The sequence below is a fragment of the Felis catus genome, chromosome B4 (assembly GCF_018350175.1).
Source record: "Felis catus isolate Fca126 chromosome B4, F.catus_Fca126_mat1.0, whole genome shotgun sequence".
In the NCBI taxonomy this organism is placed as follows: domain Eukaryota; kingdom Metazoa; phylum Chordata; class Mammalia; order Carnivora; family Felidae; genus Felis; species Felis catus.
In genome coordinates, this window is record NC_058374.1 from 109408181 (window position 1) to 109480269 (window position 72089).

General features: G+C 34.4%; 1 long non-coding RNA gene across 1 annotated transcript; it reads left to right on the forward strand.

The window, feature by feature from the left end:
• Positions 1-17221: 17221 nt before the first annotated feature.
• Positions 17222-44841, forward strand: LOC109501979. Its single transcript, XR_002160300.3, has 5 exons — positions 17222-17358; positions 34916-35067; positions 40337-40457; positions 42514-42576; positions 43383-44841. It is a non-coding gene; the product is annotated as an uncharacterized LOC109501979 (long non-coding RNA).
• Positions 44842-72089: the final 27248 nt, after the last annotated feature.

Consider the following 72089-nt stretch of genomic DNA (forward strand, 5'->3'; position numbering starts at 1 on the left):
CTGAATTTCCAGACTTGAGCCAGTTCACACATGCAGATTCCCCTGAATAATGTAAGGAATGAATCCTCTTAGGAAGGCTATTGCAGCACTGCAACACGTGTGTGCTTTAACTATTTCTCCTCAACTTTCCTAAAGGAATTTGTAGCATTTAATGTGGTGATTATACTGGGAGAAAATCCAAGACAAAACAGGGATGTCTGGTCATGGGTTATACATTTACAATAATCCCTAAGTACCCCAAACACCATGGTGGTTACTGTCAGAGAGAAAAATTATGAAGGTCAAATGACTGATGGTGCTGAGAGCTGAATCCATTTAACCACGGGTACAGATGATCTGTGAACACATCCTTCAATTTTCCTTCAGTTCCTGAATGCACAGTTGAACATAGCCTTATAAAGCAATTGGCTGAGTGGATAGCTGGCTCTTAGACACAGAATACAGACGTGTAAGAAGATCCAAGTGGAAAACCACTGGATCTGCCTGCCAGTGCATAGCAACATTGTGAACAAGCAAATATTGCATTCCTAGGTACTTGTTGAGAATATTTACCACTATGGTCTAATTACAAAATGTTAATCATGCAAATGGATTGAAAACAATGACAAAAAAAAGACTTTACATTAAAAGAAAGACCTATACAAATTACCTATACAGATTACATACAAAGCAAGATCTGTATAGACTTTTCATTAGCCACAAGCCAAAAGACAGTAATAATAACTTAAAAGCACCAAGTGGAAATAAATATCTATCTAGCATTAGATATGCAGCTAAACATTCAAAAATGGAAGTATGAGTGGTTAAAGAAAAAAAATGAGTTTATTACCAAAACACCTTAACAAAAGACACTTCTAAAGAATGCTATTCAGGCATAAAGAAACAGACCAGAAGAAAGAAGATACAGAAGAGAATTTTAAGAATACTTGAGGGAGAGCAATTTCACATACTCCCCGAGGCTGGAAACTAGACAATTTCTCTTACAATGCTAAATCCCTTATCTTATCATGTGAACAATTGCTACATAATGCATAAATAACTGTAAATAAGAGCCATCACCTCTTACCTAATACAATATCCAACATACTGGAATCCATTGGTTTCATTCCTTATAGTTTCTTCTATACATTTCTGCAGTTACCACTGAATTCAGCAGCTTTCATACCTGTGCGCTGTTATTTGACTATTCACGTTTTCAGTAGTTGTCTTTCCTCAGAAGACTACACAGAGATATTTCTGGACAGATTTTTCCTGAATGATCAAGGTCTTATTTTCCTTCCCTTCCTTCTGATTATGTTGGGTATAAAAGGCACTTGATAATTTTACTTTTACTACCTATTTGTTATATAACATTAACCTAATTATACAAAAATGAAAGTTGTAGCAAGGGAATATAAGGAAAACACTCAGTTATTGAATGTATTATAAGCTAACAGGTATTTTTTTTTCCAAAAGCAAAAGAGAACATACAATTCTGTAAGATGCTTTACCCATTTAACAGCTTTCTTTACAACATATATTTTAATTTGACCTTATTTCTGCTCAGCTAAGTCAAATTCTCTTTGCAATTTCTTTATTTTTCATCAATTTTTCAAATTTATTTGTCAAAATTCTTTATTGAAAAAAATCACAACTCACTATTACTTAGGTCAGAACTCGTATTTAGAAGAGGGAAAATATGCACATATGTCCTGGGCAGGAAGGAATATAGCATCACAGGAAAGAACACCATCTGATTGAAAGAGCTATCTTGGGACACGCCTGCGTGGCTCAGTCGGTTGAGCATCCAACTTCAGCTCAGGTCATGATGTCATGACTGGTGAGTTCGAGAACCATGTGCTGACAGCTGTGCTGAAACCTCAGAGCCTGGAGCCTGCTTTGGATTCTGTGTCTCCCTCTCTCTCTGCCCCTCTCCTGCTCACATTATGTCTATCTCTCAAAAATAAACATTAAAAAAATTTAAAGAAAGAGTTATCTTGGGTTGAGAAGTAGAGTAGTAGAGGTGAATAAAGGAAATCTGACCTGAGAATTTTATTTGAGAACATGTCTAGTTCTGTTATCTCGATAATTGCAAATAAGCAATGAAAATTGGTCACTACTCCAATATATTAAAAAAAAAATGTACTGTTAGAAGGTCAATGTCATTGTCCTTTTAACAGAGGAATAGAAAATTTATAAAATGAAGGAGACCTTATTACATAATGTTTCGGTTGGATACACAGAGTTTTCAGTAATTTGATATTATAGTTGCATAATTATAATAATGTCTTAAGTTGATTGCTTTGGAAGATGGATTATGATGTATCTAATTGAGTTGAATCCTTCAGATAAATTTCATTAATTTCACTTGCTGAACACTAATGGTTGTGTAACTCAAGATTAAAAAGGCATTATTATACCAGTTATTACAGTTTATTCCAAGATATACCACTTCATTTACTGGAGAGTCAAATACTAACCAGGACAAAGGGTCAAAGATACAATAGAAGTAATTACTTTTCCTTGCACAAGATCTAGTGAGAGTATGAACCTAACTGCCACAGTTCCTTTCCTAGCCACACTGTGTTACAGGGCCACAGTTGTATATCTGAAATGAAATATTGCCAGATATTTCACACAGTAAGGTCTTATACTACCTGATAAGTTATTAAGGAAACCTCATAAACTTCTTACATGAAAGATATATTGAGCAGTCCATCTTTCATATAGAGTATTTGGGATTGAAATAGCAGTGTGCATCCTGATCCCTGATCTCAGGACAGGCTATTAATTATACAGAGAATATTTATCCTACATGCTCCACAGTGCACATTTTTTTCCTTTGATCAAAAAATGTATTATTGAATCACAATATTTGAATGGCATATAAAATTATATCAATCTTTGTAAAATCATAGCCTAGGAAAAGCAGCTCTTTCTTCAATGCCAATTTCATAAAGAGACAAAAACAGATTTAATCTTGAAAGTTTTAATCAAATCTGTGGGATGTCCTTAACCAGCCTTCCCTACTTGTCAAATTACAGTTCTTCTTTACTATTCTTGGAGAGCAATGCACTTGATTCCTGTGGTTCTTAATTGTCTCTTTCCAAACTTCAAAGGAAAATTAAAGACTCTTCATATCACTTGAGAAATAAAAAATGTAGGCTAGATTAACTAATAAATATTAATGCCATTAAAAAGAAACAAACAGAGCAACATGAGTAAAACACTCATTTAGACTGTACATCACTTTTAATATGTGTGACTTAATACATTGCAAAAAGCCATGTATGATCACCTATGAAATGCATCAAATTATCTTCATATGAGAATCATAGGCATTTTTCCAAATGCTCTAACATAAGACTTTGTGAGGACTTGGCTTCCCTAATTCATGTATTAACTATTGCGTTAGCATAGTTATACAAGTTTATATTCTAAATGTGTGCCACTTTGAATATCATACATTCTAGTGTTCTCTATGGTCAATTAGAAATATTAATAAAAATAACATAAGAGTGACATTAATCTACACTTAGCTTTTGACAGTTTCATCCATATTACTTTCATTATTATATATAATTAAATCACTGTTGCTCTTTCAATCAAGACAAATGCTTGGGGTTTTGTCATGCTAGGCATATTTTGTTTTGTGCACCTTTATCGTTTTTGTTCATATATGTAAATCCATTCATTCACACAAACCATATGTACTTTATAGGCAATGAACAAAATAGATAATGTTCCTTATTTTATAGAGCTTATGTTTGGGTGAAAATGAGAAATAAATAAGTAAACAAACAAACAAGGTACATAAAAATACAGATTATGAGAGATTCTTTGAAAAGAAATAAAAAAGTATAAGTGGATAAAAAAATTCAAGAGTGCAATAGATATCTTTTAGAAGGTAGACATGGAAAGTATCTCTGTTAAGCTAATACTGGAACACAAAAATTTCAAAGGAAGTGAGTTTATTCCAGGCAAAGGAAATGATAGGTACAATTGCTGCAGAGTAGGAAAACAGTTGGGGTGATCAAAAAAGAGCAAAAAAGTCAGTAGTTCTGGAAAGTGAATGAAAGGAGAGAAGGAAATTGGATATGGGAATAACAAAAGGCCAGATTTTCTAGGACACTAAAGGCTATGTTAAGGAACTTGAACATAATTCCGAATGAGAACCACTGGAGATTTTGGAGCAAAAGAAAGGCATTGTCTGACACATATTGTAATGCAAATCTGCTGCCCAACGTGGAGGTGGAAGTCAAGAGAGGCACCAGGGAGAAAAGCTCATCCAAATCTGGCAGAATCTAAATTATAAACTAGTGTCTCAAACTTTACATCCTCGGGTATGTCCACATGGTTTCAGGTCTCATCCCTACTTGAAATATAAACACATACCTCTGGAGTAGCAACTCTCCATGGAGTTCTCATGGAATAGATATTAAGTCAGTCATAGTATAATTTCCAAGACTTCTCTCTCAGCTCAGGTCCCACATTTTAGTAAATTTTACTCAGAGGAAAAAAAGTAAAAACCTATCTGGCAGAAACATATTTCTTATACAGTCTCACTATATATTGATTCATTATGGATATCCTCATAAATTTACAAAGGAATAACCCTAGGTATTTTCAGTAAGATTCAACTCTTGTAATAAATGGATATTATAAATTATTGGCCATGGTAAAATTTGTAATTTTTTTCTTTTTTTAATTTGTATTTTCTAAATTTTCTTTATTGATTACGTACTGATTTTTAAATAGCTAAAACATATATATTATTTTCTGCATTTGGCATATTTTTGCCCTTTTTTTTCTGTAAACAAAGAAAAAATAGTTGTAAACTTAATAGCTAAATTATAGTTTATAAAATTTCTATGGGTTTCAATAATTTACACATTTTCTATATACTAATTATGGAACTTTTCGCATTTTCCTCAATGGCTATTGGCATTGTTACATGTAGTTTAATATTTTTATGCGCATCTCTCCATTCCAAATGTGCTCGAGTTGGGTGGTAAATAACCCTGCATTCAGGCTCAAAGTAGCAGAGTGACTACTGACCAACCACATCAAAATTCTCCACTATTAAAAATTGACATTGTATGCTATAGTCCATACAGTTTTCAGGTGACTAGGAAAGGGGAAATACTTCAGTAATTCAAAAACCCTTTATTGCCTCTGTGACTAAAACTAAATACTCTCACTTTGGAGACTTTTCAAAAATTAATTTATAGTTGGGTTCTTCCCATATTTCCTCTTGTAGTTTATTTGCACATAAAGAGATATTTCTACCTAAAGAGATATTTCCAAATAAGACTATTCAAAGTTTACATATATGCATGCTTGCCAAAAATCTTGTATAATATAAAAATTGGAGGTTATCAATATTAGTCTGAAAACATCTTTTTATAGTATTATCTGATCCAGCCAGGTACCAAGTAGTAGATGACAATATTTATAGCCTAAGTAATTATTCATCGTATGTGGCCCATTCTAGGGGTAATGGGGCACAGTTATTGTCTATGGCTTTAGTGTACAAAACTCCCTTTATAACTTCACACTTCATTGAAAATATTATGTGAAAGGTAAATCCAGCCCCTGTTCTGCAAAGCCAATCTATCAGTTGCCCTTGCTTGGAAGCAGCTTTCACAATTTCTCTCTATGATTTTTACAAAATTGATAATGCCTTGTAAATATTTTAGTTTTCACTGTAAACTGTGGCACTTTATCCAGACTATTTAGGCAGATGACTCCAAATATAATCCCAAGGCTGGACACAGACCCTAAAATGAGCAAAGGCACAGCTTTAAATTTAAGTAGAGATTATGCATGCTTGTCTATCATTCTCTACAGATTAATAGCAAAGTAATTTTAATTTCTTGTTCCTTGACCCTTTCTAATATACTTTTGAAATCATTCAGAAAGCCCTCTTTAGTAAGGAACTTGGGAAGCTATACTGTAGCTGTCAGATGACCAATTGAATGGAAAATTGAAATAGATGGGGAAAAGTGTTTCCACTGAATGATTTTCCACCAGAGTGTGGTAATCACCTTGGTAATGTTTGGCTAATGCCCTTCTTTTCTCCATTACCTTCCATCAACTTCCATCATGCTTCACTTCCTTTCCAGGACTCAGGGTGGCTCTCACTCCTCCCTATACCAATTTCATTTGGTACCAGTCCATTTCACACCATTCCAACACTTTGTTCTCATCAGTTTATGCTCACTATCTTTTCGAATATCTTACTATTTCATTTCCTCATTCATATATTTAAAGCAGCCTCAAAATTCATGAACAAGGAAAGAGTACATAAAAAAAGAGATCTTAAAATGAATAGAAAAACTAGAAATAAAATATCAAATCAAAAGAAAAAAATTCACCAATATTATTTAAACTTAACACTTCAAAATAAAGTTATATTAGAGAGTAGATGACAGCCTATTGATCATTTAGACCTGTGTTCAGAATACTCAGTTTATCCTCTATAGTCCATAGAAGATCCAATAAAGTATTCCAATCCTTTGCCCAAATCCTGCAATACAAAAAATCCTCCCCTAACAGAGAGGCTGGAAGAATCTGTTAAATTTATGTTACCAACAAACAAGTCTTAGTCACTACATTGATTCATTGACCAAGTATTGAATGAATACCTAAATGTTTCAGAGAAATATGTTTGACTTGAGAATACAAAAATGAAACAAAACATAATTATCATCCCTTTAAGTCTGTCTAGTGTGAGATTAAAATTATATCGGAATATTCTACATCTGCATTTGCTTGCCTTATCTGATTGTTCACTCTAATAATTTGTTGTTTCCTCAATTATTTTAAATTATGTGTATGTTACTGGCACAGTGATATGCTTCCATCTCTTCCAACTGCCAGGATAATACAGTAAGGGCAGAGGGGTCTGCAGGAGACTTTATGGAAAAACACAGTGCCAAACAAAATGGTAGTGGTAGGTAATATAGATTAGGTAGGCAATGGTTTCAAAAACTATACAGAAATTAAGGTACTTTCCAAATTTACCTAGTCTAGACATTTCTTTGTGTGGGAATGATTTCCTCATACCTTCACAATTAAGGATCTATATTCAAGAAAATAATCCATGTCTCATAATCAGCAATTTTAAGCTATTTTCAGAGAATTTAAAAGGCAAAAATCTTGATTGCTTTTGTACATTATCTAGTGATTTTTGTCTCTTTGTATATTCTTTGTATTTTTTAATCTATAGAACAAACTGATTAGCAATGTAAAACTTTCCATATAATAATGGATGTTTTGGTATATTGAATACAGGATATCTCAAAAACCTGATAACGTCCTCTTCGATATCCTATATATATACACCTCATATATATGTATTATTAGAAAAAACTGAAAATGACATCAGTTATACACAGGTGAACAATGATAGGTGAGGACCTACAAATATATATCCTAATTTCAAAGGAAAGTGCAACTTTCTAAAACAAAATGAAGTGAAATATCAATGGGAAGTGCATAACCTTTTGGAAAAGCACTATTCAATTAACAGAGAAACAGAAATATCAAGGAAAACACAGAGGGAATAATAATGCATGAGAAACAAAAATGGCGGATCTAAGATTAAGTAGTTTATCACAATTTTCCTTTAGTAACTCTACATTTTAAGCTTCTTGTACTGGATTAACGGTCACCAACTCAACATCACCCCTTTTATGTTCTTATTAAATTATAGAAGAGAGTGAGAAACTAAATTTACAAGAATCTACTTTCTAATATGGACCTAGATTTATTCTCCAAGGAAAGGAAATGCCCAGACATTTGGAAGGCATTAAAAAAGAAGGGTCCAAATGTTATTCAATGGTAGTAGTAAGCTTACCTTTGGTCAGGGATAAGATTCACAAGAGCTTCCCGGTAAGGATTTGAGAACCACATGCAGTTTAAGAGTTGTCAAGAGCTTCTTAGAAAGTCTTTAGACATGAAGTGGACTTTCACAAGATATGGTAGAACATGAATTCTGCCACCATAAGCTTAATTATGGTGGTTGATAGCTTCCTTTGCTCTACCAAGGATTGTGAAAGCACCACTTTCCTTGCATGAAAATATTTAACATATAGAATATATTGAGTCTCTCTTGGTTTTCTGAATAAAATGTGAAGCAACCATGATGAGCAACTGTGCTGCATTCATTTAATGGGTTATTACTGAGGGACAAAAGATGAGCTTTGTAGCAAGGCACAAAAAGGCATGGAAGGAACTTAAATGAATATTTCCAAATGAAAGAAGCAAAACTCTAAATGCTACACACTGTATGACTCCAACTAGAATATAACATTCTGGAAAAAGTAAAATTATATAGATGATGAAAAGATTAGTGGTTGCCAAGGGCTTGGGGTAAGAAAGGAAGGCTTGAATGGGTGCAATGGGTGCATTTCAGGGGATATTTTTAACACAGTGATACTACCCTTTATGACACTGTAACAATGGTTATATAATCATATACAGTGTCTTTCCCATAGACCTTTACAACATAAAGAGTGAACTTTAATATATGCAAATTCTAAAAAATCATTTTGAAAGTTGGAGGATTCCAGGATAGAATGAAGAATGTGACAAATCAACTTTACTCTGTTATAAATGTATGGAATACCTTCACTGCAGTGTTTAGGGGACATTTGTGGTGCTCTAGGCATTTAAAAGTGAATAGAATCTGAAAGACAAAATGCAAAAAAACCCAAAAAACAAAACAAAAAAAAACACAAAGCCACCACCAACAAAAACCTCACATAATCACCACAGTTATAATTGTTCCCCACGTTGTATGGGGTTAGCAATTCTCACACTGCTATACATGTATTCTGGAATTGAACAATTAAGTAAACGGAGGGTAGCTGGTAGAAGTAAGGTGTATCACAGAGTGGTAGTTTCTGATAAGCAAGGGAAGGAGGCTAGAATAATCCATGTAGTAGTGGATTGTAGTTGGAGGCACCGGTATTATGTTGGCTTAATACAGACAGATGGTAACCTATGGAAATATTTACAGATATGTGTATATCCCTGGTCAGCATACACACAGATTTCCTTGCTCTGTCAGCTGAGAGGGCCTAGAAGCAAAGAAGGCTCAGTGGCAATAATAGCAGCCACCAGAATGATCTAGCTTTCTAATTCTATTCTCAAATAAAGGAACAAGGCTCAGAGAAATGGCCAATTCTATACTTGGGGTAGGATATTTAGAGATAAGCCTGGAGTATCTTGTCACGTCAAAATGTAAGAAAGTGCTAAAGACACAAATATGAAATTGACAAATATGTAATCCAAAACAAGGACTACTATATCTTTGAATATAGAAGTGGAAGAGTTCTGAAAAAAAAAGACACAACATGAGTGTTGATCAATGTTTTAAACCTTTTAAGCAGCTCCATTGTGAATGAAAATAACATGTTATTTATAAAATTATCTGTGTTAAATCAATTTTATACTTTGTTTCCATTTTAATGTTCTAAAAATTATTTATTACATTTGTGAAAGGTGTCTATGAGTTTTGAAATAAATGACACATGAACAAGACTTCATGTCCTATAATTATTCCTATTACAATGGAGTCTCAATATTAAAATAGTCAAGTTTATTCATACTAAGTTAGCCTAAGACTATAAAAAAATTAAACTGAGCATCAAATTGATGTACTTTTCATAAGACAATACATTTTATAATTCCTCAAAGAAACTATTGATCTATTACTAGAATAGCAGAAAGAAAAAAAAATAATAACCATCAAACTTTGGAACCAAGGTACTAATGTAGATTTATGTGGAATGAAAATCAAATTTCCTTCAGACTAGACTTAATCACTTTATGAAGAAAAAATGTATAGAAAGGATGTTCATAAAGTCTTTTCTCCATTACTTTTTTTCCCTGTGAGATTATGTGAAATGTTTAATGTTTTTATATGCTGCTTTGAAGTTTCAATAAAACATTTTCCAAAAGTTTTCCTAATTTTACATTGTATGAGATAAAATACATTTCTACTTAATAAGTGGTTTCCTGAGATTGGCCATTACTAGCATTTGAGTATGTGCTATATTTAAACCAAATAGCCCTACAATCCTGAGAGTTCAAGGTACCATTTTAGCAAATGACGAAAAACATGAATAGTTTTTCAAACGGAGAAAAACAAATTCTTATTGAACACATTACATCTCTTTAGGATAGTTAAAAATATTAATTCCAAAGAAATATAGTGTTAACCGTTATGAGACAAACCATTCTGTCACACACTAATTGTGTGACCTTAGACAATTTATTAAAGTGTTATGATCAATCTGTTCCCTTGTTATTATTCTGGGACAAGGAATTGGAAATGTAGTAAGGGTGGCAACTGACAAGATTTATAAAATTCTTAGTGACATCATTCATTCTATGCTGCCCACTGGAGTCATGTAATAATCAATGTGAAATCTCAAACTCAGTCCAAGGAAGTAAATTTTGATATACATTTTTATATAAAAAATACTAAAGTGATCATGTATTTCTTATACATATATAAATCCTTCATGAGGAGAGAAGTAAATAAACTGGTTAAGTTTGAAAATCTTGTAGTTGCTTTGGCTATCTCATACGAAAGCCACAGCAAACTTTAAACATAATTTTAAAACCTTTTGACCTGTGTAAATCTTTTATTGGTAAAAATTATGACGTTTGACAATTCCAGGTGTCATTCTAGAGACAGTGGCTTATCTTATATATTACCTTGGTGCAAGTGTAAATTAAAATATTTTCTTTAAGCAATAATTTCACATCCTCTTATAAAGCTGAACATTCAAATAGCCTATAAACCAGCAATTCGTTTTTAAGAATAGAACAAGAGAAATTCTTGCACATCTGCAAATGAGATAGGTACTGTTAGAATAGAAACAGCACTGTTTCTAAAAGTTTAAAAGGGGGAAGGAGGGTATTCCAAAAGGTAACTGCTAAGATTTCACAATTTTTTGAACTAAAAACCAAATGCCAAAGGACTGGGGCGCCTGGGTGGCTCTGTCGGTTAAGCATCCAACTTCGGCTCAGGTCATGATCTTGCACTCCGTGAGTTTGAGCCCCACGTCTGGCTCTGTGCTGACAGCTCAGAGCCTGGAGCCAGCTTGGGATTCTATGTCTCCCTCTCTCTCTGCCCCTCCCCCACTTGTGCTCTGCCTCTGTCTCTCACAAATGAATAAATGTAAAAAAAGAAATTAAAAATAAAACTGAAAATGTGAAAATGTTTCCCCACGAACCCCAAAACACAAGAAATGGAGAAAAATCGCCTATAGCTTCAAATCAAACATTGCATCAGCAGGGGGAAGAGAAGTGTGTCTGCCAGAGCTGAGAACAAAAGAATACAGTCAAAGGTCCTTACTAAAGAGGGCAAAAGCCAATTAATGGAGAATTGTAGCTGAAATTGGAAGAGTTTTGCATCTCCACAAGTAATTAAAAGTGTTCTAAAGCAAGGTCTGAAGGCACTGTATTAAATATCTACTCCTTCATAACAAATGACCGTGACCTTGGTAGCTTAAAATAACACACGTTTATTATCTCACAGTTTCTGTGTGTCAGGAATCTGGGGACATGACTTACACAGGTCCTCTATTTAATGGTCTCTGAAGACTGCTATCAAAATGTTGATGGGTCTGCATTCCCATCTGACACCTCTACTGGGGAAGAATCACTGCTAAGCTTATTCAAGTTGTTGGCAAAATCAATTTCCTTGCAAATTTAAAACTGATTACCCTGGTTTCTTGCTGGCTATCTCCTGGAGGATACCCCAATTTTCCTGCAATGTAAACCTCTAGGAACAATCTCTTACTTCCTTAAAGCCAGGTAAGAGAGAAAGTCTCTAAAGCAAGTCTACAAATAGTAAAGTGTGGTTTTAAATAACGTAACATGATAGAAGGAATAGCATATCATCCTTTTTGCTATCGTCTATTGGTTAGAAAATAAAAAAGGATTACACAACAGTACAGATACCATGACATAGGGATTATGGCAGGCCACATGCCCTCTCTGTCCACCTCAGGGCTGAAGCACAACAAGCCACTGAAGCTATTTTCCAGAACAAAGCCCCATACTGAAAAAAAAAAATCTAGAAGTTATTGATTTCAAATTTGAGACAAATAAATAAAAATGAGAGAAGAAAAAATTCTAGGTGTAGGGAAAGGAAAAAAGAATCAGGAGACCTCAGAGAATATAAAGTCATGCCTTTTTAATCATTATAAGACAGAAAAGCAGTTTGTAACCATTTCTCTCATAACAATTCAGACAAATTAATTTCACATAAAAATAAGCAAGAACAGTATCACAGGCAAACTTCCCAAGAATTTCTTACAAGACAAAAGACTGTAATAAGTTGAATAATGTCTATAGAAAAAAATTTAAATTATTGAAAATCTACCCATAAAACTGATGAAAAATATAAACTAATATTTCAAAACTTCCGCAAAGTAATTAGAAAGTGACAAAATACATGAAAAAGACCCCCACTGTGTTATTTAATGAGATAAACTAACAAATACTATGATAAAACTCAAGAAAGAAGATATAAAATAATAAAAAAAAATTAGAGAGGAGACAAAACTATTAAGAAAATTAGTAAAGACAATAGTTGCTGCCTTAAAAAGCAAATTGTGAAAAAAGTAACATTTTAAAAAATGAATAGAATTGAAGAGATTCTAGACTTTGAGAAAGTAATGAGTACAGAAATGTTATGTATCATAATACAAAGGGAAAAATCCAAAAGAAATACCTCACAAACCTTTCATGTATACACCAGCAATATAACTTCAAAATACATAAAGTAATAATTGACAAAACTAAAAGAAGAAATCTAAAAATTGACAATTAGATTGGCAGACTTTAATATATTTATATTATTCAGAGTACAATTTATGACAAAATTGAATTAAACTAGAATACAATAACAAGATAACTAAAGAATCCCCATTTAATTAAATCAAACCAAGGGCTTAAATGTATCAAAGAACTGAAACTAAAAATCAGAAAATTTTAAATGAATTTTAAGTCAAAGAAAATAAAAATACAGTGTATTAGAACTTGGGAGAAGCAGGGGTGCATGGGTGGCTCAGTCAGTTAAGTGTCCTACTTTGGCTTAGGACATGATCTTGTGATTCATGAGTGCAAGCCATGTATCAGGCTCTCTGCTGTCAGCACAGAGCCAACTTCAGATCCTCTGTCCCCCTTTCTCTCTGCCCCAGCCCCACTTGTGTTTGTGCATTCTCGCTCTCTCAAAAAAAAAAAAAAAATTAAAAAGGTAGGAATTTGTGAGAAGCAGCAAGAGATATGCTACAGAGAAATTTAGAGTCTAGTTATGTATACTAGAAACTTAGGAAGGCTAAATCAGTGATTTAAAGCTTATATTTCAGAATACATATTTAAGCCTAATAAATGTACACATAAAATTACTGATAAAAGAGTAAAATTAAATAGGAAACAGAATTTTTAATTGAGTATATTAAAAATCAAATACCCCTAGGAAGATTTAGCAAAACAAAATAGGAAAATACTCAAACTGTCAAGAGCAGCAATGTAAAGGAGATCCCACTACAAATTCTACATCCTGGGCACCTGGGTGGTTCAGTCGGTTGAGCTTCCAACTCTTAATTTCAGCTCAGGTCATGATTCCAGGGTCATGGGATTGAGCCCCATGTTGGGCTCTGTGCTGAGCATGGAACCTGCCTAAACTTCTCTCTCCCTTCTCCTCTCTCTCCCTCTGCCCCTCTCCCTGTTCACATTCTCTCTTTCTCCAGAATGAATGAATGAATGAATGAGTAATGAATAAATGCATAAATATACTACACCCTTACAGTTTTTAGAAATAGAGGAAATTTTTTCTATGAAGAAAGTATAACCTTGATTATAAAACCAGCAAAGGATCTTACAAGGACATAAAATTAGAGAACAATAGCCCCCATGGATATAAATGCAAAAATTCTTAAGGAAATATAAATAAATTAAATACAGCAATATATAAAAACACAATATATGACATTACATAAATCTGAATGTGATTAGTATTCATAATACGTTATATATCACGCATATATAAAAGAATCTTCTATAAACAAACAAATAAATAGAAAACTCAATAGAATATCTGCAAAAAATTACAACAGGTGTACACCCACCAGTATGGTTAAAATGAAAGAAAAAGATACCAAGTGTTAGTGAGGATGAACAGCATTGGAACTGTCATATATTATGAGTGTAATATTGGCAAAACCACTCGGAGAATTTTCTGTGTGGACCACAGCTAAATATAAATATACCCTGTGCCCCAGCAATTCTATTTCTTAGTGTATATAAAACAGAAAGGCATACATGTGTTCACCCGAAGACATGAATTTTCAAAACAACACTATAATTGATGCCAAATGCAAACTATTTAAATAGCAAATGTCAATCCAACTATAGAATGGATAAATTGTGTAAAGTCTATTCACACACCAGAATGGCATAAAACAGGCAAGAACAAGCTACAGTTTAGAACATAAATATATGGCTGAGTCTCACAAATATAATAACAAACGTAGGAAGACAGACAGAAAAGAATTATGCTGTGTTCATCCATTTATGTAGCAAGTAATCTGAAGTATTATAAATCAAGGTAAACTTCTCTTTGAGGGGTTCATACCTGGCAAGGGAAACGAAAGGAACTTCTATGTTACCATGTTCCCTGATCTAGATATGAGACACACTGTATATTTTATGAATTTGCAATGAGTTGTACACCTATGTTAACTTCTCTGTTCCATGCTACGCATCAACAAACAGCTAAAGAAATGGCCTATGTCTTCAGAGGGGATTCAGCTGATTGGCCACCTGGCCTAGGCAAATAAATAGAAGGAAAATGCAAGTCACAGTAGTTTTAAAACAACTGCTGATTTCAGAATTTTCTCAGTAAACTGAAAACACATTATACTTCACACCAATACTGATTGCATATCCTCTAAGTCTCCAATATAAAACTCACTTTTTCATTATTAAGTTGAATAATAAGTTTTGTGGTGATTACATAAGAAATCACATATAAATCCCTTAATCTAATGCCTGAAACACATGAAATATAGGGTCTGCCCCTTACAATTTATTTTATTTTATTCCCAATTTAAAAAGCTTTGCAATCATTTGCGTAACCTGTAAATTCATGATACTTTGTTTTAACATACAAACAATTAATTAAACATCCTTGGATGCCATCAGAGAGCTTTGATGTCAGCTCCCTGGATGCTCCCCAAATATTCCAGCTTGTTCAATTCATTCTGCCCTTTAAAATTTAATGAGACTTGGCTTGAATATCATCTTCTCTATAGCCAGGATTTCTGAATTCTTACTTTTACTGCATTCCCTGTGGCCACTCTGTTTATATTTTAACTTTCCTTGTATATTTTAACATACTAGATATTTCACTTCTCTCATTGTTCCTACCTTCTGCTTTGAAAACTTCATTATTTTTAGGTATGAGCAATTCAAAATGAAGAGTTTATAAGATTATCTAATGCAGTTCTGTGGTTTAAGTAGAGTTTTAAAGGATAACAAGGGTCTGATTTGATTTGGAAAAGACCAAACTCTGACAAGTAGCCATATCAACTTCCTATGAAATGACCCGGAATATCGGTTCATAAAAAAAGAAGCCCTGCATAGAAACAGCAAAATGAATGAAAGCATAGAATTACATGAATTTTACTTCAGGCTTAAGCAAGACAGAAAGAATGGAGACAGCTAAAGATTAACTTGGCAGGAAGTGAAAAGCCCTGCAGAACATCAGTAGATAAACTGTGGCTTCAAAAAATTGTAGAGAGAAACTTGTCTTCAGGATCACAAACTGCCCCACGTCTGGACCATTTCTCTTTGGTGACACAGAGATCTCTGTCTTTTGTCAATGTCAATACTCTCACGCTCTCAGCAACGCCATCCATATAGTAAGATTTTACCTCACATTTCTTCCCAGGAGCATTTGCATTTTTCAATGTATTAATTCTTTAATTAGGAGGATAATACTATGAAGGTGAAAATATTTACTTTAGTTAGTGATGGACGAAATCTTCAACACTCTAAAAATTATATAATGTAATCAAATACTAACCCAAATGCAAAGGTTAGGATGGTCCTCAATAGAAAGTTTATGTCAGAATTTATGCATTAGAAATCATTTACAAAACTTGAAGAAAACAAAGCAATATTTGTTATGGGTTGAACTCTGTTACCCCCAAATTCCTATGTTGAAAACAACTACCAGTACCTCAGAATGTGAACTTCTTTGGAAATAGAGTTGTTTCAGTTGTAATTCATTATATTAAAATGAGGTCATTAGGATGGGTCCTGATCTGACTGGCATCCTTATAAAAAAGTAGTAATTTGGACAGATAGACATTATGTACAGAAGAGAAAACTCTGTGTGAAGATTGAAATTATGTTGGCATAAGCCAAGAAATGACCCAAGGCTAGAAGAAAGACCTGGAACAGATCCTTCTCTAGCATCTTCAGAGGGAGCATGACCTTGCCACACCTTGATCTTGAATTTTAAGTGCCTGGAAATGCGAAACAATTCATTTCTATTGTTTAAGCATCTGTTTTCAGTTCTTTGTTACAGCAGGCTTAGTAAACTGATACAGTATTCTATTTCAAATTAACTTTTACATAAACTATAAATTCAAACTATAATATTCATAAATTATAATATTCAAATGTAAACTATAATATTCAAAACTGTAATATTAAAAAGTCATCAGAGTAGGTATTTCTATATTATCGTTAGGGGGGTGAATGGAAACATATTAAATAATAATTAGTAATTGTAATAGTAAGTATTTATCATGGAAATAATCAGTATATGTGGGTACATATCAATTATAATGCAATGGGGTTCATGGCATAAGAAGTATAGTAGCAGATTTTATCTTCAAATTATATTTTTAAATTTAATTTAATCTTTATATTTTAATATTTGATTATATGCCATACTACTATTAAATACTGTAACTTGATTGTATAAATGGGCAGAAGCCAGGTACACACTATAAGAAGATACTTTAAGAGAATTTTCAGGGGAGATGTTTGTGAGGGATAAAAGAGAAAAAAAGACTGGAAAGAAAATAAGGGTGAGTTCAAGGGAGAATTAAGAGATTGTGATCTCCATTTTTAAAGAAAGGTTCTAAATTGAGTGGCGCCATGTGAACTTAGAATTTAGAATACTTATATTAGGTCATTACACAACTGAGGTGATCACCTACTGTAGCACTAACTATCACAGAGGAAGAACCATGAACACCAAAGAATGATACAAGGGATCGCAAATGGAAAGGTTTCTCACATATTCAGTCCACATAAGATGGATCTGACATGCATAAGGTAAAGTTTTCTTTTTCTGCCCCCCACCCCCATTCCTCAAAGACTTTTTTGTGGTGAGGTATGGATAAATGGAATTTTGCCAGCTTCATATGCCATGTTACATACAGGTATATTATAAAATATATAATATTTACATGGAGGTAAGAACTTGAGTTCTTATCTTGCATTTTAGTCATATTCAGAAATACCTAGAAATGGGATTTTAAATGCTAAAATGACAAGATGCTACAAAAATAGAAAGTTCGAACAATTTGGAATAAGAATTTTAAATCTGGGGTGCCTGGGTGGCTCAGTCGGTTAAGCGTCTGACTTCAACTCAGGTCATGATCTCCTGGTTTGTGGGTTTGAGCTCCATGTCGGGCTCTGTGCTGACAGCTTGGAGCCTGTAGCCTGCTTCAGATTCTGTGCCTCCTTCTCTCTGCCCCTCCCATGTTTGCGCTCTCTCTCTCTCTCTCTTAAAAATAAATTTAAAAAACATTAAAAATATTTCTTAAAGAATTTTTAAAACAAAATTTTGTAACTGTCATTTCTAAATAAACATTTAAATTTAATTAAAAATATTCTGTAATCTCTATCTCTGCATGCTATGTCTATTGAAAGTTAATGTCCTCAAATGTTGAAGAAATAACCTAAGTTAATTATGTTCTTTTAACAGTAGTATGCACTCTCCTGGACTTAAGGGGTAGTGTGTTGGGAGCTGAAAAGTTTCCAAGTTATCATCATCCTGTCTAGTTCTTTGTGGCATTTTTCTGTTTGGTCCCCACAAAATCCATTCTCCCCTTCTCCAATATAAGAAGCATGAGGTGAACAACTTCCCTATTACGCTGTATAAAAAACTATCTTGCTTTCCATTTCACATGTTTCTATTCCAGTCTGCTAAAATGTTAATGTGATGATGGAGGTTAACACCCCACTTGCTGTGAGATAAGATAAAAAAAAAGATCAAAGAAACTAGATCTTCATAAATTGCTGATAAAAATATAATATTGGTAAAACCACTTTGGAAAATTCTGCAGACATCATGGTACAGAGCCCATTTACAACACCCCCATCCTGTCTCATGAAAGGCCACACCAAATCTACTTCTTCAACTTACTTGCTCCAATCATCCCAAGGATTCTTTCACAGCAGATTAGTTTGTACCTTAAGTCACACAACAATTTCATTTATATATTGGTTAAAAGTGAAAATAAATTAGAATAATATTTAATAAGAGAAAAACTGGGTTAATTACACAGTAGAAACCAAACACCACATGACATATCTAAGCTGAACTCTACTATTTGGGTCAAACCTCACCTCTTCTATTCTTCTCTATTAGTGTTCACTAAAGATGTTGGTAAACAACAACAAACATTACATATAAATATAAATATAAATTATAAATATACACAATACGAATATAAAATATAAGTATAAATATAAATATAATATGAATATAAAATACAAGTATAAATATAAATATAATATGAATATAAAATATAAGTATAAATATTAAAAATATGTATTATGAATCTATTTCCTGAAACTATATGGAACCTCCAAGGTGCTGAACCTAAGAACTCAAAATAATAATGTGATAATAAAAACCTTAAGTGCTTTAATGTCCTAGGCATTAGAACTGGTCTGGCAGTAGGGGAGCCAAGATGACAGAACAGCATGGAAGTTTTTTGTGTGTCTCGTATCCATGAAATATAGCCAGACCAACACTAAACCATTCTGCACACTGAGAAAACTGATCTGAGGATTAACACAACAATCTGCACAACCTGAACCACAGAATTCAGTAGGTAGACAGCGCAGAGAGGTGAACTGGGGGAGAGAGAAGCATGGAAGGCAGGAAGCCACTTTTGCGTATGGAGAGAGGACAGAAATGGGGGGGGGAGGAGTACAGGAAAAGCACCCTCCCTAAAAAGCAGCTGGAGAGAAAGTGGACACAGCCACAGGGACTGAACTAAAAAGGGAGAAAGGAGAAAGGAGAGGGTTTAAATTCCATTAAGACTGTAAACAACAGGAACGCAAAGGCTGCAACTCCGCAGCTCAATACCTGGCAGTGCTCTGGTGGGAAGGGTGAATCCCCAGGAGCAGAGTGGAGTTGGGGCTCTTCAGGCCACACAGGGAGAGGTGGTTCCCCTGCTGGGAGGACACGTGGTAGAGGCTGTGTGGGTCCCCCAAAGGCAAGGACCCAGGGGACCTCGGAGAACAACCACATTCACTGGTACTGGAACAAGGTCGTTAAGGGTGAAGCCTGGTGCCAGATGTGTATTGTGATTTTCCATAATCCCTGAAATGCTGCTGCTACACTACCTTATGAACTTTTCATGGGGCAGGCTGGCACCCAGCGGCAGTCTCTGGGTATTGGTAGGAGCACAGTCCCGCAAACATTCCTTGGTACAGTCAGACGTGGACACTGCTCAGTGAGACCCTCCTGCAGAGGGGCAGAATGGGCCAAAGCCACAGTCCCTCAGAAGTAAGGGGTCAGGAAAAACAGCCATATATGAGGCAAAACTCAGGATGGAGGTGCTGCCTGGGGCTTGGTCACGCACTGTGTAAAAGTGGGGAGTGGACAGAAGCCAAAGACAAAGGACAAGCACGTGATTGCTGATCAGTGAGAACACAGTTCTGATACTAGAGACTGGATAGCTGGGTAAGTCCATTTTCACCGCTCCCACGCATGTGCATATATGCACCTACAAGCATCACAACAATCCACCCCAGTAAGCTAAGCAGTACCATCTAGTGGACAATGGAGCCATTACACTAAGCCCTGCACAACTGGGCCAGCCTCTCTCTTCAGGAACACAAGTCTCTGTGCCTGGTTAGTTTATGGAATAAAGTGTTTCATACTTCGACTTCTAGGGGAAAATGAAGTAATTTCAGTCATATTTCATTCTCTTTACCAGTCCATATATTCAACTTTCTTTGTGTTTTTTTTTTGTTTTCTTTCTTTTTCGTTTTTTTTCGTGAAAGCAGAGACAAAAAAATTCATTTTTATTTTCAATTATTATTACAAAAATTTGTCTTTAATTTTTTCCACTGTATTTTTTACTTTTGTGTAAACAAGTAAAAAATTCTATTTTACTTCCATCATTTTATTTGAGTCTACTTCAGTGTATTCATTTCTTAAAAATTTTGAAAAGACTTCCTCTTTTTTCTTTGCCCTTTTTTTCTCTAATCTATTAAGCCCCTTTCAACACCTAGACCAAAACACACCTATGACATAGCATCATTTATTCAATCTTTGTGTGTGTGTGTTTGTTTTCAATTTTTTAATTTTAATATATGTTTTAAATTAATTATTTTAATTTTTTTACCTCATCAATTCCTTTTCTCCCTTCAAAACGACAAAATGAAGGAAATCAACCCAAAAGAAAGAGAAGGAAGAAATAACAGCCAAGGACTTAACCAACACAGATACAAGCAAGATGTCTGAACCAGAATTCAGAATCACGATAATAAGACTACTAGCTGGAGCCAAAAATAGATTATAATCCCTTTTGTGGAGATAAAAGAAGTAAAAGCCAGTCAGGATGAAATAAAAAATGCTATAACTGGTCTTCAAACTTGAATGGTGCCACGGCGGCAAGGATAGATGAGGCAGAACAGAGAATCAGCAGTATAGAAGACAAACTTATGGAGAATAAGGAAGCAGAAAAAAAGAGGGAGATTAAGGCAAAAGAACACAATTTAAGAATTACAGAAATTAGTGACTCATTAAAAAGGAACAACGTCAGAATCATAGGGTTCCCAGAAGAGGAAGAGAGAGAAATAGGGGTAGAAGGGTTATGTGAGCGATATATACTGAAAAACTTTCCTAACATGGGGAAAGACAGACATCAAAAGCCAGGAAGCACATAGGACTCCCATTAGATTAAACGAAAGTTGACCATCAACAAGGCATATCATAGTCAAATTCAGAAAATACTCAGGCAAGGAGAGAATCATGAAAGCAGCAAGGGAAAAAAAAAGTCCCTAACCTACAAGGGAAGACAGATCAGGTTTGCAGCAGACCTATCCACAGAAACTAGGCAGTATAGAAAGCAGTGGCAGGATATATTCAATGTGCTGAATCAGGAAAATATGCAGTCAAGAATTCTTTATCCAGCAAGATTGTCATTCAAAATAGAAGGAGAGATTAAAACTTTCACAGACAAAAATTAAAGGAGTTTGTGACCAGTCCTACAAGAAATTTTAAGGGGACTCTCTGAGGGAGAAAAGATGAAAATAATAAACAAACAAATACCAAAGCAACAAAGACTAGAAAGGATGAGAAAACACCACCAGAAACTCCAACTCTACAACCAACAGAACAGCAATAAATTCATATCTTTCAGTACACACTCTAAACGTCAATGGACTCAATGTTCCAATCAAAAGACATAGGGTAACAGAATGGATAAGAAAACAAGATCCATATCTATGCTGTTTACAAGAGACCCACTTTAGACCTAAGGACACCTTCAGATTGAAAGTAAGGGGATGAGGAACCATCTGTCATGATAACGGTCAACAAAAGAAAGCTGTAGTAGCCGAACTTATATCAGACAATTTAGACTTTAAAATAAAGGCTGTATCAAGAGATGCAGAAGAAAATTATATCATAATTAAGGCTTCTATCCACCAAGAAGATCTAACAATTGTAAATATTTATGTGCTAAATGTAGAAGCACCCACATATATATCAACCAATTAATCACAAACAGAAAGAAACCCATTGATAGTAATACCATAATAGCAGGGGACTTCAACACCCCACTCACAGCAATGGACACATCTAATCAAAAAATCAACAAGGAAACAATGGCATTGAAAAACACACTAGACCAGAAGGACTTAACAGATATATTCAGAACATTTCATCCTAAAGCAGCAGAATATACATTCTTCACCAGTGCACATGTAATGTTCACCAGAATAGACAACATACTGGTACACAAATCAGTCCTCAACAAGCACAAATGGATCAAAATCATACCGTGCATATTTTCAGACCACAACGCTATGAAACTCGAAATCAACCACAAGAAAAAAATTAGAAAGGTAACAAATCCATGGAGACTAAAGAACATCCTACTAAAGAATAAATGGGCTAACCAAGCAGTTAAATGGGAAATTAAAAAGTTCATGGAAACCAATGAAATTGATAACACCACAACCCAAAACCTCTGGGACGCAGCAAAGGCGGTCATAAGAGACTGTGACTGTTTTTATTGCAGAAATAAAAACAATAATAAGAGAATATTATAAGCAATTATATGCCAATAAAATGGGCAATCTGGAAGAAATGGACAAGTCCTAGATACATATACACTACCAAAACTGAAACAGGAAGAGATAGAAAATTTGAACAGACCCATAACCAGTAAAGAAATCAAATTAGTAATCAAAAATCTCCCAAAAAACAAGAGACCATGGTCAGATGGCTTTGCAGGGGAATTCTACCAAACATTTAAGGAAGAGTTAACACCTATTCTCTTGAAGGTGTTCCAATAAACAGAAATGGAAGGAAAACTTCCAAACTCTTTCTATGAAGCTAGCATGAAGCCAGCATTACCCTGATTTCAAAACCAGACAGAGACACCACTAAAAAGGATTTCCCTGATAAACATGGATGCAAAAATCATTAACAAGATGTTAGCCAACAATACATTAAAAAGTTGTTCACCACAACCAAGTGGGATTTTTACCTGGGAGGCAGGGATGTTTCAATATCTGGAAAACAATTAATGTGATTCATCATATCAATAAAAGAAAGGACAAGAACCATATAATCCTCTTAATACATGCAGAGAAAGCATTTAATAAAATACAGCATCCTTTCTTGATAAAAACCCTCAAGAAAGTAGGGATAGAAGGATCTTACCTCAAGATCATAAAAGCCATATATGAACGACCCAATGCTAATATCATCCTCAATGGAGAAAAACAGAGCTTTTCCCCTAAGGTCAGGAACAAGACAGGGATATCCACTCTCGCCACTGTTATTCAACATATTATTGGAAGTCTTAGCTTCTGTGATCAGACAACACAAAGAAATAAAATGCATCCAAATTGGCCAGGACGAGGTCAAACTTTCACTCTGTGCAGATGACATATTACTCTATATGGAAAACCCTATAGATTCCACCAAAAAACTGTTAGAACAGATTCATGAATTCAGCAAAGTTGCAGGTTATAAAATCAATGCACAGAAATTGGTTGCATTCCTATACACCAACAATGAAGTGACAGAAAGAGAAATCAAGGAATCGATCCCATTTACAATTGCACCAAAAACCACAAAATACCTAGGAGTATTTGGTAAAATAACTAAAGAGGTGAAATATCTATACACTGAAAACTATAGAAAGCTTATGAAAGAAATTGTAGAAGACACAAACAAATGGAAAAAGATACCATTCTCCTGGATAGGAAGAACAAGTATTGTTAAAATGTCGATACTACCCAAAGCAATCTACATATTCAGTGCAATCTCTATCAAAATAACACCAGCATTCTTCACAGAGCTAGAACAAATTATCCTAAAATTTTTATGGAACCAGAAAAGACCCCAAATAGCCAAAGCAATCTGGAAAAAGAAAACCAAAGCAGGAGGCATCACAATCCTGGACTTCTAGCTAAAATACAAAGCTGTAATCAAGACAGTATGGTACTGGCACAAAAACAGACACTCAGATCAATGGAACAGAATAGAGAACCCAGAAATGGACCCACAAATGTATGGCCAACTAATCTTTGACAAAGCAGGAAAGAATATCCAATGGAATAAAGACAGTCTCTTTAGCAAGTGGTGCTGGGAAAACTGAACAGCGACATGCAGAATATGAACCTGGACCACTTTCTTACACCATACACAAAAATAAACTCGAAATGGATTAAAGACCTAAATGTAAGACAGAAATCCATCAAAATTGTTTGGCTGCAGCAACTTCTTATTCAACACGTCTCTGGACACAAGGGAAACAAAAGCAAAAATGAACTATTGGGACCTCATCAAAATAAAAAGCTTCTGCACAGCTAAAGAAACAATCAGCAAAACTAAAAGGCAAGTGACAGAATGGAAGACAGTATTTGCAAACAACATATCAGATAAAGGGTTAGTATCCAAAATCCATAAAGAATTTATCAAACTCAACACCCAAAAAACAAATAATCCAATGAAGAAATGGGCCAAAGACATGAATAGACACTTCTCCAAAGAACATCCAGATGGCCAACCGACACATGAAAAAATGCTCAACATCACTCATCAACAGGGAAATACAAATCAAAACCACAATGAGATACCACCTCACACCAGTCAAAATAGCTACATTAACAACTCAGGCAACAACAGATGTTGGCGAGGATGTGGAGAAAGAGGATCTCTTTTGCATTGCTGGTGGGAATGCAAACTCGTGCAGCCACTCTGGTAATAGTATGGAGCTTCCTCAAAAAATCAAAAATAAAACTACCCTACAACCCAGCAATTGCACTACTAGGTAGTCATCGAAAGGATACAGGTATGCTGTTTCAAAAGGTTGCATGCACCCCAATGTTTATAGACACACTATCCACAATAGCCAAAGTGGAAAGAACCCAAATATCCATCAATGGATGAATGGATAAAGAAGATGTGGTATATTGGGGCGCCTGGGTGGCGCAGTCGGTTAAGCGTCCGACTTCAGCCAGGTCACGATCTCGCGGTCCGCGAGTTCGAGCCCCGCATCGGGCTCTGGGCTGATGGCTCGGAGCCTGGAGCCTGTTTCCGATTCTGTGTCTCCCTCTCTCTCTGCCCCTCCCCCGTTCATGCTCTGTCTCTCTCTGTCCCAAAAATAAATAAACGTTGAAAAAAAAATTTAAAAAAAAAAAAAAAAAAAAAAAAAAAAAAGAAGATGTGGTATATATATACAACGGAGTATTACTCAGCAATCAAAAGAATGAAATCTTGCCATTCACAACTACATGGATGGAACTTGAGGGTATTATGTTAAGCAAAATTAGTCAGTCAAAGACAAATATCATATGACTTTACTCATATGACGACTTTAAGACACAGAACAGATGAACATAAGGGAAGGGAAGCAAAAATAATATAAAAACAGGGAGGGGACAAAACAGAAGTGACTCAAATATGGAGAACAGAGGAGTACTGGAGGGGTTGTGGAAGGGGGTATAGGCTAAGTGGGTAGGGGCATTAAGGAATCTACTCCTGAAATCATGGTTGCAATATATGCTAATTACTTTGGATGTAAACTTAAAAAAATAGAATTTTAAAAAATAATTAAAAAAAAAAAAGAACTGTTCTATCGGTCTACATTTAAATGTCTCAATCAATGTAACTGGATCTAAAACTTGTTAGGCAGTGTCTCTCTGATCCTCTTCATTATTAGTCTAAAGTTGCTCATATTTCCTAGTTTGTGCCAGATAATCATAGAAAACAGTTTAAAGATATTTGACAATTTTAATGTATAACTTCTGCAGTAATTCAGCTACTTCTAGACATATAGTGTCTCTCATTTATGTTTAGAAATAGACAAATTGTACACTAAGTATATTTCAGTATGATTCATTCAACATGAAACATTAATTAGGCACCTAATAAATTCACATTAATAGAAGGAGAAAAACTGTAATTATAATAACAAGCTTTCTCTAGGCAGTTCAAGTCATATTTCCAATATTTTCAGATGTATCAAATATAAAATTTACTACTATTTCAGGACTAGAACTGAGGCTGATTTATCTCCTTGTTTATACACTATCATCATACCTGGAAATATATCAAAATAAATTGTTTTTACTGCACAGAAAGACTAAATAAAAATGAATGTATTACCCATTTCAAATGCTGTGATCCCGCTCCAATTTGTGCCTTTACTCTAAGCTGAGCTCCTATGGATGCCTTTGCGTGGATAGGGCAATTTCAAATGATATCTTTATATAATGTTTCTTCCTTGGCAGTCCCCACATTCAAATGCATTTGTGGAATTCAGCCATGTATATAAACAATAATTTTCAAATCCTTCATTCCAAAAAAAAAAAAAAAAGCCCTTTTCTGGCTATTCCACAGCAGGGTGTCCAACTAAAGTGTTATTATAATTATCTAATTAAGTGATAATGAAAGCAAAGAAAAAATACTGTCCACTAACAAGAAACAAACACAAAAACAAACACAAATAAGTGGAAGAGAGCAGCAGTGGAACACATGTAAACACATTTATCTTTTTTTACTAATATAATTGTAAAGTACAGAGAATTTGAATTTTGAAAAAGTAGCTCACTCCGTTCTTTAAATACTTCTATGCTCTTGGCCACAGGGACAGCAAAGTCCCCCAATTTTTTCTCTATTTCATTGCGGCTCCGTCTCCATCTCCATCCCTATCTCCTCTTCCAACTTCTAAATGTTGGAGTGTCTCAGAACCCATTTCTCAGATCTCCATTCTTTTGTTTTGTTTTTTTCTTTACTTGGTTGCTAGTGTGGAGAATTTCTGTCGTGACATGTCACCTATTGGTGTCTTTGAAATAAACATCTCTACCGATGACATCTTCCCTAAATGGTAGAAATCTACATCCAACTAACTAGTTGGTATGGAGGTTACTTGGTCTCTTAATAAATAGCTCAGATTTAACATAATCCAAGCAAAATGAGTAATTCGTATCTCTCTCAAGCTTTACTACCCTATCTTTCCTAGATCACTAAATGTCATTTCTATTAACTCATTTGCTCAAGTCTAAAACTTGTAAGTCATTGTTTTCTCCATACGTTCATCCATTACTACATTCAATCAGCAAGATCTATGGCTGCTACCTTTAAAATACTTATCAGATACAACCATTCACCACTGCCTCTCCTGTACAAGTTACCCTATGCCTAGGTTAATGCAAAAATTTCCTAACCATTTTCTCTAATTCTAGTAAGTCTAAAAGGCAACTAGTGTGATATTTTGTAAATTAAAATCATACCTATCACTCCCCTGCTTAAAGGTTTCTCTCCATCTCATAATAAAATCCAGATATTTACCTGGGAGATAAAATCCAAATGTATTAGAGGGCCTTACTTGATCAGTTTATCATTAGGAAGAAGCCTAATCCTATTAACTTTCCAGCAGCCCTCCCACTTGCTATGCTGTGGAAATCTTGCATTTTTCTCTATGCCTCTAAAACACCAAATTCTTTTCTGCCTTATGTTCTTAGTACTTGGTGTACCTGCTCCCAAAATACTCCTCCAATATCTTTGCATGCTAATTAACTGACTCCAGAAAAATCTCTGCTTTAAGTTTCATTGCCTCAGAACCTGGCCAAGTTAGAAAAGAGTCTATTTAATAAGACTCCCCAACCACCCATACCAAACTTTAATTTTCCATACCCAACTTTATATATTTTTCTGCATATATTTTTGCTAAATATTGAGGAAAATTAATCTTTTATTGGATCATTTGCTGTGTGTCTCTTTCCCACTAAAATTTAACTTACAAAAAGACCGAAACACTTGTCTACCACTCTATCCCCAATGCCTAGAACAAGTCAATCTTGGAATAAAGTTGTCTTTATTTTTTTTTTAATTTTTTTTTCAACGTTTATTTATTTTTTTGGGACAGAGAGAGACAGAGCATGAACGGGGGAGGGTCAGAGAGAGAGGGAGACACAGAATCGGAAACAGGCTCCAGGCTCTGAGCCATCAGCCCAGAGCCCTACGCCGGGCTCGAACTCAGGGACCGCGAGATCGTGACCTGGCTGAAGTCGGACGCTTAACCGACTGCGCCACCCAGGCGCCCCAAGTTGTCTTTATTTTTAAGGAATATTTTTAAAATTTTCATCACATAAGATTTGTCACAAACACTGGATCAAAGAATAATTTCACCATTTATTCACTTATGATTATATTTTTCTTATTTCTAATAATGTAATAGGAGCACACAAACACATTAGAAGTCAAAATAAAAACCCAAATGTAGAAAATAACTTAGCTATTTATACAGCCCATATTGTGCAACTACCCGTTGACCTTCAAAATAAGTTAACATTATTTTGAATATCTTCTGTGTGAGGGTTAATTTCCTTAAATTTATAATATCAGATCTAGTCATGAAATTTTATGACTGGGGCAGAGTTTTTAGTACACCCCCGAACTCATCTTAAAAAGAGACAGAATACAGCCAGCTAAGAAAAAAAAAAAAAATTAGTAACAACATCTTTAACAAAAGTAGGTGGAAAATTATCCTGAAAGTGTTAGAAAAGAATGTTTGGGGAGAAAAAAAGTTAGGTTCTATACAAAATTAAAAGCTGTTCAGAGATAGATAGCAGAGGGAAAATAAAGAAAATTCAGACGTTCCTAAAATCCCAGGGTGAGAAAAATCAGCCACAAAAATCACACTAAGAGAATCTCCAGCAAGTTGAGAAGTTTAACAGTGAAATGGAGAAAGGAAAAGAAGGGAGGAAGATGGAGAGAGGGAAGGAGGGAGGGAGGGAGGGAGGGAGGGAGGGAGGAAGAATAAACGGGGTCATTGGGGTATAGATGCTTTGAAAAGAAAAACTACGATATAACCAAATTGTACAGGTAAGATACAATGGAGGTAGATTCAGTTATTTGGCGGTAGAGGATTCCAGAGAAGGCACATCAGAGAATAGTGGAGATGGCTATTCAGACTAGCCATATGTTTAAAATTTTTGAGATAACAACATAAAAGAGAGCGTTCTAGTAATGTACCCACAACCCCTACACAGAAGCCTCTTCCTAACGCACAGCAATATCCATCTCATTTCTTTCTGTACTTCTCTACCACTCTAGTTCTATTTCTCTCATCTCTCATCTATCATCTATGTTAAATACTTTGAGTTCATGCTGCCATCAGTATTATAGCTCAGGGTAAATTCTAATTTTATCCTTTTCCATCTTTGCAATACCCATCTCCAAGTTATAAACCTAGCTCCTGTTATCAATCCTAAAATACCAAGAAGGTAATTTCAGAATTTCTAAGCTGTATTACTGCAAAAAAGCATTCATGACTAACTAGAATTCAATATTTGTTTATACTTCTCTTTTGCTTAGGTAAAATTTACATAAAGAAAATGCACAAATCTTAAATGTACAATGTGCTGACATTTGAAAAATCTCCATACATGCATGTAGACATGTCTAGATAAAGAATCATTCCAGAAAGTTCCCTAATGCCCCCATTCAGTCAAGCTGCCTTAAAGATAACCACTTTTATGGCTTTTTTCACTACAATTGATTTTTCTCTATTCTAGAATTTCACATATATGGAGTAGCACTTTTTTAAAAAAATAATGCAGTACTTTTTTGTGTCTGCCTTCCTTCACTCAGCATAGTATCTGTGAGGCAAAACTATGATGTAAGCGTTTCAGTAGTTTCACTGTATTGCTGAATAATAATCCATCGAATGAATAGAAAATGAATAAAATTTTATAATGAATTTATTCTTTTATAAAAGAATATTCATTTATTCTTCCTTTATATTGTTCAGATTCATTTATTCTTCCTTTAATATCCGTTTATTCTTCCTTCATTCCTTCCTCCCTCCCTCCATCTTCCTCCCTTTGTTTCCTTTCTCCATTTCACTGTTAAACTTTGCTCGACTTGCTGAAGATTCTCTTGCTGGAGAATGAATAAAATTAGGATTGTTTTCAGCTTTTGAGTATTGAAAGTAAAGTTGCTTTAATTATTTTTGTAAAAGTTTTTGTGTGTGGGTATATGTTTCCATTACAGTTGTGAAAAATAGGAGTAGATATAATACATACAATTTTATAAGGAATTGACAACATTTTCCCAAAGTGATTGTATTATTTGAGATGATCATTCTTGTATTAACCATTCACATGGGTGTCTAGTGGGATCTTATGTGTGTTTTATTTGACTTTACTCTTATCACTAATAAATTTGATCACCTTTTCAAGTGTTCATTAGTCATTTGTCTCCCTTATGAAAAATGATTTCAGGACTTTTGGTGATATTTATTGCATTCATTCATTCATTGTTGAACTTGAATTCAATAAATTCTTTATGTTTCTGTATATATATACATATGTATTTAATGCCACCAATTTTAACATGGCTTTAACTGTATCCCACAATTTTTATAGCTAAATTTTCATTTTCATTTAATTCAAAATACGCTTAACTGCCCTGCGTATTTCCTTTGTTCCATATGTTCCTTAATTTCCAAATACTTGAGCATTTATCATACCTTTTTCTGCTACTGATTTCTAATTTATTCTTGTTACCTTCTATAACCATACTTGGTATGATTTCTATTCTTTAAAATTTTATGAGGTTTGCGTTATGGCCAGAATATCAGAGTATGATATATCCTAGAAAATGTCCCATGTGCACTTGAGAGGTATATTAGTTATAAATTGGTGCGTAACAAATTATCAAGAAACTTAAAACAACACATATGTTTGCCATAGTCCCTGTGGGTCAGGTATCCAGGCAAAGCTTTTCAGGGTCTTCTATTTCAGGGTCTCTCACAGGCTACAATCAAGATGTCATTTGGCTATAGTCATCTAAAGTCTCAACTGGGGAAGAAGGCACATCCAAGCTCATGTGATTGTTTGGCAGTGAGAGTGAGGGCCAGAGTTCTGTGCTGGTTTTTGGCCAGAGGCTGCCATCAGTTTCTTGCTCCATGGGTATTCCCAACATGCAGCTTGTTTCATCAAACTCAAGCCAACAAGGCTACAGAGAGAGTTGGCTAGGAAGATAAAAGTTATTCTAACCTAATCACAGAAATGACATCACATTTGCCACTTTCTATTCAATAAAAGCAGTTCTCTTAGGTAGGGGTGAAGGGAGGGTAGCTCTCACTAGGGCATGTATATCAGGAAGTGGAATGTCTCACTTCCCACCCTCTATTCTACTGTATGAAAATGTCTCAAGGAAGAGACAAAGTGATCAAGAGACTACCTTGGGCTTATCTTATGTGTTTCCCTTCTTTTAAAAGTAAAAGTATTCTGATACATACTGTTTAGTGCCTGGAAACTGTTACCTCAGATCTTGTCCAGTGTTACAGTTGATTTCAGTAGTGGATAGTGCCAGTTACTTGGTCACTACCAGAAGATGAATCACGTGCTGGTATTTTAATTGGAATTGCATCAAATCTATAGTTCATCATGGGAATAACAGATATACATATACAAGCTCATAATATTTTAATAATATTGAGTTATCCAGTTTAAAAGCATCGTTCTCCTCTTCATTTCTTTAGGCATTTTTTTTCTCAGCAGCGATTTATACTTGTCAATTTAATTTTTTAAGTTATTTTTCTAATTGTTTATTACTAACACACACACAGACAATATGTCGGTATTGATCTTCCATTCTACAACCTGCTAAGCTCACTTATTATTTCTAATAAGCCTTTCTAGATTTATTCAGATTTTTGAAGTATGTATTATGCCCATACTGTGCATGAATATAGTGTGTTTTACTTCTTTTTCAAACTTTGTTTACTTTCTTTTTCTTGCCTATTGTATTGGCAAGGGTCTCCAAAATATATATAAAATAGAATTAATGAGAATAGATTTTTCTTTTTCATGATTTTATGACCTCACATTATTTCTGATGTTAGCTGTAGGATTTTTATAGCTACATTATTACTTTGAGGAATTTTCCTTCTATTATTGATTTGCTGACAGTTTTTTTACAAAGTTTTAGTGAACTATATTAAATAAGTTGTTCCGCCTCTATTGAAATTATCCTAAATTGGTTTTTGTCTTTATCCTGCCATATGTATACCTAAACATAAGAAAAAGGAAGACTCTTGGGGCGCCTGGGTGGCTCAGTCGGTTAAGCATCCAACTTCTGCTCAGGTCATGATCTCACGGCTCATTAGTTCGAGCCCCGCGTCAGGCTCTGTGCTGACAGCTCGGAGACTGGAGCCTGCTTCTGATTCTGTGTCTCCCTCTCTCTCTCTGTGCCTGCCCTGCTCACACGCTGTCTCTCTCTCAAAAATAAAGATTAGGGGCGCCTGGGTGGCGCAGTCGGTTAAGCGTCCGACTTCAGCCAGGTCACGATCTCGCGGTCTGTGAGTTCGAGCCCCGCGTCAGGCTCTGGGCTGATGGCTCAGAGCCTGGAGCCTGTTTCTGATTCTGTGTCTCCCTCTCTCTCTGCCCCTCGCCCGTTCATGCTCTGTCTCTCTCTGTCCCAAAAATAAATAAACGTTGAAAAAAAAATTTAAAAATAAAGATTAAAAAAAATTAAAAAAAAAAAGAAAAAGTAAGACTCTTAAATGACATAAAAGCCAAATGTAATGTGTAATATTCATTTGGATCCTGATTTTGGAAAAGAAAAATTGTTAACAACTAACTTTTGAGAAAAGTCGCAAAATTTGAAAATAGAAAATTTGAAAATTTATACCAAAAATTATGAATTATTATTATTATGCACTATATTACATAAGAAGCTGTTTATGGTTCTTATGTATTAGAATTGAATTCATATGTATATAAATTATGTAGAGGTGAAATGACATGGTACCTGGAATTTCCTTTAAACTGCTTATGTATAAAAACCCTACAACACTAAAAAAGAAGTAAAAATAACTGGGGCAAATGCTTGCGAGTTATTTTTAGGTAATGGGTATATGTGGATCCATTAATTTGGAATATGTGGAATTTATTTGGAATGTTTTTAAAACAATAGGAATAGCTAGCAAGATAACAGTTTCTTATAGCTATATTTTTAAGGTTTTGACATATAGACATGCACATAAATACAATCTACATTTCCTCTAATTGTATCTTGAATCTATTTTAGGATTTAGTCAAGAGACATTATGTTTGCATAATAACTAATTAAAAATGAAAAATGAAGTATGAAAATGTCAGAAAAAGGAATAATTTTCTATGTATTTGTTAGAGAATTATTCATTTCATTTGCTAAGAATCATCTATTTTTTTGTTCATTTTGAATGATATATGATATTTAATCGTATAAATGCCCACCTGTTTTTTTTTTTATTTTCTTGTCGATGAATACTTGATTCTTTTTCTAGGAGTTTGCTTTTGATAATACTGAGCTATAAACATCCTTGCACATGTCTCAGGAAACACAAGGGAAATTATTTCTCTTGAGCAGATACTTTTCGCTTAAATTGCTAGAGAGAAGTACATGTATAAATTTATAATTATGAGATGCTAAACTGTCACACCAAACTTTTTCAAAGTGGATATATCCTGTCACTCCAGCTATGAATGGATCTCAGTGATCTATATCCTCTTCAACATTTATTGTCAGAATTATTTTTCAATATAATCTATTATTTTTTGCCAATAAAGTGGATATACAATATTATCCCATCATGGCTGTGATTTTTATTTCCTTGAACACTAGTGAAGTTGAACATCTCTTCCTATATTATTGTCTATAATATATCATGTTTGTTTGTTTTTGAGATACCTATTTATGCCATTTTTTTCCTGTGGATTGTTTATGCTTTTCTTAGTTATTTGTATAACATCCTGATATATTTTTGATATTAATCTATTTTGATTACATGTCTTGCAAATATATTCTCCAGGATCACAATAAGCATTAACTGAATAAATGAATGAATAAATATTGAATTAAAACACTTGTTCAAATACTGGACTTTGCAATCAGAATTTATGTAAATTTGGCAAAGTTATTTAATTCCTCTGAATTTTAATTTTCTATGTTAAATACTTATAATACCACTTTATCAGTTTTGATTTCACTATTTAATTTAATGATAAAATGAGACTTGAAGAAATTGAAAAGGATTTTATATCAGTGAATTATTTCTCTTATGAAAGTTGTTTCTCCTATGAATATTAAATAACAGATACATGCAAACATATTATATGTACATACACACATAAATGAATCAAATGATAGATGATAGATACATAGATATTTTAAAAATAAGAGAAATCCTATACTATAGTATTGCTACCATTCTACCACTCTACCATATAGGAAATGAGTTTTTCTGACATCAAAACCAAATAATATTTCTTAGGAGAGTATATGTTTTAAAATTTTTAACTACAAAAATGTTATATATTTACATGTACCTTATATTCTTTTTGAAGTTGAATTTAAGAGTCCAACACAATGTTCAATATTTATCACAGGTTAAATAAGGATAAGAATTGATTTTCTCTTCTGTTGACAGTATGACCTCATCCAACTTCTGCTGCTTTTAAAAAGAAACATATCTGTGTCCAGATATAAACATGCCTACATCTTACATCCCTTTGCCAAGTTCCAATTAATAACATATAATTGACCAGGAGAAAGTTCACCCTAGACTGTATCAGGCAGATTTCCACAAATCGTCCTTATCCCCTTTATCTCTCTATTTGATTTTTGTCAAAGCATAAACAACCTCATACTTTATTATTTGAGAGATTAGTATTTTATCAAATAAAATATATAAATCTGCCTTACAGATTTAAAACATGTTTTAATATAACCAAGAAAATATGTAGAAAATAAAAACTAATATTTAACATATAATTTTGAATTTATTTTTAACAGCTTATTCTTTAATAAAAGTGACATACTGCAGACTGAATTATATTATATTATTTTCAGGTTTTGCCTTTGGAATATTGCAGAGTTGTTCGATTGCACTCTACACAGCGAGCCAGAAGGCAACTGATAAACTGAAAACTGGATCTTATCCAGAAAAAAAAAATACAAGTCAAGCTAAATACATCATTTCCTTATGCATGGTATTACTTAAGGTACATTAATGTTTTCCTTAATAGCTGAACAAGCTGTCCGCGTGTTCAGGTTAAATGATTTGAACAAAAGTATCTTATGATTCAGTGCTACTGTTCACAACATTCAATAACCTAAAAAATTTCTACTAGGTCTGTGAGAAACATATATGAAAAATTTAAACATGCACAGCTGACACCTCTCCATGCATTGGTCATAGAATGGAGAGAACAAAGTTTAGAAATAAGATGAGAATTGTAATGTTCAAATATGACCTTAAACTGAAGAAGCTTTAATAGTTAGGTCTTTTTCTTCAATGACACATAGGAGAGATCCAAAATGGAATGCAGAACACAGTATTATGCTGTCACATATATAGACTTTCATTAGACTCACATACCAATTTCTGAAGGGCCCTGTCCCAGTCATTAGAGGTATATAACAAATTACTCAATAACATAGTAGTTTAAAACAACATTTCCTTTGCTTACGGCAGCTTATCTCTGTTTTACTGAGCATCACCTCAAGTGGCTTGGAGAATGGGGCTAGAATCATTTAAGGGCACGCTGAGAACATGGAGAATACATGAAGGGTGGAACATCTGGATTTCCTTAGGCAGCTCTGTCTCTACGTGGCTTCTTCATGTGGTCCCCCCAGGATAGTGATTTCAGTGTAACCTGATTTCGTATATGCCAACCAGGCTCCTCAAACACTTGCTCAAGAGAGAGGCAGACAGAAGCCTCAGAAGTCACACAGCATCACTTTCATGATAATATATTGGTCACCAATTCCAAGGATAGAAAATACAGACCTCCATCTCTCAAAAGAAGGGTGTCAACATAAAATTAGAAGAACAAGTAAGATATACATCGGTGTGCACACCTTTAGAAAATACCATCTGCCTTAAGGTCGAAAGTGGAAAGACAAATGCTGAAAGGAAAAATAATTAATGTGAATGCAACCTAGTCTAAAGGAGAAATCAGGGGATCAGGATCAACAATAGGTCAGTGAAGGAAGCCACTAATTGAAAGTGACTTGGATCCAGGAAGATTTTGATAGTTGCTATGATGAGAAATTATCCAGAATCAATGACACATACTATTTCTTCTGCTTCTTTTGCAACCTAAGCTCCCTGAAGAGGAATCAGCACCAAAAAACAAGGGATCTACAACACAGAGCTTAGGAAAACTCCCTATCTTAAAGTAATGAGTCTTTCATAACAGTGAATTAATGGGGGACCACAGTGGTTGCTTTAATTAAAACTCTGTGAAGAGAACAATAATGTCTACCTGGGACAGCAGTGGGTGGAGGTTGCTGTTTAATACTTATGACTTATAAACTTAGATGGTACTTTCCAGTGTGCTGGCTAATCTAATTTAGTATAGTAAAGCATTTTCTTGCCATTCATGGGCTTTAAAAAGCCTTCCCTTTCTCAGTCTCTCCAGACTATTTTTTGAACCTGTATCTTTCACTTGGCCTGTCCTTTGCAGAGCCACCTATTATGATTGTGTTCTTTCTCTCCACTGGCCTATCCTGCATTTGTGGCTTGAAAACTGACCTTAAAATCCTACATGGGCTTTTTGTCCTGAGAGTATGGGCCAGGCCCACTCATTATCATATCTAGCACTAATTATTAGAATCCCATCTACAGAAACTGACCTGTGGACTCCCATCAGAAATTCATAAGACACATGAGTGAAGCTATTCCATTAAATTATCTCAATCCTATGGTTTAAGCTCAATATTATTGTTTTTGCTTTAAAATTTTTTTTCAACGTTTTTTATTTATTTTTGGGACAGAGAGAGACAGAGCATGAACGGGCGAGGGGCAGAGAGAGAGGGAGACACAGAATCGGAAACAGGCTCCAGGCTCCGAGCCATCAGCCCAGAGCCTGACGCGGGGCTCGAACTCACGGACCGCGAGATCGTGACCTAGCTGAAGTCAGACGCTCAACCGACTGCGCCACCCAGGCGCCCCTATTGTTTTTGCTTTAAAGAATGACTTTTGCTTCCTTGAAATTACAAAGCACGTAAACAATAAGGTCATGATAATTCAGGTATCCTAACAAGACTTTTCTACATACCATAGGAATCATCTGGGTATTTTGATGCCAGTCAAGTATTTCTTTATATAAATGTAAACTTTAATACCTGAATTTTTCAAGTATATCTGAATTCCACATATCATTTTTGTCAAGATTAAGATTTATCTAACACATAGGCACTCTTTAATATGTACTGGGCACTTCTGCAAATATTTTAGATGCATTACTCATTTCATTATAACAAAAACATTAAGAGGAAATTACACGTAAATATATTAGGGAATAGTAAGGTTGGAGCTGGGGTGCAAACCTAGACAATCTGTCCCCATATTTAATGTTGTTACCCATCATGTGATATTGTTTCCACCCAATCAAAGGGATTCCTGCAACTTTAGCAAAGTCGAAACCATTCACTGGATTTAAAATTAAAACATATTGCAAGATACAAACACAATATTTTTTTAAAGCTGATAACAGAAAAAAAAATGTCCTTTTTCTAGTAGTTCTTTAAGTAAAATGCCTAAAGCAGCAATTCATAAATCTCAGTCATAGCCAGAAAAAATATATCTTCAAAATTATTTCTCTAAATTAAATGGGAATTTATTAATTTAAGAAGATTAAAATGTGATTGCTTTATGGACTTTAATAATTAAAAGTAATTAAATCAATGTAATGATATGAATCATTCAATATTCACATCAACACTCAGAATTTTTAAAATTATCTATGTAGTCTAAAGCAAATTAATGTCATCCATTACTAATTAAATTTGTTGTTCTCATTGTAGTAATTATTTCAATTTACTAAAAACCTGGTAGACAAATGGACAAAACTCTTAATATAAATAAGTTTAGGTTTTTGAAAATATATTTTATTACTCTTGAAGCTTATAATTTAATGATTGCAAATTATTGCTTATACTATCTTCCCTGAATATTCAGACCGATTCATTCCTATTGTTCCAGCTTTCCCCATCTCCAGAAATTGAAAGTTATATAACTTTTCTCCTCTACCACCCTTCTAGAAATGTGAAATACATAATCATCTCATACTCTGTATCCTATCAGTTGCTTCCTGTGTGCTTTGTTATACATTTGGTACATCACATTTCTTCTTTCAAGGTGCTCTAAGACTTTGACAAACTCAGAAATGGAAAGTAAATAGGGTTCCATGACTCTGTAAAAGTGCTCGGATTAGGTACAGTGTTTTTGTTTATAGAAAGCATTAAGACATTAACAACATGCTCATCTCTGTACCACTGGGTAAATGTTGGCTAAGTTACCTGTCATGGTAACCCTCCCCACCTTGCCACCAAAGTTAAATTACCATTTGTCTTCTGTCACCTTGAGACCCTAGTATCTTTTGAAATCAGGAAGCACATTTCACCTTTGTGTCCCATATTCCTTGAAGATAATATATATTATGCATTAAAGATATGAATATGGATATAATGAATGCTAGTGATGACCTCCCTAGTGTATTCTTACAGAAAGCACTGTCTTCTGGACCCTCTCAGGAGACATATTTAGAAGTAGGTTGACAGGTTACACATGATCAATGTATTTGAACAGTCTTATTTACTTAAGTGCTCTAAACCTATGAGCTTAACAATTCAAATTATTTGCTCTTCTAGAAAAGACTGAATATAGAATAAGTAGGAAATGTATGTATATTGGTGGTTTCTGTCCAAAGTAACATTACATAATTTTGTCACTGGAAACAGCTTTAGAATCTGTTACCAAATCTATTCCTCATATTTTCACCAATGCTACTCCAGTATCAAAAAAATCACCAAGTCTCAATGACTTACAACAGAACATTTATTTTTTTATGATCAGAAACATTATTTATATTCTTCATGGACTTTGGGTCACCTGTGTCTCTAGTTTATGTATAATCTCATTCTAGGGCCAAGGCTAAAGGAGGACTTATTATCTGGTACCATTTGTTCTTATGGAAGGGGGAAGAGTGTAAAGTGCGAAGTTCAATCACAGAATCACATTAATAGCTTCTACTTATATTTAACACAATTTAGGTTTTCCCACTTTCCATTGGCCAAAATAAATGAAGTGTCTATGCCTAATAATAAGTTGAAGAGACATGGCTAGGATATTGATGCATAATCCTCTCAAGGAGGAACAAATAGTTCTTTAAAATAATAAAGTATTCAATAAAATAAACTAATACAGTATTCAAAAGTAAAATGCCAAATCATGTGAATGTTTTGTATTGCCAATTTGACACTCTAGTTGAGTGGCCTCAAGCACTTGTTGGAAACTGATTCGGTTTAGAAGTTGGGCTAAAACAATATGTTGTTGACATGGGTGCATTAAGCACATTGGCTCCCTCATGTAAAACAAATTCCTTAGACAAAGACATTCAGCATTTTAAGGAGGGACTGTCACAGTAGACAAAAATGTGACAATTTATTCAGTTTACAAGGAAAGCTCATTGGGTTTAGTAATTCAGATGAACCTGAGTCCTCCAATTTTCCAAATATTCACATTATTATTCCTTGGGTCCCACTCTTTTTTTCTTCAATGCCCTAACTTTCATTTAAGATACTTGATAAGGCTGTTGTTTCACTAATATTGCAATAAGGAAGCCTACAGGATCACACTTTGGTGTTTTTTTCAGAAGTGGTATTATGGTGTTTCAACTTTATTTACAAGAGATTACTTAGTGTCATAAGAGAAAGTCTGTGCCAGAGGATAAAAAATTGAAATTAGAAATTCATGTTGTCATTCTTCTCTTCAGATTGTGTAGTGGAGTTAGTGATAACTCCTACCACACCAATTCTGAATTATTCTTAACTTTATTTTGTTCTATAAGAGCAGCTACAAGTTCTTGATAAGCTTTGTTTTTGATGGTCACTTCATATTAGGTCACATTCAATAATAATTTAACCAGTTACAATTTGGAAAGCTCTGGGATTCCAGAGACTATTTCTCAGTTTATTAGCATTATTTTTACTACCTTTGGTTCCAACTCCTCAATCTAACATTCCCTCAGTTCACCACGATCTCTCCAAATACAAATTTCTGTATCAGAGATGTTAGTTTCAAGCAATAAGACCTCCCATTGAACACCTCCACAAGTAATTCATTAAAAGGGTATTTGGTAAGAGAGCACACGTACAAGAAAACCTACAAGCATAAGAACTGGCAAACAGTCAGAAACAAGCAAGGCTTTAGCAAAATGCTCATCCGATGAATACATTAATCTTCCATTGCTTAACAATGCACAGAGCACAATCCAGATTACACTGCCCACTGCCCGCTATGACAGTCCTGGTCTCTGCAAGCAACTGCACCTGGGAACTTAATGTATGTCCTGCCGTGGTCTCTGCTATCACCCCCAGCCTGAAGGTATTCTTCCTGAAACATAATTCTTTACATAATTTTGTATATTCAATTATATTGTCAGGTGTGCCTAATTTAAAATACTAGTTTTATCTGTAAGAGAGTGTGGGAAAGTGAGTAGGGGGAGAGGAGAGACAGAATCCCAAACAGGATCTACACTGCCAGCGCAGAGCCTACCACTGGGCTCAAACCCATGGACCACAAGATCATCACTTGTGCTGAGATCAAGGGTTGGACGCTTAACCAACTGAGCCACTCAGACACCCCTAAAGTACTTCTATTTGACATTTGAACATCTCAAGTTAGCCAACCTCTGCTCTAGATTATTGATATTTTCTGAAACATCGGAAGTAAAACAGTCTGCAATATAATAATCTTGCAGACCACGTTAGCTTTTCAATTTTTGTGAGTTTATTTTCAATTTTTGTGCAATGAAAAATGAGCATACATTTCTTTTAGAGAAAACTTCCATATTAAAATTGACTGAAATAAAAAGGAAACAGATCATTGAGGAAAAGTACACATAACATTGCTAATGAAATTTCTATAAAAATGTCAGAGAATAAAAATATGTATCACATAGATTAAAAACAACACTAAAATGAGGCTCAGAAATGAGTTCTTTAGAAGACTCAATGTGTTTTTTAAAGACATGTTTTAAAGTCTTGGTTTTCAATAAGGTGACAGACACCTAGGTGAAGAGGTGTTGTAAGTAGCTTATTCAAGCAGTCACTTCATAGACATATAAAAACATCTTGAAATAGACATCCTAAGTTTGTAAAGGTTTACTTATTTACAAACCTGTTATTTTCCCCACATTACCTTTCCTTTGTACCTTCATTTTGTATGTTTTTTCTACATCTTTGAAGCTACCAGGCTGAGCAAACATAATTTTGTATTTCCTAGAGTGCTAATTCTGTTCCACAAAGGAAAGTGTAACCCAAACATAACTCTCTGTCATTAAGCAATGGCATTTTCTCTTAAACTGCAAACTGCAAAGTGATATAGAAAACAGCAGAAGCTATAAATTTAGGGCATCTGCAATTTTAAAGCAGTTCCATAATAGCTAGCCAGAATGTTTCTTTTGTTTCCTAGCTAACTACAAACCTTTGCATAAAGACTATACCTTTTTACTGATCTATTTGCTGGAGTGAATCATAGAAAACTCCCTCCCCTTGACACCTCAAATGGTTTTCTTTCTTTTTTTTTTTTTTATTTTTTTATGTTCATATATTTTGGGAAGTGGAAGGTGGGGCGGGGAGAGGCAGAAAGAGGGAGGGAGAAAGAGAATCCCAAGCAAGCTGGAGGCTACCAGTGCAGAGCCAGAAGCAGGGCTCAAACTCACAAACCCTGATATCATGATCTGAGCCCCAACCAAGAATCCGATGCTTAATCAACTGAGTCACCCAGGTACCCAAAGAGTGGTTTTAATATTATTGTTTGTCAGTAGTTAATTGGCAAGTGATACATTAATTCAAATTTTGTTTTTTGGGGAAGGTGCCTAATAGAAACTTGTGAACATTTTGATAATCCATCTGTAGACCCACAGTTCTAGGTATCTAACCTCTATGGTATCATTTTTCAGTTTCTGCTAATATTGAACTATAACCAAAAAGCTCTGATGACTCATTCTAAGGAAGAAACAAAAAGACATAAGTAACATAACCTATCATTCTAGCTAAAATAATGTTTCACATGTATATGACAAGTGCTGTTTAATGACATTTCCTGTTAATATTAAAGAGAAATATTTTTGTTGTCTATCTTCTTTCCTTTAGTATATCAATTTAAGCCCATTAATGCTAGCATAAATATTCAGTTAAATGTATTATCTAAAAAAAGAAAAAGAAAAGCAAACATTATTTGGAGACAGAAGCAAATTATAGTTAAATTGTTCATAAAGCCAACACAGATCTCAGTGTACCTGAAACTAACAGATTTCGAATAAAATGTTGTTATACAAATTAAATCTGATTATAGAACTAGATTATAGGGAATTGACAGTTTATTATGTGACTTAATAACCATAAATAACAGTTAACAAATTTCTTTTCTTTCCTAGGTTCCAGACACTATGTTGAACACTTTATCGGCATTTATATAATCCTGTTAAGAACACTAAGTGGTATGTCCCTGTTTTACAGATTAATAATCTCATTTTTGGAAAGGCTGAAAACATTTGCCCAGGGCTGTATATCAGAACAAATATATTCACATAAAAACATTTCTAGAACTTGAAAGAATCACAAAGTCAACTCAACCTTTTTTGACTATGCTTTTAACAATACATAGTTAGGATACAATGCATACAATGCATACAATGCATAACAATACATAGAGGATACAATGAACTAATGGCATCTTACAAAAGGATAACCTCAACCCACCTTCTACTCATTACCCAGAACTTATTTTTCCTCATTCGTTAACCATGGACATACTTTCTTCGGACATATTTTCTTTGATTTCTTTAGTCTCCACAAATGACCTATGTGGATTAGATATTTGGGTTGTTATTCTGTCTCTCCAGCCATTGACACAAGTGGCCTTTATTTTGCAGTTTGCCTATTCTTGGAGTCCAATCTATTAGGTCCCACATTGCTGGGAAAGATTCCAGCACCTAAAACAAAATTCTTGTATATTTTAACACCTCCTAAGATGGCAAAAATGAAAAAAGGTACATAATTTGAAGAATAATAAAAGAAAATGATGAGTGAAATATGTATCATGTAATCAGAAATTAACATCGTTCAGAAGCTTCCCTCATCTTTTAGTAATACTGCTGAAAATAACACTCATATATTCATAAGGAATTTTCTTCATTGACAGAGAATCTAGATTCTTACCCACTTAACCTGTGAGATTCAAGCTCAAAATTTGTCTGAGTGTGCCTTTTATTTCTTTATTCATTTTCCCCATTTTCCTCCCCAGGGAACTCCGCTCCACCAAGTCTCTGGTCTGAGGAAAAGAGATCTGATAATTACTTAGATTGTGTTGTCACTACCAGGTACACTTGAGATTTTTAAAAAGAGGACCACCACAGTCACCCTAAGGAAATCGTGTAACACACTATCTAGAAAATCGTAAGTTCTCATTGAACATTAATTCTCCTCTTAAATTCTAGAAACTAAGAAAAATAGTGCATTTGTGGGCTGAAGTATGTCACACTGGTAATCTAGTCTTCAATATATTCTCACCTCATCTTAGATTTTTCCACCTATTCCATATTGATATGTAAGAAATGTTTTGTTAAAGTAAGATACTTTCCCTTTTGTGGTGAAGTCCTTTTTGTGTTATATTTATTTACATTTTGTGAACCCATCTTACTATGATGGCTCTGCTGTTTAATTTTACCTTTTCTAACAATAGATATTTCTTCTCAATATGGGTTGTCAAAAAGTAAGCTTAGTAAAAAAGAAATTCTCCTTAAGAATCTTTAAGTGAATTTTGATTTAGTAGAAGAACTGAATAAAGTCTAATTACAATAGACAACCAGTATTATCACTGAAGTGTCCAAAACATGCTTTCATTTAATTGAGTCTAAATTATTTCTATTACTCTATTTCTATTGGGATTTATGTTCCTATTTCTAAACTAAACAGTAATTAAAACTGTTATCTAGAACCAGTACATCATATTCTTGGTTAAAGAATGCAAAATGTATTAGGTAAAATTTCAAGCTAGAATAACAAAGGCAGGGAATTAGATATGTCTTTAAGATCTATTAGTTGTACAAAGGGAGTCTGAGGGACCAATTCTAAGAGAACCAACTATTGCATGATATACATGTTTTAATTTCATATTCAACTCAGTTATCACCTGCAATAACGTCTGTACTGGCCATTCAGCCTCTTATGACATGTTGACGAAGGTGTGATTAACTTACTCTTATTCCAGGAAATAAGCATATGGATAAATATAGATAGACATATATGCATATATTTCCTTCCAGAAAAAATATACAATCTTTATACACTATAATAATAAAAAAAATATGTATATATGTGTGTGTGTACACACAAACACACACACAGATGCACATATCCTGGGCATAGTGGATGAAGAAGGAAATTTCTATTAAAAATTCTTATGAAATAATTTTTATTTCACAGTTTTTTATCTTCAATGTTAGATAGGAATGTAATTTTAACTATACTAATAAATAGTTTTCTTTCAACAATTATTTACATCTTTTTGCATTATTTTTTTCCTCATGTCCATATAGTTAATTAGTTTCCTATGGCAAAAGAATACCCCACCATTGACTACTCTTTTGTCAACCCTACCTTCTATTACATTTGGCTATACTAGAAAAATATGATAAGATGGTCCACAGTAATTAATCATATATATATTAGTACTTCCCAATATATTAAGGCAAAGGCAGATATATCTACTGAAAACGCTCAAGGAACAGCTTGAACTTTTTAGGGAGGCTAACCAATGAAGAAACTTATATTCTGTAATTAAAATAGAATCAACTTGTATCCAGAGAATGCAATAATTTAGTCTTAATGACATTTGACAGGGGAGACCAAGGTCATTCTAAGAAGTCTGATTCTTAAGCTCTCTGGACTTTACAATCTTTCCACAAAACTTATCTCTCATAGGAAACCTAATCTGATATGCCTTAAGGTTGCTAAAGACGAGGAGAATAAATTGTTTTAGTGTCCAGATATTTTCCATTAACAAAAGTTGTTAATATCCTGCTCTGAAACCATGCCTAATTATGTGTTCTCTACTGTACTTGGACCTCAATATCTATTAAGTGACAACAGCAACAAGAGGGATGTGAGGTTCCCAGCCTCATCCCTAGACTGTTGCAACACTCTTCTGTCACATGCTGTGCATAAGCTAAGACTTTCCCATTCAGTCCAAAGGGAAATAGTCCAGAAACAATTCAGTTATCTTTTACCTGAGGGTCCCATATGCTGTGGGTATAGTAAGTAATTCATGAATGTTTATTTTCCTTGAAAAGTCAATGAGTTTCCTGTGCTTCTGTTTATCTGTTTGTTTTTTTAATATTTGATCTCTCATGAACAGCTCATTGTAGCTTTATCCAGAAACCATTGAAATGAAAATTATCTAATTATCTTTGAACTTATCTTTACTGCAGTGGCAGAAATCATTCTAAGCATTGTAATTTGTGTATTACATATTCTAGTGATCTTAAAGATGGAATTTATTTTCTAATGTGACAGTGTGGCATATAATATAACCCAAAAAAGCCTGCAACTATATTTTCTAATATAGCACAAAAAAGTATATAGACACTTATTAAATCTGTAATTATGTGAAAAATACCATGTTTGCTTTCTTTGTAACAGCCAGTAAGCAATGAGACATCGCTATACCCATTTACATACACACACACACACACACACACACACACACACACACACACATATGAAAAGAATGGTTAAGACGTAAGGTTTTTCTTCACATGCATTTACATTCATCATGAATCTAAAAAATGCTGTTTAAAGCTCCATAAGTCTAATAAGCATGTCAGCATTCCTAATAGTTTGTAGTAAAATATAATCAAGCTGTAAGAGCAATAACATAAAGAGGAAGTAATTTTCAGTGAAATAGGTATGTTAAAAGGGCTGAAAAATTATAAGTCACCAAATACAGTCTTCTGGACACTGAGAGATTATGTCAGTGCAATTATGCCTCTGTAGAATATCACACCCTTAATAATTAATCAGGGTAATTGGAAATTTGCAAACTATAGTAATTGGTCTCTATTTTACCTAGGCAGATAAACTAATGGGTTAAATAAAAACCCTTGTAAAAAACCAATTAACAATCACATTAGTCGAAAATTTGGTTTTCTGAAAATATGATCTTACCTGAATGCTATTGTGCAGAATTCATTTGTGTTTGAATATCTGGGTCAGTGTCATTTATATAATTTTCCTAGCACTCTTGGCAAAAGGCAGAGATAATAATTCCTGGTGGAAATTAAGTCATGCATTAGTATATGCATTATTATGTCCATTTATTAATTTATGGATAGATATTTATTGAACACAACCATATGCAAAAATATTGTTCAAAGAACTGAGGATTCAGCAGTGAACAAAATGGATAACAATCTCTGCTTTCATGGAGCATGTGATTGTACATATTTTCTTCTTTGAAGGTAAGTGTTTAAATATTTATTTTTTACATATATTCAAAATATGTGGTGACAATATCCAATTAAAAGTGTAAATATTGAGACTAAGAGACCTGACAAAGAGATGACTCCTGACATAGACTCTTGACTTCTAGGTCAGTACCATATGTGCTCAACCATATAGTGTTTCTTTATAATATAAATGTCCAAATATTCTAAAAATCATTTTGTGGACATACCTATTTAATTTTGCAGTTCACTGGTACAGTATCAGAGTGTCATTAGCAGGGAAAAGAGATCCTTAGTGATGAAGAACACTTGCATATTTTTCAGTGGGTGAGATACCAGATATAAGTTACAAAAATGTGAGCATGAACACTGACATTTTTCCCTTTTGATACGTATTGTCAGATTGGTACTTATATGTAAGGAACCACTTGAAATATAGAACCCCAAATAGTAAGATATTAATATAGAAAATGTAAAAAAAAAAAAACTAAAGCTTCCCATCAGTATATTCATGATACTTCAGGGTCTGTTCGGGGCAATTGTAAAGAGGCAAGCCAAGGCACCCTAACCCAACACAGTGGTATTCACTTAACTAATGCATAGGTACATTTTCTCAGCCTTCCTCTAAAGTTTTAAACTTTCCCCATGTCCATTGTCTATATTCTTTTTCTTTCTTTCTTTCTTTCTTTCTTTCTTTCTTTCTTTCTTTCTTTCATAATGCTGTATTTGCATACTACTAAAAAGACAAAGCTGAAAAAAAGATGAAACACCTTATAAAAGAAATATAGAAAATGTAGAGTGTGCCCCCAAAAGAGAAAAGAAAATTTACAGTGTGAAGTCCTCTCCTGTACCCCATTTCCAGTGTCATTCCCCCTCCCTCCCAAAACAGAAGCACTGTTTGTGCTGTATGTGCATCCTTCTCAACTCTCCATTTCCTTGGGCTCACGTAAACATAACACTATGTGTTGGCATCCTAGAGCTGCCATTATAAAGTACCACAAACTGGGTGCTTAAAAATGACAGAAATTTACTTTCACAGTTCTGTGGCTATAAATCCAAAATCAAGATGTTATCAGGGTCATGCTTCCTCTGAAGGCTCTAGGAAAGAATCTTCCCTCACGTTTCTTCTAGCTCCTGGTTGTTGTCTACCTTCTGGTTGTCCTTGGGAATTCCCTGGCTTGTATGTGAGTCACTCTAATCTCTGCCCCAGAATTATATGGTATTTTCCCCAGTCTGGCCATGTCTTTGCTGTTAGTCATACTGAACTTAAGCCTCCCCCACCCCACCCCCGCAATCCAGTGTGACCTCATCTTAATTAATTACATCTCTCTCCACCAAATTTTAGTCAGGTTCCTCTGATATCTCTTCTAGATGAGGCTTCAACATTGATCCAAATCCTTCTTTGGCCTGCCCACCCAGACTTAGCGAAAAATCCTGCTAGGTCATTCCTATACCATTGTTATATGATCTCCCTTGATATCTGATCATGTTCCTCATCCCCATCCTTGATATCTGATCACCTTGGCCTGCCTTCTGCAAGAATCCTGTTAAGCAGGATTAGCAAGGATACCCTTACCTTTGATGCTCTTAGCAATTTTCCACCCTCGGACTCTCTCGCCCTGTTTCTTAACTCTATATCCCTACTATTACTTGTTATATTCAAAATAGAGCTCTATTCCATACTAAAGTATCTTCCCCTGTGTTGCAATAGACATACCAATAGCTAACAGACACATGAAAAGATGCTCAACATCACTCATCATCAGGGAAATACAAATCAAAACTACAATGAGATATCACCTCACACCTGTCAGAATGGCTAAAATCAAAAACACAAGAAATAACAGATATTGGCGAGGATGTGGAGAAAGGGGAATCTTCTTACACTGTTGCTGGGAATGCAAACTGGTACAGTCAGTTTTTCTCTGGAAAATAGTATGGAGTTTTCTCAAAAAGTTAAAAATGGAAATACCCTACAACCCGGCAACTGCATTACTAGGTATTTATCCAAAAGATACAAAAGTACTGATTTGAAGGTACTGTACCCCAATGTTTATAGCTGCACTATCAGCAATAGCCAAACTACAGAAAGAACCCAAATGTTTATCTACTGATGAATGGGTAAAGAAGATGTGGTGTGTATATGCTTATATACATATACACATACATATATACATATACACATACATACAATGGACTATTACTCGGCCATCAAAAAGAATGAAATCTTGCCATTTGCAACGATGTGGATGAAGCTAGATTGTATTATGGTAAGTAAAATATGTCAGTCAGAGAGAGACAAATGCCATATGATTTCATTCATATGTGGAATTAAGAAACAAAACAAAGAACACAAGGAGAAGGGAAGGAAAAATAAAATGAGATAAAAACAGATAGGGAGGCAAACCATAAGAGACTCTTAACTATAGAGAATGAACTGAGGGTTTCTGGAGTGGCAGTAGGAGGGGGGATGGGCTAAATAGGTGGTGGGCATTAAGAAGGGCACTTATGATGAGCACTGGGTGTTATATATATAAGTGATGAATCACTGAATTCCACCCCTGAAACCTACACTACACAATACTACACTATATATATGTTAACTAACTTGAATTTAAATAAAATCTTGGAAGAAACAAACAAATAAACCTATCTTTATTACTTCAATCAGTGTATAGCTTTGGCTCTCTTTGACACTGTAAAGCCCCATTTCAAAATAAAGTCACATTCTGAGATTCTGGGTGGACGTGGATTTGGAGGAACACTATTTAACACAGCACACAGTAAAACCATTCACACATACATACACATGCACACATGTTTGCTGTTGATGTATAAATCGGTTTATCTCTATGTCTTTCCAAAGAAATTGGTCCTTCAATATTATTTAAGACTTCTGTGGGACACTTAGATGAAGCAGATAACCTATCAGATAAATACCAAAACAAACAAAAGCAAAACTAAGCTGGAATATAGTTATGGGAAAGTTAGTCATCAGTTTTTATGTACCCTCAAAGAACTATTGTAGTGACTTCACACTGTATTGAAATTATTTGCAAAATCCCCAGTAGGATTTCGAGCTACTTTAGAATAGGAGCAATGTATCAGATTTCTGAACTTTTAGGGTTACATATGGTGTTAAGACATAGTAAGCATTTAGTGAAAGTCTCAGGTTGAGTCCCAGCTGGAATTCCAACATGTTTAGGTATGTCTAGGGAACTGATGCAGTGATCTCACCAGAAGCTTATTTACTTGCAAGATCAAAGCCTCTTTGAAGGACTCTTAAATGCTTATTTATTTTTGAGAGACAGAAAGAGACAGAGTGTTAATAGGGAAGGGGTAGAAAGAGAGGGAGACACAGAATTCAAAGCAAGCTCCAGGCTCTGAGCTATCAGCACAGAGCCCGACACAGGGCTCGAACACACCAACCATGAGATCATGACCTGGGCTGAAGTTGGACACCCAAACAACTGAGCCACTCAGGTGCCCCATCTTTGAAGGACTCTTAAGGAAACAGGAAGCAAGGAACCCAGGAAAAGAACGCATCAGAGATAGTGATTTTGATTATATGACTGGGTCTTTATCTCAGTTGTGCCTTATGTTCCAGCCCATATTTGACAAATAATCCTTACAGAGTGGAGGGACAATATGAGTTAGATTTGAAAGATCTGTTTCATTGAAAATCCTGTAAATTATGTGGAAACAAGCCGTACAGTTTGGATAATCTCTAATACAACACAGTGCAATGAAAGGACGGGTCTTCTTACTTATCCTGTCTGTGGCCTCAGCAGTCTGTCACTTTGGCAAAAACTGATACCTAATAGTAATAAACTTATTCATGACCACAAGTCAGATGCCCTCAACCAAGTACCAGACATCCTTAAAAGCCTGTTTAAATTATACAGACAAGATGGCAGTCAAATCTGGTTCCCTATAAACCCATTAGTGTTGACAGGTTGGTTAAGAATTAGGGAAATAAGGGTTACGTGGACGAAAGTGGGTGTTACACCTTCAATTGAAACAAGATAGACAAAGGACCACATTATAAATTTTAGATGAGGCTCCAGGGTTTAAAAGAATGAAACAGATAACCTTATAAGATCTTTTCAAAGTTACGTTTGTATTTGAAAAGAATTAATCAAACATAAATTCATAAAGAGCTAAAAAATAGTGTTATAATTTGAACCTGTTAATGCAAAGCAATCACGTGGTAACGGAGATATACAGGAACAAGCAATATATATTTAAATAGAATGATATTATAAACACAAATTATTCCTGATGTTCTCCCAAATAGCAATTCAAAATTCATGACGATTATAAAGAAAATGGTGTATGTTTTTAGGTTTTATTTGGTCTAATTATAAATCTGCATGATCTTTAGACTATATGAATCTAACATTTAAGGAGAAATGTAAGTAGTTAGAGAAACTCATAAAATTCATTTAAATTATCCTCTGAAACTTCTAGATTCACAAATTTAACACAAAAGCCAGTTGAGAAAGTTGTAAGGGAAGATTTTTTTTCCTGAATTTTCAGTTAATTATAGTCTTCTGTCAGAGAAAACTGCTTTCATTTATTCTTTACAAAGATTGTTCCTTTATGTATGTTGTTCTGTATTTCTACCTGGCCAGGAGTTCAAAGGCATAATAAGAAGCTAAAGCTTCTGGGGAAAGCATTTCAAAGTTTAATGTTATTACCTGTGGACTTATGGTTTTCTAAGAATGTTACCAGTTTATTTCCATATTCTTTTAAGTGAATCATTTATCCAAATTCTTGAAGGCGAGAAGAAGATACAAAGAAGACAAGGAAGGGGAAATTTAAAAAAGACCTTCCCCATATGAAAGAATAATCCCCTTTTATCATGGAAGGGCATCTCTAAAATGGTGATTTTCCCTGGGAGTAGTAAAGTCAAGTCACCAAAATGTAGACACATGTGTCTTGCTACTTGGTTCACTGCTATTTTCCTTGAGCTCAAGTGTTATTGTCTTAGGAAATCCTACACTCTGTGACTTTATTAAACTCTTCAATATTACTCTCCTATAATGCCACGAGTGTGTGATCCTTTCTTGGCATTCATCTCCCTCATAAACTTCAGCTTCAGAAAAATACACCTATATATTCATGTGCTCACATACTGTCTGCATCTTTTAGCATAAGATCAGGGCTCCAATGGTTGAATAAATGAAAGAATGAATGATAACAGTATATCTCACATTCTCCATCCAGTACACACATTCATAAAGTTACCCAGATTCCTCACTTGATACAGACAAAATTAATGTCAGGCAATATATAATTACTGGATGAAAACAGCTGATAACACACGCGCACGCGCACACGCGCGCACACACACGTTCATACTCACTGAATTTCTCAATTCATCTGCAGAGACTCCTTGACCATGCTTACATTTACTGTATGTCAGTGCTTAGCCAAAAATAGTAGCCTGGCACATAGTTTTTTGTAATCAAAGGGAAATAAATGAGGGCTTATGCTGATGGAATATATTCTTCACTTAGCACTTAATCACAGGCCTGATCAATGCCCTTCGTTCTGCAGAGGAAAGAAAAAACAGCACATTTTGCTTTTAAAACCATGCCTTTGGCACACAGTTCATTGAAACCCCATTAAAGTGATGGGTCTTTAGAATAAATTAGAGAATGGCTAAAATTCTATACTTGATATAATTAAACCACAAGCTTCACAATACCATATTCTTGTGGATATGCCAGCTGCATTTGCACTCATGCTGTTTGGACAGAATACCCATGTGAGCATTCATTGAAGTGAACTATCCAACCTGAAAGCAACTGTAAATTGATTGGAGACATCATTGCTACAGTACAGAAACAAACATAAACTTGTCTGATGTGGAGGACAAAATGCTAAGAAGAAATGGGACTTTCAAAGTTTTGTGAATTGCTCAAATGTTGTCAAATACAGTTTACTTCAGCCTTGGAGGAAGAGATAGTATTTCTTCATGTACATGTAATTTTTTAAAAGCATTTTGAAGTATAAGTTGATAAAAATATTTTTAACACGTATTCTAAAACTAAAAAATTGTATGGGGTAGATAGAAAATTTCAACAATGTTTTTTTTTTCTGTCACAGTTTCACATTAATTCCATTGTTATCAGAGTGTGAAGAATTTAATGTCAGTGAATAATTATGATAGGATTCATTTACTACATGTTTTCTATATGCCAGGATTTTTTGTGTAACAGATATATTCCTCAATACATTCATTCTAATTTTGAAAAGATTGAAATTTGGGGACATTCATTTATATAGCTGTATTTTGATCCAAATACAGACCTGGCCATTGAAAGCCTCTGTTTTTTTTTTTTGTTTGTTTGTTTGTTTGTTTGTTTTGGGTTTTTTTTTACATGATAAAGATATAATCTTGTGTTTCTCCTCTACTTCTGTGTGAGTTCTATGTGAAAGTTTTCTCCACACTGACCAATTCTCTGACATCAGCTAGATATCCTACAATTCAATTCTGACACTAACCAGAGTTAGTGTAAACCCCACAGGTTGAGATCTCAGTCCCACAAGATTGACCTATCTTTCAGATGTCAGTCACAACTAGTCAGTTCCTAAGTTACACACAACTTTTGTTCAATTGGCTATAAATTTAAGTTCCCGAGACTCTCTCTTTGGGTTTGACAACTTGCTAGAGTGTCTCTCAGAATCCTTAGAAAACAGTATATTTACTAATGCCAATTTGTTACAAAGGATATTTTAAAGGATATGAATGAATAACCTGATGAAGAGATACATGGGGCAAGGTCTAGAAGAGTCTTTTGCACAGGAGCTTCCATCCTCCTGGAGTTAGACTGTGCCCCCTCCCGGCATATGAATGTGCTTACCAACAGAGAAGAAGATCTCTAACCCTGTATATTAGGGATTACTATGGAGGCTTCATCAGATAGGCATGACCAACTATTACTTCAATTTCCAGTGTCTCTCCCTTGTCCAGAGAATAGGGGGTGGGACTCAAAGTTTCAAACTTCTAATCAGTGTTGTTTTCCTGGTGACCAGCCCCATGCAGGAGCAGGTCCGCTAAGAGTCACCTCATCAGAACAAAAGAACAAAACTCTATCACTCAGGGAATTCCAAGGGATTTAGGAGCTCTGTATCAGACATTCCTATCACTCAGGAAATTACAAGGATACTTTTGAAGAACATTGTGTCAGGAAATGGGATTAAACAGAAAATACTAGCAGGAACCTGAGGCAGAGACCAATATGTATCTATTTCTTATTATTTCACAAACATGTTGACTATCAAATGTTCATAAATTAATATTATCTCCTAAGTGTCAAAAATATTCCAAAACCTGAATTTTTAAATATGGAACTTTAAGATATATTATATAATTCCCTTCATTCCTTTTTTAAAATCCCTGTTATTCTTTTTAATAGTGGCTATCAAAATCAGTTCTACCTTTATGGTTAATTGGTTCTAATTAGAAAAGAAAAAAAAGATTCTATGTGCATATTGGAATCTAATGATCCATTGATGGGCTATTCAGGAATGTATAAATATTTAATTTTAAGTTAAAGAATCTCTGATTACTCTGATGTTGAGTTCTGATTTCCAGACTTTTCTTTCTTCTTCCTTGATGTCAGGCTCCTAGTTCTTAGTATTGGCTGTTTTGTGTCTACTTCTGGGGGTATCCTTTGAACACAACAACCTCAGAGTTGTTCTTCTACTTCATGGTAAATTAACCTCTGAGTGGGTTTCTGCTGGTTTCTACCTTCTTAATTTTTTTTTAAGTGTCCTAACAGTTTCGAGGATGGGGGTGTGGAGAATGGGATAATGTGGGGGGGGGGGGTTTGCATTTTTGAGAAGGCTCAATTTCTAAGCTATGGCCTAAATAATTAAAATTTTCAGACCAGTAATCCACAGATAAGACACATGTCACTAATTGAATGAAAGAATTGATTAGAATGACATGTAAATTTCCAACACTAGAATGTTGTTTAAATAAATAATGAAGCATTCATATGCTTCATTCATATGCTTGATTCATATGCACTTGCACTTGATCAAGCATATGCTTGATTCATATGCATCAAGTAAAATAATTTTACCAGAATATTACTTACTAACATGGGAAAATTTTTTAAGACATATACTTAAAATCCAGTTACACCATCTTTTGAAACCAACCATATAAATATAATATGGGTATGTGAAAAGGTAGAATCATGTATCATAAAAGCAACACAGACTATTATTGGTTAGTAGGATTAAGAATCAGAAGTTCAATAGTTATCTAAAATGAAGAAACTAATACATAAATGTTAAGCTACAGAAATACAGAAGCAAATGCCACAGATAAGAAGTGTAGGCACTGAAAATAATTGTCCCTAGGGAGTGAAAGGCTAAGTCTCCTGTTTTTTTTAATTGGCATAAGTCTTACAGTACTTTGACTTTAAAACAATGTAGATATACAGACATATTCTTAAGACTCCTCAGAAAGAAAGGGAGTAACTCCTCTACATAAAACTACACCATCAAAATGAAAATATATCCTCACAAAGCTGTAAGATCAAAACCATATTTGGGCTTTGTTATAAAAGCTCACACAGATTACACATTTAACTAAATGGTCCACTTTTTTCATTCTAGTATCAATGGATCAATAATTTCTAATAATACTAAATGATGTATGGAAATGGAACTTTCCTTTTTTTTCAAAGGGATATGAAAACGACACTAATATTTGTGAAATATTTTTTCTGTCAACATTTTTCAAAGGTTTTCATTAAGGTGGACTTTCTATTTCAATGGATTGTCAACATTTTTCAAAGAAGATTCCATTAAGGCAGATACTCTACTTCAGAAACTTTCTGACTTCCTTTCATTATTGAGTTTCTGTACTAATGTTTTGAGAGACCAAACAAATGAAAACCCATGTGCCTTTGGTTGAATGATATAAATAGCTTAGGATGAGCAGAGAAATAAATTGTGCCCTAAGTTGCTGTACTTAATGGATTATACCCAAGAAATTCACCTACATCTTTTTAGAAGTGACAATTTTGAACTTTGAGGTTTTGAGTTAATGAGATTTAGATTTAGATGAAAAAACTTTGGACTGTGAGCTGATGTCACAATGGGATGAGACTCTTGGGAACCTGGAGAGAGGGTGAATGCATTTTGCATTTGGAAAGGTTGTGGGTAGTTGAGGGACAGAGGGTGGACTGTGGTAGGAAGAATTCTAAGATGGTCCCTGGGATTCCTACCCTCTGGTGTATATGCTCTGTGCAATACCACCCCTGGAGCATGAACAGGACTTGTGACCATAATGTATATTAATCCTAATATTAGGTTATGAGATAAGGTGAAGGAATTTTGCAGATAGAATTGAGGTTCCTAATTACTTGACTTTACATTGTTTATAATGGACATTATCATTATGGGCCTCATCTAACCAGGTGAATATTTAAAAAGAAGCAACAGAGAGATATTCTGCTCACCTTGAAGTTGGACTTCATTAAAACTAAAACTTTCTGTTCTGTGAAAAAAAATAGTTAAAAGAAGGAAAGACAAGCCACAGATTAAGAGAAAATCTTTGCTTTTATCCTAGATATATGAAGAGCACTTAAAAGTCAACAAAATGTTGGCAAATAAATAGTTAAAAATGGACAAAAGTTCTGAACAAACACCATATCAAAGATTATTTGTGTGTGGCATATAAGCATATGAAAAGAGCTCAGCACCATTTGTCTTGCTGTAAATGTAAATTAAAACAAAAAGACATGTAACTACACACCTACTTGAATGGCCAAATCCCATCCCCACCTCCAAAAAAAAAAACCAAAAAAAACAAAAAACCAAAAAACAGTGATAATACCAGTTTGGTAGAATGTAGAACAATAGCGACTCATTCATACTTGATGAGAATACGAAATGTTATAGCTGCTTTGGAACACAGTTTAGCAGTTTCCTACAAACCCGTAGAAGTGTTGACAACATTGACTCCATCTTTGGCCCTCTACCCTGTTCATGCCATGCAATGACCTCTCTCAAGGCTATAAGTTCCAGGCCCCTTGGTGGTTATAATATATGCCCTGACCGGAATGTGGGAAGGTGGTGCCACTTTAGATAACTATGTGTTGACTCAACACAAGTCTAATTCCATAAAAGCTGTGGATTAAGGTCCAATCCAGAGAATAGCTGCCTAGTGCCTAGATTGCCCATCCACCTGATCCCCTGAATCAAATCGTATGAATGGTATCGAGTGGCCTGCTTCCTTTTTCAGTCTCAAACTGCCTTCTCACAGCAGAAGGAATACAGTCAATGATATTGTAATAGCAATGTAATGGAACCAATGGTAGCTATACTGGTAGTGAACATGCATAATGTATAAATTTGTCAAGTCACCAAGTTGAACTACTGAAACTAATGTAACATTGCATGTCAACTATACTCAAAACAACAACAACAACAACAACAACAACAAAAGGCAGGGGGCCTTCTCTGTCTGGAGGACACTTTACTGTCCCTCCTCTACCTTATAACAGTCTAAGCAATTTTTTGAGTATAGTTGATACACAATGTATAGTTGTGGGTATATAACAGTGATTCAACTTCTCTATTCATTATGTTATACTACCATCTGTCACCATACAACAAATACTGTCATAATATCATTGATGATATTCCCTATGCTGTGCCTTTTAATCCTGTAATTTATTTAATCCATAACTGGAAGCCTGTATCTCCCTCTCTCCTTCACCAATTTTGCCCATTCCTCACCCCACTTTCTTACTATACAATCCAGCATTCATGCTTCTAGGTATTATCTAACTGATTTGAAAATTTATCTCCACATTGAAAAAGAAAAGCAAACAAGAACACACAAAAAAACTACATATAAATGTTTATGGTAGTGTTATTCATAACCCATATAAACTGTAAGCAAACAGGTGAATTCAATAGGTGAATGGATGAATAAACTGTGGTGTATTCATACAATAGGATACTAATGAACAATATAAAGGAATGACCTATCAAGCCATATGGGTGAACTTTAAATGTACATTGTTAAATAAAAGGAGCCAATCTGAAAAGTCCACATACTAGATGATTTCAACTACATGACATTCTTCAAAAAGCAACACTATGGAGATAGTAAAAAGATCAGCAGTGCTAGGAGTTTGAGGGAGGGAGGGCAGGATGAACAGGTGGAACACTAAGGGTGTATGATATTTGCTTTACTTTACTTTGGCTGCTGTAACAAATTAGCATAGACTAGATAGCTTACATGACAAACATTTATTTCTCACAGTCCTGGACTCTGGAAGCCAGACGTGGGTGCCAACATGGTTGGTTTCTTGGTGAGTGCCCTCATATTGGTTATATACTCACATGGTCTTCCTTGGTGCATGGCAGTAGAGAAAGAGAAATCTCTGAGTGTCTCTTCCTCTTTTTATAAGGACAATAATTCCATCATGAGGTCCCAGCCTTATTACCTAATCCAGCCTTCCCAAAGGCTGCATTTCTAAATACCATCACACTGGGGTTTAGGGTTTCAATATACAAATTTTGAGGATACACAATATTTTGTCTGTACCAACACATTAATTGTGGATACATGGCATTATACAACTATACACAGAACCACACAAATGAACTTTAATGTAAACTATGGTCCTTAATTAATAATAATGTATCAATATCGGTTTGTTGATTATAATAAATATACCACGCAAATTCAAGACACTAATAATAGGAGAAATTATGTATGGCCAGAAATTTGTGCAGAAAGAGCAAATCTAGAAACCCTCTGTACTTTCTACTCAATTTTTGTATAAACCTATAACTGTTTTTTAAAAAGGGCTAAAAAAAAATCAATGGATTTGTTTGTAATTGTTTCACATAACTCACCAAGTAGCTAAGAGCAAAAGTCCAATTTAGCACTTTTTTATTATTTGAATAAGAGTAACACAAACACAGACAAAAAAGACAAAACAAAAACATGATATTGATTAAAGAATTCAAGGATGTTACTATTAAAATATATATATAAAAAGCTGTGCTTGTGGGAATTGCAGGAATGTAAATTGGTACAGCCACTATGGGAAACAGTATGGTAGCTCCTCAAAAACTTAAAAATAGAACTACCATATGAACCAGTGATTCTACCATTGGTTATTTACCTAAGAAAATGAAAACCCTAACTCAAAACAATGTATCTGCGTCCCTATGTTTATTACAGAATTATTCATAATAGCCAAAGTATACAAACAATCTAAGTGTCCATCACAGATAATCAGGTTAAAATGAGACAGAAAGAGAGAGCAAGATTCAATGGACTATTATTCAGCCATAAAAAAGAAAGAAATTTTGCCATTTGCAACAAAATAGATGGCCTTTGAGGTCTTTATGCTAAGTGAAATAAGTCAGAAAGAAAAAGACAAATACTGTGTATCATTTATATGTGGAATCTGAAACAAACCAACAACAAAAAGCTCATACATTCATAAAACAGATGGGACAGCTGCCAGAGGTGGGGGCTTGGGGTGGGCAAAATGGGTGAAGTGGGTCAAAAGGTATAAATTTCCAGTTATAAAATAAATGACTCATGGGAATTTAATGCACAGCATGGTTACAATACTTAATAGTAATGTATTATCTATTTGAAAGTGGCTAAGAGAATAAATCTTAAAAGGTCTCTTACGAAAAAGTAATGCCATTATATATAAAGATGGATATTAACTAGACTTATTTTGGTGATCATTTTGTAATATACACAAATATTGAATCATTATGTTATCCACCTGAAATTAATGTTATATGTCAATTATATCTCAATAAAAACAAAGAAACTAATGTACATTCATCAGTTGTAAAATACAATGGCAATGATAACTTGTCCCTGAAAATTGTTTATAATTTGCAGACTACCTTAAATCATCCACTTCTCTACAATGAAAATCTGAATGTAAAGAAGAATGTTCCTTGGGGTGGGGGTTGTTGGAAAAACTTCTGAACAGTGAAAAATGGCAGATGGTTACTTTGATAATTTTGTAAAATTGAAGTATAATAATTTTTTGTTATAAAAGTTTACTTCTCTTTTTTTATTTATTTTTTAATTTTTTTAATGTTTATTTATTTTTGAGACAGAGAGAGACAGAGCATGAACGGGGGAGGGTCAGAGAGAGGGAGACACAGAATCTGAAACAGGCTCCAGGCTCTGAGCTGTCAGCACAGAGCCCGACGCGGGGCTCGAACTCACAGACCGCGAGATCATGACCTGAGCTGAAGTCGGCTGCTTAACCGACTGAGCCACCCAGGCGCCCCTAAAAGTTTACTTCTGAGTGGGAAGGAAGTTTTAGAAACTGATATCCCAAATCCTCTAGTAACTATAAAATACAGCTATGGTTGTGGTCCAGATAACTTAGCTGAAGGAACATCTCTCCTCAGTTGGCCTCATGAAAATTCTTACTGGGTTTCTTTGTCAGTGTGCTAGTCCCCCAAACATTCCCAGTTTTCTCTTTTAGTAGTATATAGTAATATTTCACTTATTTATGTCTCTTAAAATTTTCAATGGCAGTATTTCTTGCTTTGGACAAAAGAATGTGATTGGAAATGATATACTATCCTTCTCAGAAAAGACTCTAAAAGCCAAATTGTGGTTTATTCATCCTTTGCCTCCCGCCTTAGCAATCACAGAAGCATTGAGATACAGCTTCCCTCAGCCTGCATTTCTGAGTCAGAATAAGGTAGAGCAGAATCCATAGCTGACCATCAATGGACACACAGCATGAACCACAAATGAATCTGTATTATTTCTATTATTACTGCTGTTATAAACTATAAGATCTGAGGAATTTTAGCTTAGCAAGAACTACCTATTCTGATACACACTATTAATTGTAGGACTATAGCAGTAATTTGGACTGCTTTAACTCCATCTCTATATTACTCCATTGGAAGGAAAACACAATTTCTCTTTTTGTTTTAACAAATATAAATTTCAACACCTTAAATATAAAATTTTACTAAGAAATAAAAATATTCTATTCCATTCCCCAAAAATGCTTTGGTTAATTTGACCTTTAATAAAGTCTCATTTCTTTAACTTTAACCTGGTATTGCTTTATTAAATCCTTTTTTCCAATCTTGAAAAAAATTATGTCCAATTATTTATAATTACAGTCTTCTTTCTAAAGGGTAAAGTTTGAATAGATTGTCTAAGAGTAGAGCTCTGGTCTATTAACCACCCAGGTTGAAGTATATTCTATTAATTGTTTGACAATGTATTAGTAGTTGGAAGGATGACTCTAATGCTTACACATGTGCATGTGCACACACACATACACACACACACACAAATATTAACAAAATTTCTGGTAACAGAAGTACTAGTACTCTTCCAGCAGTGATTATTAAGATCTTAGAACCTACCTGTTTACAAATATTAACACCATCACATATTGTATGAACTTTGTTTGCTAACTTCTCCTGATCTTAATTTCTTTACCTGTAAATATCTCATAAAGACATCTTGTGAAGAAATATTATCAATACATTATTCACCATGGGGTTTTGTATGTAACAAATGATCAACACCTACACTTACTATTTTCCTTATCTTTTCAGAAATCATGAAGTCTTTTCCCCTGTGACATTTGTCAATAGTATTCAACATTAGCAGAAAATTTATTTACTAATTTGCCTTTTAAAATGCTGGGAAAAAATAATCCTCAGAATTAATAGAATGTAAGATTCTGGCACCAGCAGTTTGATATTTGCCACTGCTAAGTATCTTTTGGATGAATGAATGAGTGATGAATTAATTACTTCATTCAGAGACTCTTTGTCGAGTATCCACTGTATGCTCATGCCAGAGAATAGAGACAGAAATCATTAACTGAAACAGAACAAGCAAAGTTAGCCAGGTACCCACCTAGATAGGCCCAGCTTCAGGTTGCTGGCAAGTATATAGAGCTGACTTAAGTAATATTAGCAAGGCTAATCTTTCTCTTACGTGTAAGTAACCAAAGAGGGTTTTACTCTGTAAAAACCTTTAATTTGTGAATCTAAAGACTTTTTTATGCTATACTACTCCTCCAATAGAATAAATCTAGATATGGAGAAGTTATGTGACTGACTGGGGGCAATGTGAAGATTCAGTAACTGCAAAAACTATAAAACCTTCGGAGTTCTAAATCCAAGTGGCTTTTCAAGGATATCTTGACTAAATACAGTTCTATCCAGATAAAAATGAAGCCTTCAGGGAAGGAATATTTTGGACCTATACATGCTGACTATAGCATAGGTATAGGTAGAGTGTCAGAATACAGCAAAGATACATTAGAGCAGAAGGGTTATAATATTAATTTAGTAAGTGCTGTTCTAGAAACCTACAGGAGTTAAAACACCTTAGAGAAAGACATACTCAGAAAGTAACTTACGCATTTGACAGCCTCCTCTGATAAGTTTATTCCAATGGGTCTCACAAAGATAGTTATGTGTTGTATGCATTATAGTTTTATTCTAGGTTTTAAATCAATGAATTTAGAACCATAAAATACATGATCCTATACATTGAGTTATCTTCATTAACTTGGAGAAAGTGTCAGGACTGGTATTTCAGAACACTCACTAGGCAGCACATAAGTGTGATTCATATAAGAAAGCCAGAGTTAGGAGTATTAACTTCATATACAGGCCAGGCCAGTTGGCTCACATAAACTACATCCACAAACAGCTAGATAAGAACTACCATCCCACAAAACAATCCCACCTGGCTTGTCAGTATCTCGCTTAACAACCTTCTGAGGTCACAGCGTGATCATTCATTCTGGCCTTAAATCTGGGATTGGTTGACTCTCTTGACTGATTGTGTATTCATTCATTCAGCAAATATGCATTAGGTAATCAAGATGTAGCAGGCTGTGTGCTTTGAGCTGGGGATTCAAAATCTGTCAGAATTAGACATTCTCTTCAAGAAATATGAAATCTTATGGAGAGACAAATACCTAAGGAAATAATTATAACACCTTGTAAAATGTGTTGTAGTAGAGGTTAAACACAAGGTTTTAAAGAAGCAGAGAAACAGAAGCGATTCATTGCAGGAAGAAAATCACAGAAAGACTAAGATAAATGTTGATAATTAAGTGGGCCTTGAAGGATAAGCTTACCTGGGAGAGAACACTGGAAAAAAAAAAAAAGAATAATGAACAGGCACCAAGGCAGGAAAGTGTGTGGCATATCTGAAGACTCAAGTAGTCGGATATTTAAATATACCTGATATTTAAGTATTATTTAGTACTAGATCTCGTTTAGTCATGTGACTATGTATTTAGTGTCATTTGTCATAATTAATTCAGAAATATCTTTGAGATTTAAAAGTGTATAACCTGAATCTAAAGCAGTCGTTTATGGGGCACCTTGGTGACTCAGTCGGTTGAGCATCCAACTTTGGCTCCGGTCATGATCTCACGGTTCGTGAGTTCGAGCCCCGCGTCGGGCTCTGTGCTAACAGCTCAGAGCCTGGAGCCTGCTTCGAATTCTGTGTCTTCCTCTCTCTCTGCCCCTCCCTTGCTCATGCTCTGTCCCTCTCTGTTTCAAAAATAAATAAAACATTTTAAAAAATTAAAAAAATAAAGTAGTCTTTTATTTTTCATTGGTATAATCAGAATATTCCAGAAACTCTAGCAGTCTGGTTTCCATTTTATTTTTAAAAAAAATTTTTTTTTCAACATTTATTTATTTTTGGGACAGAGAGAGACAGAGCATGAACGGGGGAGGGGCAGAGAGAGAGGGAGACACAGAATCGGAAGCAGGCTCCAGGCTCTGAGCCATCAGCCCAGAGCCCGACGCGGGGCTCGAACTCACGGACCGCGAGATCGTGACCTGGCTGAAGTCGGACGCTTAACCGACTGCGCCACCCAGGCGCCCCTCCATTTTATTTTTTAATTAATTTATTTTTTTAATGTTTATTTATTTTTGAAAGAGAGAGAGAGAGAGAGAGAGAGAGAGAGAGCAGGGGAGGGGCAGTGAGAGAGGGAGACACAGAATCCGAAGCAGGCTCCAGGCTCTGAGCTGTCAGCACAGAGCCCAACGCAGGGCTTGAACTCACAGACTACGAGATCATGACCTGACCTGAAGTCAAATGCTTACCTAACAGCCACCCAGGCACCCCTGGTTTCCTTTTTATCCTCCAGGCTTTAAGTAGCACATTTAAATTTGGAGAGTAAATTAGAAAGATGTTGCCACAACAAAATAAAATATTTTTAGCATTGTTTAAAATTTATCGCATTAATACAGTAGTCATTATCATTCAGACATTTTATTCCACAAGAAGTAATTGCTTTATGGAATGGCATGATTTTGAACTATACATACAAGAATATAATGTTAACTCTAAGGCATTGTATAGTTTTATTAAATGTTCATCAAGCCAGTCTATAAATTTGACTTCAAAAATCCACACAAATCTTTTTCCCTGGCTATTAGTGTCAAAGCTAATTTAAAAAAGATAAATAACACCTATAACAACGATAACAAAAAAAGATAAATAACACCAATAACAAATGATAAAGATTGGTCAATAGAAACCACATTTAAAGCTTTAAATATGAAACAACTATAGGTAACTCCTGGTTTCCTTATTAGAGAAAAATCAACCAGATACTAGCTTATGAAAAAGAGTATTAAATTGGATCTTTTATTTGGAAGAACAAACAGTAGAAAATTCTCTATCTGAAATGACCTACGAGTATTAGCGTTCTAAGCATGCAAAATAAAATGATAATCAGTAATATTTCCTTGTCCCTTATTAACAAATAAACTAAGCAGTTGTATGAATTTTAAAATTGTCTGGTCTATTGTCTATAGTGAAATTTATATTTTATTATACTGTTGAAAAAAAATAGACCCACATTCAGTTTTGTAATATAACTTTTCCAAATCAATGAGGAAAAAAAGTCTCTGACAAAATATGTATGAAACAGAAACAAAAAACATGGATATATGTTCATATACATAAATTCTGAACGTGAACCATGGCACTTAGAAAATAAAACAACCACAGAATGTAGCTTGGGACCATGTGGTATTCTCAAACCTTTTGATATTACTCCATTTTACAGGTTATGTCGTGTATTTAAATATCTAGATTATCCCTTCCACCTAATAGAACCTGCTTCATCACTAACAGAGTTCTCATCACCATTAAGGGTGATTAATCTGAACCATCATCATCATCATCTGCATTGTTATTATTACTAGTCAATAGTGCCTACTATGCAGTGCTTACTATGTACTAAGTATGTTGCTATATTTTCTCATTAGCCCTATTCATTGACTGATGAACTTAATTTTTTGTTGAATCATGTCCCTGTTTTATAGACTATCACTTTCATTGTGTTTACTGCACTCTAAGCCTTACTTTTATAAAATAAAAATCATCTGAGGCAATATTATAAAATAGAAACTTACTGAAAAATTTTATGCTGCATATGATATCCAAAGAAAAAAGAAGAGTAAAATATGGCATTCAATTAAATTCACATTATTTTAATATGTCAGTCAAGACAGTGACTATTTATTGGGGTCAAAAAATTGATATAGATAGTATATTTTCTTCATTAAACATTTATTTAAGTTCACCTACATTGTTATTGCTATAAAAATTCACAGCTTAGATAAAAAGAGTTTCAAATACTATAGGTTGAATCTCATAATGTGCATCATAATATGAAATTATGAACGTGAATTATAAGAAGTCCTTCTAAATTAAATTATTTTCGTGTGCTTGGAAAAAAACATCTTTTGCAAAATAATAAATTTTGTTATTTTGTATTGCATTTTGAAAGAAAAATGAGAAGTGGAACTGACAATATTTAAAGGTTGAGAGGGAAAATAGGTAAATTGTATTAAAAATGGGGGGAAACAATTGGTAGATGTAAATGGAAGAAAGGGCTTCAACAGATCATTTAAAAAAAAGGGGGGAGACTGGGTTGCTATATATATATGTGTATTTAGTAACTCTAAGACTCTTAATCTCTTTCAGGTCTTGATCTCATGGTCATGAGTCCAAGCCCTGCGTTGGGCCACATGCTGGGCAGGAAGCCTATTAAAAAAAAAAAAAAAGAACAAAAATTATCAAACTGAGCAGGAAAATAAAGCATGAAAACAATAGTTGTAAAAATGTTGCAGTTCCTTTGTGACTTCCCTGATGCCCAGCTCTTCAGTCTTACTTGTTTATCAAATGTCTTCTTGATTAACTTGCCTGTGTTTTCTGTAGGTAAAATTATGTTACAAAAGTAGTTGCTCAGCTCACTTCATTTAGGATAGTTCATCAGAAAGTCCCTTTGCACTCTTCATTTCTTCTATTCTATTGCCCTCCTCTCATTCTATATTTTATCGGGCTCTATTCTGTCAGGTTAATATATGCATGTAAAATAATCCATGTATTTATAATAATTTTAAGGTTATTTATTATTTTTGAGAGAGAGGGAGAAAGAGCATGAGCAGGGGAGGAGCAGAGAGAGAGGGAGACCCAAAATCTGAAGCAGGTTCCAGGCTCTGAGCTGCCAACACAGAGCCCTACACAGGGCTCGAACCCAGGAGCCACGAGATCATGACATGAGCTGAAGTCAGATGCTTAACCTACCGAGCAACATCGGTGTCCCAATAATCCATGTATTTAAAATAACAACAAGGTCCATGAATCATATGTAGCAGCATTCACTAATATTCTCATCATCTCTCATCTCTCTCCCATATCACATACTCTTATTTTCCTTTCCTAGCAAAAAGATACAGCTACTTCTGGCATAGCAGTCTTCCAACATTTCCTGAACACCCACCAAGCATTATGGCTTGCTGCTGAGCAACTTATAACTAGTGATAGGATGTGTTTGCTATTAGCAGGCTACTCCAGGTATGTAGTGACTAAAGTCAAGATTTCTGCTATGATCCTTGTCTGTAACTCTTTCTCCGGCATGTTTTTGGTGATGTCTTGGTTTCTTTGGTGACTACCCTTTCCTTATAACTAGTATAAAAAAAAAATAGATATTCCTGTATCTTGACTCAAATGTTTGAACAATACATCTGCAATATAAATGACTATGTAATAATACACAACCATTAACTTTCATGTTTCTTGGACATTAAAAGCTACGCAAACTAATAGAAATCATGGAGAGACAGGACAAGAATAATGATATTAAAAATTTTTCAGTTTCTGAAGGCTCAAACTATGTAAAAATTGCTTACATTATTACTGATGAGATCATGCATAAATATTTCTGTAACATATAAAAGCTGACTAAATGTGTAATGATTATTTGATTTTAGCATATCATTTTACTTTTTATAATACAAAAATTATAATTACAAAATTTAAATTATACTCTATTGAATTTTGAACACTTTAAATGAATTAATTGCAAAGGTCCTAATAGAGAAATTCCTGAAAACCTACAATTTTTATAGTTTAATCAGTAACAGTTATCAGAGTGAAATAGAAATATATCTAAGGAGAATTGAAAATTTTCCTCACTGTGAAACAAAATGTGGTATTTTCTGTGAAAACAGCTATCTCAGGATTCTAACAATTGGTAAGCAGAAGTAATAAGTAGCCATAATCTTCTCTTCTGATTTCTTGCTACAAGGATTCAATGGGGGCAAAAAAAATGAGATCTTGGAAGGAAAGTTTCTCTTTCAGTTTGTTTCTCTCTTCTAACCTGAGGTTTTTAAAATTGTTTTATTTTGTGTTGTTTTTGCTAAGTCAGGGAGTAGCTAGCTATCCCAATCAAAAGAAGATAAAAGGAGGCTGAGTGGAACTCGTGGCTCCAAAGCCAAGAGGGATTTTAACATTAAAATAATAATTGGATGAGAGGAATTAAAGTTGTTTTTCTTTAAGTCTATCAAGAATTAAGAAAGAAAGCAAACTTGAGAATAAATATTGTTATGGAAGAGTGAATATTTTATGATAAAATCCCTTTTCATCTTACTACCGTATTATATTTCAACTTTAAATATGCCAATTAAACCTTTAGATAAAGACATACTTTCATTTTGCATAAGGTGAGAAAACAGAAATACTAGAATTAAAATTGCAACCTTAGGAATACTATTATTTTAAACTCAAAACTGTAAAATTTACATATGACAATAAGTGAATACAATATATGCCAGGCTTTATTGTCTTTGTGTATGAGTATAATGTTTGTATATGTGTGTGTATGTATGTGTGCACATCTATATATGTGTGAACTTAGGAGTGCTTGAGGCTTTTTGAAGCTAAAGCCACTGTTTCTGAGTAAAGAATAATTGGGGGATTTATGTTTTCAAGAGTGTTAAAACACTGCTTCCTAGAGAAAATGTCCTAATATTAAGTTTTTCCTTTTACTAATAATGTATTTCTTTTTATTTTTATTGTTTTTAATGTTTATTTATTTTTTGAGAAAGAGAGAGTGTGAGTTGGGGAGGTGCAGAGAGAGAAGGAGTCACAGAATCAGAAGCAGGCTCTAGGCTCTGAGCCCAATGCGAGGCTTGAAACCCACAAACCATGAGATCATGACCTGAGCCAAAGTGAGATGCTTAACTGACTGAGCCACCCAGGTACCCCACTAATGATGTATTTCATGTAAAGAAACTTTAAGGAATACTCTAAGCCAAATATTTTTCCATAATAAAATGCATAAATGTTTTTAAATGCCAAATACTTAAGTAATGTAAGCATTTTCATGATACATTCAGTTCTAATCAATATCTCTCCTTACAATAGCTTACTTTAGCCAGAAATGTTTCCAGAGTAAATTAATTTCATGTTTCCATAAATAGCTATAACATTCACCATTAATCATTCAAATTGAAGATACTCAGACAATATACCAAAGTGCATCTCAGTATCCATGTCAATCCATCCAGTGTCAAGAAATATCAATTTAACTCAAAATCAAAAGAATAAATGTGATAGTTTTCAAGATAAGTTACTCAAAAGATTTAGACAATTGAGGAAAACTTGCCCTGATAATTTGAAATTATTTGTATAATTAATTTATAATTCTAACCACTTCTAATATAGATGAGTTAATATAGGACAGAATTTATAATTCTAACCACTTCTAATATAGATTAGTTAATATAGGACAGATACCTTTCTATTATTTAGTTTAATATCTTCCATTTAAAAATATTTATTAATTTTCCCTATGATTAAAATGTAGATTTGTTAGAACATATCCTACCTTTCATTAGTTTTATATATATTTCTGAATAGTAAATTACTCTGAAAATAATTTTAGAGAGTGTTTTCTCCTCTAGGTAGATAAGACAGTATATAAAAAAAAATCAATTGCTACCATCAAAAAAAAATAAAGTTTTTTTCTGCACTGCCTGTTTAGATCTATTACAAACTTTAATGAGTAACTGTCTTTATGAACTACATTTCTGACCAGCTCCATCTGCTTTCATTTTCTAAACAGCTTGATGAACAAACAGAGATAAGCAGGTAATAAAATATTTGACTGAATCACTACCTCTAGGGTACTACCAAAATAAAAGGCATCATGGTGATATTTAACACTAGAGATTAAAATCTAGAATTTTTTATTTTCAGGAGATGAAGTTTCAGTATTCTCTAGCAAAATAAGATAATTAACATAACTTGACTAGAGACTTATTTCTTTTTTTTAATGTTTATTTATTTTTGAGACAGTGTATGAGTGGGTGAGGGGCAGAAAGAATGGGAGACACAGAATCCAAAGCAGTCTCCAGGCTCTGAGCTGTCAGCCCCGACATGGGGCTCGACGCACAAACCGTGAGATCATGACCTGAGCCCAAGTCAGATGGTTAACTGACTGAGCCACCCAGGCACCCCTAGAGATGCACTTCAGCCATAATATAAATAATGAAATAGAAATCCTAAGAACCATTAGCTAAAATTACAAATTAAAAGTCATTGTACATATCTAGATGGCTCTGATAAGTTAGATAACAATAAAAATAGGACATGTATGATCAAAGTAGTATACGGATACCTACAGATATTGGCAAAGATTAATTGTCAAATTCAAACAGTGCTCTAAGCTAAGATAATGGTGACTATTTTAAGTAGGAAATAATGTTGGGCTTGTATCTATAGTTGACTATAGTTGACACTGGCACAGAGTATTTCTAATAATAGGCTATTTCATAGAAACTGTTTGCTTAATGTATGAAATTCATATAATTGTAGATAGCTTGCAAAACTGGATATCATTTTGCACTTGTCTGTAAACATACTTCTTTGCCTTTTGACTCTGCAGTGTCTCCAATGAGAGTAAATCTGATAGGCTATCACTGAATCTGGGATGGCCTCATGGTTTTCTTTGGCCAATAGAATGCGTTCTCAAGAAGCCTTACTTGTTTCCATTTTCTTCCCTGGAACATTGCCAGCCTCCACATGACCATTTCCAGTTATTCACATTGCCTCCGCCAACAGTCAGACACTGGGCATGTGAATGAAGCCAGATTAGCTCAGGAAACCTGCCATCTGATCTGAGACACATTAGAAAGCCTAACTAAGATCAGCCAAGCCTGGTCTAAACTGGCAGAGCCATCCACCTGACCCACAGACTCATAAGTGATATTAATGATTGTTATTTTAAGACTTGGAAAACTAGGACCCATATATTGGCCCCCTGTTTCATAAATGAGGTTTTATTAGAACACAGTTGCACCCACTTCATGTTTTATCTACAACTGCTTTAATGCTACAACCGTAGAGTCAACTAGTTACAGTAGAGAGCTTATGGACTACAAAACTTAAAATAATTACATAGTCACTTACATAAAAGTTTTGCTGATCCCTGTTTTAAGCCACTACATTTTTAGGTGGATTTTTACCTAAGAATAGGTAAATATATACATTTAGCAAAATATTGCCAGAAATGATTGTTTTAATTAAATGCAGTCTCACACCATATTATTCTAATTTATAATAATGTCTAGACCTTCTAATTTTTACAATTATTTGTTAAATAAATATTTAATTATTGAATATCCAATATAAGCCATCACTGTACTAGTTGCTGGCAATAGAGCAGGAATTCAGACAAAAATCTTTGCCTTCAAACAACTTACATTCTATGGCACAGATACAAACTGAACACACACACACACACACACACACACAAACACACACAGGAAAAATGATTAAATGCTAAAAGTTTCATGTGGTGAGGGGTGCCTGGGTAGATCAGTTGGTTAAGTGTCTGACTACAGCTCAGGTCATGATCTCACAGTTCTTGAGTTCAAGCCCCGTGTCAGGATCTGTGCTGATAGCTCAGAGCCTGGAGCCTGCTTCAGATTCTATGTCTCCCTCTCTTTCTGCCCCTCCCCCGTCACACTCTGTCTCTCTCTCTCTCAAAAATAAATAAACATTAAAAAAATTTTTAAAAATTCACATGGTGAAAAGTAGTATTATCTAGACTGGAGAAATTGAAATGGCCTAAGGGGAACTAGAAAAGTAGAATTGCTGTTATTTGAGAAAACAGAGATGATGTAGTGAGCTCTGTAGCTATCAAGGAGAAGATATTCCTAATAGAAAGAATGGCAATGCAGCGATCTTGAAGTGGGTTGGGGCTGATGTGTTCAAACCACAGGAAAAAGACGAAACAAGGCTAAAATGAATTAAGAAGTAGAGTAAATGCTGAGAGCAGAGAGATAATGAATTGGTGCGAGGGCTGCTGTGATAGACTCTATAAGCTTGTGCTGACCAATATATTGAGCTTTGAGAATGCAGCTGGTTCAACGTGAGATGTTAGGTTAATGTAAAATACACACCAGATTTTGAAAACTTACAATGGAAAAAAATTAATATTCTAATAACTTTTATACTGAGTACATATTGATATGATTAGAGGTAAAATATTTAAACAGTATTAAAATTAACTTTACCTTTTTCTTATTTCTTTTTAATTGAAGTAACTGGAACATGTAAAATTACATATGTGTCTCACATAATATTTCCATCAGACTGCTCTGGTATACAGCTTTCTAAGTCCAATGTCAGATTTTACTCCCAATGAGATAGCTCATCATTAAGAACAGCCTGTTATGAGGCAGTTGCAGAAATAGGAAAACCAATTTCAGGGATGTGCCATTAATCTGGTCAGGAAAAGGTGATGGGGACTAGGATGAGAATGAAGATAACAAATAGAAATGATGAGAAGTATTCATATTCAGCACATATAATTTGAAAGTCAAACCAGTGATATTTGCTTATATATTGAAAGTGGGCTGTGGGGGAGAAAAAAGGGAGATTTATGGATTTAAGGCTTGGGTCCAGGGAACTGAAAGAATAGTGAGCCAATTACTGAGATGAAGAGGGCATGAAGAGAAGTAGGTTTGTTGTAAGAAGGTGTAGCTCAGGAAGGATTCAGTTTGATTGACATATAGTAAGGCTAAAAATATTGACTAAAAACTTGGATAAATAATCCATATTTCAAAAGTGAGATCCAGGCTGGGCATTATACTTTGTGATTCAT